At 39.3% G+C, this 72,089-nt stretch overlaps 1 long non-coding RNA gene across 1 annotated transcript; it reads left to right on the forward strand.

Moving 5' to 3' along the window:
• Nucleotides 1–35,522: 35,522 nt before the first annotated feature.
• LOC120534979 lies at nt 35,523–36,109 on the forward strand. The gene is made up of 3 exons (XR_005634832.1): nt 35,523–35,595; nt 35,677–35,706; nt 36,067–36,109. It is a non-coding gene; the product is annotated as an uncharacterized LOC120534979 (long non-coding RNA).
• The last annotated feature ends 35,980 nt before the right edge of the window (nt 36,110–72,089 follow it).

Raw genomic sequence — 72,089 nt, forward strand, 5'->3', positions numbered from 1 at the left:
CAAAGCCTGAAGGGACTGATGCAAAAGCTGTGGTTGATACACTGTTCTCCAGACAAAGGAAAGATAATTAACTGCTTTTTTTGGGTGTGAGAATCTGCCAAAATACCCTTGTGATTCATCATTTAAATAAGCAGAGATTTTCAATAATTAGCAGGTATGCCTAGTTTGCTAGATACATCACCAACCTGGGATTTTTGGGCACTTGTACTGCACATTTAACCCAGTTAAAGAAATTAAGATAAATACACTTCCAAAGTATTTGTGCAATACCACTGTCCTGCACAATGCTCAACCTACTACAGTACCTATGCTATCTTTCAACTGTATACTGTATATTTATATCATATCACTAAAAGGAAGTCTTTTACAAAAAAGGAAACATAATATAGCAATAAGAAAGGTTTAACTGGGTGCTTAAGCCATATCTAGGAGAATACTTGCTTATCTTATGTTCTCTCTGTTCCCTTTCACTACCTTCTATCCTAGCACTTTTCCATATGTTCTAAGGTCAATAAATAGTGTCAAGAAGTATTTTTAAGTGGACTTGCAGGTATTACCTCTGGATCCGTGAAGGAATACAATATACTTTGATGGCTCCCATGTATCACTTTATCATTACTAACTGATACTTATTTAAATAAATAAGCATAATGCAATTTTGTTAAACCTTCCATACTCCAACTCAGGGTCACACTGGGCTGGAGCCTTTCGCAACTGCACTTGGCACAGAGAAGGAAAGAACCCTGAATAAGGCACCAGTCCATCACAGGGCCTATTTGTGCAAAAAGATACACAAGGCTGGACTGGAACTGCTAGTTATCCTCACCAACACATCTTTGTGGATTAGAGATGCAAACCAGAGTACCAGAAGAAGTACCTAGATAGACACAGGAAGAAAATACAAACCACACAGATGATAAGAAGGTGCATGAATTAAACCCAGGACGCTAGAGCCAAGAGGCAGAGGCACTGCATACTGCACTATATTGTTATACCTTGAAGTATAATAAGCCGATAGTTAAAATAAACAAAATACAGTAACATCACATTAAAACACTCATTTGCCTATCAAAATTCTTGCCTATCCAAATGAGTCTGAAATAAAATGGCCTGAGCTTTGAACTCAGAAAAATGCATTTTCTATTTACCAATGCTTTTTAGTGTTTATCTTGCTTGTTGAAAAAATGAATAGTGATGTTTTCTATTTTTTAAAAAAACAAAATATCTGCTTTGGAAAACTTACCATTAATAAGTTTGCTGAACAAAAGAACTGAATAATTTAAATTAATTTCTGGTGCTGATGTTTTTGAAAAATATCCTATTTGTTCAAACGTTAGATAGTGAGTGATAGCCATCATTATCTAATGAAACAACAATTGAAAAAATTGGAAAAATGATCATCTCCAGAGATTTACAGTATGTGATGGTTTTTACACCAAAGACATTTAGCTGACTCGGTTTTAAGTTGTACAGTTGTTTTATTCAGTTGTTTTTCATTTGTAATCTTTGTCCCAGACAGCATAGTCGCACTGAGGATATTTCAGCTGCCAGACACTGGGCCCTAAGGGTGGTTTAAGGTGGGAGTTACTTATCCATGGAATTTTCACTTTGTCTCACTTAACAAGGCTTATTTTGTACCTAACTGGAAGATGTTATTTCCCTTTAAATTAATTGAATACCATTTTCATGAGCTTGCATGTTACCCTGGTTGCCTTCCCTCATATAAATACACTGGTGTTAGTTCATTGAGTGATTTTAAAAGTGGTGTGGTGCGAATGACTATGCACTGCAAATGGACTGTTCAGTGTGCAGTATTATAGTGGAAACTAAAGCCACTGTTAATTACTTAAAGAATGTAACACTTCAGTCATCCAGAATAAAAACAAAACAAAAACAAAAAGTAAGTAACAAGAGCAGAAGCTCTATTAACCCATCACTAAGGATGAAATCAAGCCACATGAACACACCCATCAGGGAATTTCCACCTCTGATTTAGGGACATCTAGATGGAGAAAGCCCTAATTTTACATATTTAGTCATATAGACTGACAGTCTCAAAAATCTCCCCAAATATTCAAAATAATGTGAAGAAGAACATCCTGTGGGGGAAAGTATAATGTTTAGTTCATGACGCAGAGTGCAAAAGGGTCAGAATGATACATGAGCCATTACAAAGATGATGTTAGACTTGGGATGGCTTGGTACAGTTGATTTTCATTAACTTAGTCCACTATCTTAGGAACATGTTCCCTGCATGTAAAAATTGTACTTTACTTTTATTAGACTTGGGGTTCATAACAAGCGAAAAGATAAGTCACCCCTGAGCTACACAACTACTGGTGTTTATGTGTTAATGTGAACAACATGCTCTGTCTATGCTTATTTAATGTAAATTGAAGATGTACAAAAACACAAAGATGTCAGGAAAATATATAAACTCCTCAGCAACAATATCCAACCTGGGATATTTCACCACTGTGTTACTCATCCCCAGTTACTGTTATATTTTTGTTGCGGATGTATTTTAAAGAATCACTAAATGGTCTGTGTGTCGATTTTCAAACCCAGTTATTCCATTTTAGGGCCATGGGGATCACTAAATTAGCTTACTGTTAATATCTATTGTATTAAGAACAACAGAAATTATTAAAAGTACCAACATAAAGTACTATATGGACCTGGTTGGTGAGTGCTCAAAAGGAAACCAAAGACAAGAGAGAAAGAAAAAGAAGTAGAGGGGAAATGATGCACATGATGAGGTGCAGACAGCTGCCTTTGCTGTGTGGTTTAATCGCATGATCCACAGCTTCAGAGATGACGCACAGTTTTCACTGGAAGTGGCTGACAGAGCATATATTTCACATGACTGTGGTCAATCAATGTCCTTCTGCGATAAGAAGCCTCCAAGAGAATGACAGTGGACACTGTTAGGTTGTAAAAAGCTCCAAAGTCAGTGTGTGTTGGAAGGTTCTTTCTGAAATAAATTTAACCCAGAAATAAGTATCTCTTGATAACTGACTATAAAAATTCAATATTTCAGGAACAGAATTATCAACTGAATCATCTTATTTGCACAGGCATTTAAAAGGTCAGTGTTGTATTGCATAATTAACCTTCAAAATGAAACAAAATGTGCATACTGTATACTGCATGTACTGTTTGTGATAGATGTAGGCTAACATTCTTATATCATGGGCATACTGTATTTAAGTTACATATTTTATCATATATATCAAACTTTAAAACAGATGGGTTTATTTCATTTGTGTATTTGAATACATAGAATAATACTCAATAATTCAGGATTACAGCAACCTTGTTTCAAAGAGCTTTTTGCAGTTACAAAAATAATGTGCTCCTGTCCTCATATACTACATTATGTAAATCTTCTAAAACCCAGTGGAAATGAATAATGAATAGAAAGAAAGAAATATTGATCATGACAGTATTTCTATGTACCTTTTATAAAATAAAGAGTTAACATGTTAAATATATTCAACTGCACACTTTAATAATTAATTGCATTCAAAATCTTTATTCCATTTACAACAATATATTATATATATTGTGGAGAATCATCCTCAACACAGGCAGACACGTAGACTCACAATTTCCAAAAGCACACACAATTTATTTTCTTTTCACACACATCCCACCAGCACTATTGCATACAGTCCTTTTCTTTCTTTATTTTTCTTTTCTTTTCCTCTGCTCCTCTCCCACAGGCTATGTTCTCTGCCTCCCGATTCTGGCTCCTCAAATGGAGCGAGGTGGCCCCTTTTATATTGTACCTGAATGTACTCCTGGTGCTCATTGATGTCTTCCTTCAGCACTTCCTGGTGTGACAGAAGTGCTGCATGGGCACCCTGAAGCACTCTGTGTGAGCCTGGATTCTCTTCCGGCAACACTTCCTGGTGTGGTGGAAGTCCTGCATTCCAGGGCTTAACAAATGTCCAGGGGCCTATACTATACTAGGATCTGCTAGTAAAGTAAAAACACTCATCATAGAAGCTGGCAAGTATGGTCTGGTACTCTTTAGAGTTTATGGTAAATACCACAGTTCACTGGTGTATAGGTAAGTGATTGTGCCAAATTTGCCAGAGAATTTAATTATTGGACTGGGTAAATATGGAATATGACTAGCTGTCATAATCTGTGCGAGCAACAAACTGACTGCAAGCTAATAAGTAGCTACAAGTAGTTAGCTGATCAATTTCATTATGTTTAACTACACAGTAGTGTAGTAATGCTTTTTATTCGCAGATCCAAAACCTGTGTTTAAATACTTCACCAATATCCATTTTTGTAAAGTGTAACTGTGAACACAACATAAAACTATTAAGCAGCATGTCTGTTAACACAAAATAGTGTATATGCACATGCAATAGCATTTGGTGCTCATTTGAATGGTTTGTGGTGTGCACGCAATATTACCTGGTGCAACCTTTAAGAATCTGGTGCAGACAAGAAAGCATGGGTGTGCACCAGGGGCTTCATATATGAAACCTTGCTTAGATTAGTTACTAAAATTTTGCTTATGCAAGAAAGGCAAAAATAGTATATGTGAGATACCACATCAAGTTCCATTATAAATCTAAAAAAAAACTTGAAACTGTAAGTATGTGCACATGTTTTTTCTTTATTGTCCCTGCCTTTGTCCTTCACTTTATAAAAACTCCTTGCCCTAGATAAGCAGGTTTAGGGGATGCATCAACAAATACTATAATATGTTATGCCCAAACCAACTTTCACATGCCCATCACCAGTCCATACAGAAACACTCTTCAATTAGTTCACTGCTTCAGAATCAGTTTGAGAGAAGTCATTTCAATTTGAAAATGTTCTATAAAGTCTTTTCACATTTTACACATTTTTGGTAAAAAGATCATCAGTAGTCAGCAAGGAGTAATTGATGTGGCATTGCCCATGGTTGCGTTTTATGCCTGCCAGTACAAACAGTCGCAAGGTGGTTTCAGACGATCTACATCACACATCACACATAGCTCTTATGGGAAATATTTAAGAAACAAAATGTGATATCTTTCTTGTTTATGAAGCAAATAAATAACAGAAAATACTCCAACTTTCAAATCAGGTAACTAAGTCGAACCCAAATGTTACACTATGTGTACATTTTCTAACTTTTTTTTAAAAAAGCACAATTTAAAAAGCAAAGGAAAGAAAAAACAAGAAAGGAAAATAAAAAAAAAATGTTTTTAGTCATTTACATACCATTAATAGTATTTGTTTTATTTTTTGTGGTGATGACTGGCTTATTAAACATCCTTTTGGAGTTTTGAATTGAATTGGAGTCTACATTACAAAGATCATCATGCGGAAATCATATGATACCTGTTCCATTACAGGTTTAGAACAATTGGGTTTAAAAAATTAGTGGACGGAAGAATTTGTGCTTAATAAACCCCGACTTTTTTGCAAGATATGGCTTAAACAAATTTCTGAGCATAAGCAAGGTTTATAAATGAGGCTCCTGATTGTGTATTTTTTTTTTGTGAAACTATGTTCTCTTCGAGCCTCCATATATTTCAACACAAACAAAAAAATAATTAATTAAATTAAAATAGTATCTTTTAAAATTTTATAACTTTTAAACAAATTAATAAATTTTTTAAAAATTACATATGATCACTATATTCAGGAATGTGTGCTCATTCCTCAATTTTTATCATGCCTGCTGCGCACATCACTAAAATGACTAGCTGACTGACTGTGAACTCTAGTGGTCCACCAGGCAGACCGCTGTGGTAGGTGTAGGTGAGTGATGTCAAAGCCTCCTCTCACATAGGCCCCTTCTTCATCCTCGCCTACCCATTCCTTCATCCTTCTTCTCAAGTTTCTTTCAGTTGGACAATCATGTTGCGTGATAAATTCTTCAAGGAAGCCTCTATAGAGAGTCAAAAATCTGGATGACCTACAAAATTCAGGACAGTTGGTCTCCATATACAAAAAAACCCTTGTTTTCAAATCTGTACATTTTAAAGAGAAGTTTGAAAAACATTTTTAGTGGTTTAAAAAGATGTTTCAGTGTGGTTATGTAGTTAGCCATAATAATCTTTGCAATTGCCATCATGGTTTTGAATGCTATAGCTGCACTTGGCAAAGACCAATATAAAATCTGGAATAAATACACAATGTCTGTGTGAAACCAGCCATTAGCTCAACCGGAATCTAGTGTGGCTACTTAAGAATAGGAGTTATGTGGTTGTACTTTCTTGCAGCAGCATTTTGAATCAGCTGAGAGCTACAGTACTATGGTGTTGTACAGTGTTGGCCATTATGTACGGTGTCCATTTTAGGACATCCTCCTCCATCCAACAAAACTTCATTCTTCCTACTATCTTCGACAAAATATTCCTCCTCCCCGCGAGGAAACCCCATCACCCCTCCTCCCTCCTCTCTCCTTTGCAGCGTGACTCAAATGCAGGAACAAAGGTAAATGTTAATTGTTGAGTGTCTTTTAATACTGTATAAGCATACATATTAACATGTGTGCATTAAAATGTGTGCATTTACGGGGCTATCTCTCAGGTTTAAAAACTTACCTTTTATTAAAAAGGTAAACCCAAACTTTTTTCATTCTGAAGGGCACAAACCACTTTGGATTGCAGCCGTTAAACAGACGAAAATTTCAGTACACCAGATAAATAACGACAAAATGTTATTAGTTCTATTTTATACTTACAATACATATAGAAATGTGTTAATCATTAACTAATATTATGGGATGGTGTTTTTCGACTCAGCTACAGATGCAGATGGACAAGAACTGCCTTGGAAAAATGCGAACGCTGATCTGGAAGAAAGTATCGCAATATTAGTTTTTTTCTTTCTTCAGTAATATTTCATTTCTCTAAAGATAAACAAAATTGATATTTTATATGTAATTTTAGAAACATAACGTTGATACTTGACTATCAGTAGTATAACCACTTGCCAGTTGTTGAAAATATTTTAAAAGTTGCATACTTATGAAAGTCCTGTTAACAAAATGCATGGCCTTCTACAGAGACATTACTTTTTCAGTAAAATGTAGTGTTCAGAAAGTATTTTATGTGTTGGTTTATTGTGTATTGTTGTGCAATGTATTGTTTTGTATCACAGATTCACATATCATTGAAGTAAAGAACCATGATCGTAAGTAACTAATCATGAATAATACAACAGTAATGTAATTTAAATTTTATAAACACACCTCACAATGAATTATCCCATAAGGAAGTTAATATGTTTTGCACATTGTTTGATTAAAAAAAATTGTTAAAAATCTGTATTTAATCTGTAAAATGCTGGAATCAAAATGTTTCATGTCATAGGTTTGCGTATTACCAGAAACCCATACGAGCAAGGGTATACTCAGAAGTAAAATGTTAAAGTAATTGAGGTGCTTGGAAGAGGAAAAATATTTTCATTAATTTTTATAAGCTTTTGGATTATATCTTTATACCATGGGAAAGGTCATTCATAATAATTTTTAATTCCAAATTTCATTGTACCATATGCTATTGTAATTGATTCACTCAGTGTGTATTGTGTAAAAACTTCAGTATTAAGGATTAATGTTTTTCTCAGTCTATAAATTAATTTTTGGTTGAGCAAACATTATGCAAATTAAATTTTATAAAATTTCATCTCAGATAATATATTTCTTTGTGAGTTAATGCAACAGATGACTACAGCATAAAAGTTTATTCAACCAGTTACAAATGTTATACATTGTTCTAAGATTCAAAGAACAAAAGGACATGGTAAATTTCTGTAGCATTTTCAGGGATCGCCAACTGAGAAGACTTTTGCTCAAAATTAAATTGTTCTGAAGTAGTAATAACCGGCCCAAAAATGAAATGTTTGCTGCAGTTGAGTTACCAGTATTACTGACTCCTTGATTATGAAGGTGGTCAATAAGTGAATTAATTAAATCCAAATTATTTTTGTATCTTAGAGTGAATTAAAAAAAGTGTCCCCCAATGAAAGGTGTTCGCGCTATGTATAGTCATGTAAGGGGCTTCAAAGGAATTCGACCATGCTATTGGAATCCTGTGTCTAATTTTACAGCATGTTTCATGTTTTATTTATTCTTATGTTATTTGTGTTGTTTATTTGAGTACTTGGTTAACAGTAAATGCTCATTTCCTTTCTTAAATGTGTGACTTCTAATTTTTTTTTTCTGTAGAAATAATGTACATGAAGTAATGCATCAATTGGATGCAAGGGGGCTGCAGAGATGACAGCCAGAAAATCACAAAATTCTGAGATGCCAGTACTCAACAAAGGGCCCCAATTGATGGCATGTCTTATATTGGTTTTGTTGTCTGTTTATTTTTCTAATGTACATGATCCATATAATAAGAATAGAAAGTGCAAAACTGTGAAGTCTGAGATTCTTACAAGATACTTTAGACCCACTGTTTTCAATGTGGATGCAAAGTGATTACTATATTTGCAGAGTTCATTTATTGAATTTTTGTTACAGGAAATGATACATTTTATGGAATCTGGATTTATCTGTGTATTGATGGCTATGTAGAGACAAGCTGAATCGGTATCATTGTGATTAATACTGTTCTGTTAATATTTATATTCTCGTCGGATGCGAGAGATGGACGTCTGAAGTGGAGCTCCGCTAGCAGCGGTGTTATTTTTCATATTATTTGCTTATTATCCTGAGATATCCTGCATTTATTCAACCCAAGGACACTGCTACATTATATATGTAAGCATATATAAATATTGCCAGCAAGAAAGGGGGTCCGAAAGAAAAGAAAACTAAAGCTGCACCCAAGCCAAGATCAGGAAGCCCTAGCTCAAGATACGGCCTTTCAGAGAGAGAGCTGGAACAGCTGGGCGAAAGTACAGACTCTTCGGGACCAAGGTCCGCTACATCGACGCCGGCTGAGAGTGAAAAGGGGAGTGAATGTAAGATCGGGAGTGCAGATCTCGATAGCTCGCTGATCGGAGAACACCTGAAACTGGAAGGGGCCTTACAGTCCGCGATCTCAATTACTCCATGCGAGCCAGGAATAGCGGGAGCACTGGCTACAGTAGAGTCTGACGCTTCACCCACGGTACAAGAAAGCACAATTAAAATGTCTAAACTGGAGATGATGCTCGCTGAGATCGTACAAGATATAAAGAAAACCGAGAAGGCAAATGAGAAAGCAAGGGCAAAGGCACATGAGAGGCTGAAACAAGAGTTGCTGGAATTGAAACAGGAATGGCAGCAAACAAACGAAACGCAGCGGCAGGAGTTGCAACAAGCAAACGAAACGCAACGGCTTATGCTGCAACAGGCAAATGAAAGGCTGCGACAAGAAATGCAAGTGGAAATCCGACAGGTGCTGGGTAAAATTGAAACGCTTACTGATCAATTGGAGGATCTCAAGGAGATATTCACGACTAGGATTGAATTAGCCGAAAATTTAGCCACCAGTGCTGAAGAAAAAGCAGAAAATGTCAGCTCCGAATGTAAAAAACTCGGAGAAAGACTGGCTGCTTTGGAAGATGGAAGTAGAAGGTACAACGTCAGAATTGAAGGTCTGCCTGAGAATCGAGAAAGTTCAAACCCGGTGAAATTCGCTGCTGAACTTTTTTCTAAAATAATCGGGGACGACTTTAAAGCAGAATCTGAGATAGCTGCAGCTTACCGCGTACGCGGATCAAACACCGTTAGACCCAGACCAAGGTCTTTTATAGTTCGTTTTGAACGATTATTATTTAATCTAGAGGTAATGGCACTCCTCAGAAACAAGGAAGATATTACATTTGAAAATAAATACATTCGTATCTTTCCTGACTTCTCTCCAGCAACAGCTACTAAACGCGCTGCCTTCTACAACATCAAACAGCGGTTACGGCAAGCCAGCGTCAAATACAGCCTCTTGTATCCGGCAAAACTGAAAGTGGAATGGCAAGGTCATTTCTATGTCTTCGCTAGCAAGGAAGAAGCAGAAAAGGGATTAAGAAAGCTGATCCCGGGACAATTCTGATACATAATAGTGAGTCATGGCGGTTAATAATCTACTGTCTGATCTATTCATTTTAAAATAAGGGTTTTTATCAGCACATATTCTCATTTGTTCTCATTATTACTTAGTATTACTAGGGCACTATCTGTTTATGTTTTATTGTGCTTAATTACTTTTTCTTTCCTTTTTTTTTTTTCTTTTTTCTTTTTCTAATTACTTCATCTCTACCCTAAACAAGACTGTTCAATATCATACCCTTGTTTTATTGTTATTGCTATTACTGCATTAAGACTTGTTATGCTTATTTTGGACACATCTTCAACACCATCACCTGGGTTTATTATCTGGGTGTATCATCTTAATGCACTAAAATTGCTAAAGACTATATATATATTTTAAGTGCAAAATTCTTTTTTTTCCCTTTTTTTTTCTTTTTTTTAAAAAGACTATATTGGTAACAGATATCTCTATCTTTTAATCCTAAAGCGCCGCTGCATTGGGGCTTGTTTTGCTTTGGACGTGCTCTGTCTCTGGGTATGTCAGAGGACTGGGACTATGTGAAGTGGGTTTTAGCCTCACTTGGGGAGGCAAAAGGGAGGGTGGGGGGTTAAGGGGGGGAGAGAAAGAGAGCAGGCTTGATCTATACCTAATCTATCCTATTAATCTTAATAATTATAACTACCAACGTAATAATAAGCTGCATTGCAACAACTCTAGGGGAAATAGGAAATTAAGGCCGAAGCTGTCTCACTTCCAGTTAAGACTATAAAATGACATCAAAAACTCAGAATCAATGTCTCCATCACGGGACAGTTAACTTCGTAAGTTGGAATGTTAAAGGCCTGAATCATGAATTAAAGAGAAAGAAAGTACTCTTTCACCTAACAGGTCTAAACGCTAAAATAGTATTTTTACAGGAGACCCACTTACTAAGCAAGGATCAGTTCCGGCTGGAAAAAGACTGGACTGGCCAAATGTTCCATTCTGGTTTTACAAAGAAAACTAGAGGTGTGGGAATTCTTATACATAGAACAGTACCATTTGTAGCATCAGATGTAATTTTGGATCCTGAAGGGAGATATGCAATAGTCATGGGAGACTTATCTAACTGTAAAATGATTTTGATAAATGTTTATGCACCTAATGTTGATGATAAGGAATTTATACAAAATTTATTTGCATCCATTCCCAATCTGAACTCTCATAAAGTTATAATGGCGGGGGACTTCAATTGTGTTCACCTGAGATCTCTGCAGGAATACTCTAGGAAACTCTTAAGGCCTTCTTAAGAGGTCAGATTATCTCATATCTTTCCCACAGAAATAAATCTGAAGCCAACAAAGTAGCAGAGAAAAAAAGCGAAATTACTAAAATAGATGAAGAACACGCCAGACTACCAAGTGAGACTCTACATAGGAGGAGGCAGGCTCTACATTCAGAATTAAACCTCTTGACAACTAAAGAAACGGAACAACTAATCTACAAATCCAGACATCATTATTATGAACATGGAGAGAAAGCTAATAAGCTTTTAGCTCAACAAATTCACAAGCAAGAAGTGCGCAATGCAATCTCGGTAATCACCAACACGAACGGAGATAAAATCGTCGAACACAAAAATATAATGCACACTTTCAGAGACTACTATAAATCCCTATATACTACTGAGTTTAAAGAAGACAATACACAATCTAATGCATTTCTGGATACATTACAGATACCACAAATAGACGCTTTTAGTGTGGAGGAACTTGATAAACCTCTGGCATTATCAGAATTACTAGATGCTATAAAGTCACTCCAAGGCGGAAAAGCAGCAGGCCCTGATGGCTACCCTGCAGAATTTTACAAGAAATTCTCCGCTCAGCTAGCTCCCCTCCTATTAGCAACATTTACAGAAGCCAGAGATAACCAATCTCTTCCACAAACCTTTCGCCAAGCACTAATCACTGTTTTCCAAAACAAAATAAGGACTTATTACAATGTGCATCATACAGACCAATTTCACTTCTGAATAACGACGTTAAAATACTCTCTAAAATCATAGCTAGAAGGATGGAGAAAGTGCTCCCTCGGTAATATCACAAGACCAAACTGGATTTATTAGGGGCCAGCACTTATCTTCAAATCTTCGACGCCTGTTTAATGTAATATACTCACCAACTAAATCAAACACCCCAGAAATATTATTATCATTGGATGCAGAAAAAGCATTCGACATGATTGAATGGAAATACCTTTTACTACATTGGAGAAGTTTGGGTTTGGCCCAACATTTGTGCATGGATTAAATTACTGTATACTAACCCAGAAGCTTCAGTTTGCATCAATAACATTTGCTCAGACTACTTTAAACTAGAACGTGGCACTAGACAAGGATGCCCTTGTCACCGCTGCTGTTTGCGATTGCCATTGAACCACTGGCAATACATTGTCGAAATACTGATCAGATAAAGGGGATTAGCAGAGAAGGACTGGAACAGAAAATCTCATTATATGCAGATGACATGGTACTGTATATATCAGACCCAGAAAATTCTGTGCCTGCAGTCTTAGCAGCACTCACAGAATTTCAAAAGATCTCTGGTCTCAGAATTAATCTGAATAAAAGTGTACTCTTTCCAGTGAATTCTCAAGCATATAATATTAGATTAGACACCCTACCTTTTATCATTGCAGAACAGTTTAAATACCTAGGGTAAACATCACAAGTAAACATAAAGCTCTTTATCAACAAAATTTCGCGTCTGCATGGAAAAAATTAAACAAGACTTGCATAGATGGTCAACCCTTCATCTCACACTAGCTGGAAGAATTAACACTGTTAAGATGAATATTCTTCCTAAGCTCCTTTTTATTTCAAAACATCCCAATATACATTAATAAATCATTCTTTAGCAATTAGATTCAACAATAACCTCATTTATTTGGAATTCAAAACATCCACGCATCAAAAGAGCGACCCTACAAAGACAAAAGGCAGAAGGTGGCATGGCTCTACCTAACTTCCAGTTTTATTACTGGGCAGCAAATATACAGGCGATAAGAACCTGGACACAAATAGAAGAACATACACAGGCTTGGACCACAATAGAAGTAAAATCCTGCAGTACTTCTTTGTATTCCTTGCTCTGTGCTCCAATAAACACACGCTATCGGCAATATACAAATAACCCAATTGTGCTCCACTCACTTAGAATCTGGAACCAATGTAGAAAGCATTTTAAGACGGAGAAGCTTCTATCTGTGGCACCTCTGCAAGAGAACCACCTCTTTCAACCTTCACAAACATATGCAGTTTTAATATCTGGAAAAATTTGGAATTAACTTGCTTAGAGATCTTTATATAGACAACGTCTTTGCATCCTATGAACAATTACATTCCAAATTTAACATTCCAGCTACACATTTCTTTCACTATCTTCAAATCAGGAACTTTGTTAAACAGAACCTTCCAGATTTTCCTCATCTTGCACCCTCATCCATGCTGGGAAAAATATTGCTCAATCTCAAGGACTTAGACTCCATCTCTACAATATATAAAATCATTTTACAATCCCTCCCTTTCAAAGATCCAAGAGGACACTGGGAAAAAGATCTCTCAATTAATATATCAGAAAAGGAGTGGAAAGTAGCAATGCAGAGAATTCACTCGAGCTCCATATGCAAAGCATACAATTATACAACTCAAAATTATATATCGAGCACATCTGTCTCGACTAAAACTCTCCAAAATGTTTCCAGGGCATGATCCAACCTGTGAACGCTGCAAAAGTCCAGCCTCACTAGGTCACATGTTCTGGGCCTGCACCAAATTAACATTATTCTGGACAAAAATTTTAATTACCTTCAGACAGCCTTGGACTCACAATCCCTCCTAACCCATTAACAGCTGTGTTTGGGGTTCTTCCAGAGGGCTTAAAGTGGAGAAAGACAAACAAATTGTGATTGCATTCACTACACTTTGGCACGCAGACTTATTCTGATAAACTGGAAGAACCCAAACTCTCCTCTTTAAGTCAGTGGGAAACTGATGTGTTATATTATTTGAAATTGGAAAAATCAAATACTCAGTTAGAGGATCCGTACAGACTTTTTCAAAACATGGCAGGATCTAATCAGTAATATTTTAAAATAAGTTCATGAAGCACAGAGAATTTATTAATTTAGGTATGTTTAAAAGCTTAAATTTTTATGCGTTTGGCTTGCTCTCTCTCTCAAGGGTGGGGATCGATCTGTTCTTAACTCTATTTTCTTTTTGTAAAAACCTGATTGCTTTGTATGGAGTGTAATAAAATTAATAAAAAATATATATATATATTTATATTCTGTATGTATGTTTTTCTGCATATTTATATTCTTGATGTAGATATTCAAGGCGTGTTATATAGCTACATGCAAGAACCTCCAATCGGAATCCAAGTTTCATTGCTAGATATTTTCGATTCTGTGGAAACAGAACATGGTGAAACATTTTCTTTACTTTCGTTTCCAGCTAATTCCTATGATAAATGAGTTTCTTTAGCTGTATATTGTTAGAACATTTTCTTAATATTTTAAAGAGGAGTGTTCTAGTTGTGTGCTTTAAATTACTGTTTTATTTATTAATTGTTGAATTGCTATGTCTGTAGGTTGTCCACGCCTTGTGAGAGCAGATAGGGGTTGTGAAAATTCTTTAGTTGCCATTATACAGATGTCTTTTACATACTGTTACCATGACAGCTTAGCAGGAGTTACCAGTTTAAGATATGGGACATCTATACATAATCAAGTAAGTATTAAAAAATACCAGAGATTGTTTTATATTTCATTATGAAATTTCAGTAGGAAAATGCACATGCTTTCAACAATTACTGCATCATAAAGCCTATCGCAAGTAATATGATGTGTGACTACATCCCTTGTGAGTGTTTGCTAACAGGATTTAAAATAACTGAATTTTATATGTTGGGAAAAAAATAGCCAATATTATTCTGTTCTTATTTCTAAAAGGGAGCAGAGTACTTTAATGGATACTTAAAAAAATCATGGATATCTTTCTGATAACTTTTTGAGGTGTGCAATGTAGATGTAATATTTCTCTGTTTGATTAACTAATGATTACTTATAGTATTGTTAGCATTTTTTCCCTTAGTACACCTTCTAAGAAATTTTGCCTTTTTGACAGGCAATGGTGGAAGCTGAAATTTTGGAACTATCAAATTCTATACATATGTATGTATTGTACATTTATTTAAAAATATATATACTGTATATATATATATATACTATATATATATACAGTATATATATATATATACAGTATATATATATATATACTAGAAAAATACCCACGCTTCGCAGCGGAGAAGTAGTGTGTTAAAGAAGCAATGAAAAGAAAAGGAAACATTTTGAAAATAACGTAACATGATTGTCAATGTAATTGTTTTGTCACTGTTGTGAGTGATGAGTGTTGCTGTCATATATATATATATATATATATATATATATATATATATATATATATATACTAGCAGAATACTCAAGGCTTGCAGCGGAGAAGTAGTGTTAAAGAAGGTACGAAAAAGAAAAGGAAAAATTTTAAAAATAACGTAACAGGATTGTTAATGTAATTGTTTTGTCATTGATATGAGTGTTGTTCTCATATCTATCTATCTATATATATAAATATATATATGTTGTTCTCATATCTATCTATATATATATATCTCTGTCAATCTATATATATATATATATATATACCCGCGCTTGGCAGCAGAGAAGTAGTGTGTTAAAGAAGGAAAGAGAAAGAAAAGGAAACATTTTGAAAATAACGTAACATGATTGTCAATGTAATTGTTTTGTCACTGTTATGAGTGTCGCTGTGATATATATATATAGCAAAATACCCGCGCTTCGCCGTGATGTCATGTGTTAAAGCAGTTATGAAAAAGAAAAGGAAACAATTTAAAAATAATGTAACATGATTGTCAAAGTAATTGTTTTGTGTATTTGGCGGCAGCATCACAAAGTTGTTTTCGGTAGCTGCATCAGAAAATGTACCACGATGTTTGACACGCCTCCTTTTTACTGTTTTCTCACAGCTTGCATTGCTGCTGTCATATACACACACACACACACACACACACACATACATACATATATATATACACATACATATCTTCATATCTACATATATATATATACATACCTATCTACATCATATATACACACACATACATACATACACACACACAAATTATATATATGTGTGCATGTATGTGTGTGTGTGTGTGTATATATATACATATATATATATAATGTAGATAGGGGTGTGTGTGTGTATATATATATATACACATGCATACATACAGTGGTGTGAAAAACTATTTGCCCCCTTCCTGATTTCTTATTCTTTTGCATGTTTGTCACACAAAATGTTTCTGATCATCAAACACATTTAACCATTAGTCAAATATAACACAAGTAAACACAAAATGCAGTTTTTAAATGATGATTTTTATTATTTAGGGAGAAAAAAAATCCAAACCTACATGGCCCTGTGTGAAAAAGTAATTGCCCCTTGTTAAAAAATCACCTAACTGTGGTGTATCACACCTGAGTTCAATTTCCGTAGCCACCCCCAGGCCTGATTACTGCCACACCTGTTTCAATCAAGAAATCACTTCAATAGGAGCTGCCTGACACAGAGCAGTAGACCAAAAGCACCTCAAAAGCTAGACATCATGCCAAGATCCAAAGAAATTCAGGAACAAATGAGAACAGAAGTCATTGAGATCTATCAGTCTGGTAAAGGTTATAAAGCCATTTCTGAAGCTTTGGGACTCCAGCGAACCACAGTGAGAGCCATTATCCACAAATGGCAAAAACATGGAGCAGTGGTGAACCTTCCCAGGAGTGGCCGGCCGACCAAAATTACCCCAAGAGCGCAGAGACGACTCCTCCGAGAGGTCACAAAAGACCGCAGGACAACGTCTAAAGAACTGCAGGCCTCACTTGCCTCAATTAAGGTCAGTGTTCACGACTCCACCATAAGAAAGAGACTGGGCAAAAACGGCCTGCATGGCAGATTTCCAAGACGCAAACCACTGTTAAGCAAAAAGAACATTAGGGCTCGTCTCAATTTTGCTAAGAAACATCTCAATGATTGCCAAGACTTTTGGGAAAATACCTTGTGGACTGATGAGACAAAAGTTGAACTTTTTGGAAGGCAAATATCCCGTTACATCTGGCGTAAAAGGAACACAGCATTTCAGAAAAAGAACATCATACCAACAGTAAAATATGGTGGTGGTAGTGTGATGGTCTGGGGTTGTTTTGCTGCTTCAGGACCTGGAAGGCTTGCTGTGATAGATGGAACCATGAATTCTACTGTCTACCAAAAAATCGTGAAGGAGAATGTCCGGCCATCTGTTCGTCAACTCAAGCTGAAGCGATCTTGGGTGCTGCAACAGGACAATGACCCAAAACACACCAGCAAATCCACCTCTGAATGGCTGAAGAAAACAAAATGAAGACTTTGGAGTGGCCTAGTCAAAGTCCTGACCTGAATCCAATTGAGATGCTATGGCATGACCTTCAAAAGGCGGTTCATGCTAGAAAACCCTCAAATAAAGCTGAATTACAACAATTCTGCAAAGATGAGTGGACCAAAATTCCTCCAGAGCTGTAAAGACTCATTGCAAGTTCTCGCAAACGCTTGATTGCAGTTATTGCTGCTAAGGGTGGCCCAACCAGTTATTAGGTTCAGGGGGCAATTACTTTTTCACACAGGGCCATGTAGGTTTGGATTTTTTTTCTCCCTACATAATAAAAACCATCATTTAAAAACTGCATTTTGTGTTTACTTGTGTTATATTTGACTAATGGTTAAATGTGTTTGATGATCAGAAACATTTTGTGTGACAAACATGCAAAAGAATAAGAAATCAGGAAGGGGCCAAATAGTTTTTCACACCACTGTATATATATACACATATATATACTTGTGTGTATGTTTGTATGTGTCTATATGTGTGTGTATAGCTTTGGTTACTGAGTGCAAGGGAAAAATAATAAAATATAGTCTAAGTTATTAAACAGTAAAACATTAACGTTTTAAGAAGTGCAGGTACATTGAGCACTACTGGAGTGGTTGCGGGTAAACTATATTTTAAAGACTGTGTAACACAACAGGTAAGTAACTAACAGCAGCTAAAATATATATGGATCATCTGTCGGTAGTAGATCCCTTTTGAAAGGAGCTACACGACGGCTGTGGTATAGAAATTACATTTTCTATGTGAACGTTGAAATGTGTGCCTCTGGTAATGTGCCTTACCGGCATTTAAAGAAAATTAGTTTTGTGTCCTCTGCAGTGTTAAGAGAGAAAGGCTTTGGTTTGGGATAAAAGGAAAAAAGGTGTAAAGAAAGTAAAGTTACCTTTTTCTTTTATATAGTATAGAGAGATGTGTTCGCTGACGTTATGATCGCCTTTTGGGGACAGTCACGGTGGGTCTTGTGTAGACTGGTAAGACGTTAATCGGCTGTGATGGCACTGTCAGTCCTCCACTCGTGTGCGTGTCTTCATAATCCGAGGTGAGGACCTGATAATCGTATACGTGCAAAAGAAAGTGTGAATCGCCTTAATATTATTTTGCCGTGGTGTAGAAAAGGGGTCCCGTGTTTGCACTTGTCTGGGCTATAGCGCAGGGGGAGGATGAAAAAAATTAAAAGTGCTTACTTTGAATTAAGGCAGAAGCGCAGTCAGCGTCTCAAATCCTGGCACAGCTATGCTCGCGCGCCGGCTGCTCGACTTTTGCTGGCCAGGAGACCCCAGTTTTTGCAGACACGTTCACGATATCAAAAGTCTCAGCGCTCTTTGGAGGTCATTCATATATATTCATATATATTCATAAATACCCGCGCCTCGCAGCGGAGAAGTAGTGTGTTAAAGAAGTAATGAAAAAGAAAAGGAAACATTTTAATAATAACGTAACATGATTGACATTGTCATGAGTGTTGCTGTCATATATATGCCTGCCTAAATAAGTCACCCTCGCTTTGCTCTTACTTTTTTACCGTTCATTTAATCATGGCTAATGGCGGAAAAATTATAAAATGGAAGGAGGATGGCTTTACCAAAACAATTATTGTTGGCTTAATCGATTATTCATAAAGCTTGAATTGGTGATCTGTTTTTCTGTGTTAACCTCATATTTTTTCATACTTCTCAAACTAAGGTGGTGCGAGGGTAAAATGAATCGGGATGCACTGATCAATGTAATCGGTGTACCAGGAAATCATGCATTGACAAAAGCTCCCTTTGCTTGTAATGCAAAGTGTGATTAAATGCATTATTTTTAACGCGTTATGGAGCACATGCACCGAAGCTTCTCAGCTGTGCTTGTGCTAAGAAAAGGAAAGATTTTAAAAATAATGTAACACGATAGTCAATGTGAACCTTTGTAACTAGTGCCTGCAGGATTCAGTGTGTAGAAACTCTAGAGTCAGCGTGTGTATTAACTTGTGGATTTTTCTGTGAGTATTTGGTGGCAGTCTGACGAAGTTGCTTCGGAAGACGGCGTTAGCCGCGGAGCTCAGCTCAGAGCGAAATCAGATGAATGGGAGGGGAGATGATGACGTGACTCCCCCACCCGCCTTAACTGTCAATCCCCCACAAACACAGTCTCTCGGAATTTGCATAAGCACACCCCTTCACCTACAATTTTAACTTAGTTACAAAGTGATCAAAACTCTCGTTTATACCCTGCATCCTCTCATTAAACTTGTATCCCGCATTACCTGTGGGCATGTGAAACGCCAGCGGTAGCCTGTCTATGAACTTAATTTAAAGTTTAGGTTTACACCTTGCTTTATTTCCGAGATAGCAGCACTCATGAATATGGTAGTATATGTCACTCGCTCGCTTCTTATTGTTTCGCTGCCTTCTCAATTATATAATGCATGTTTTCTTAAGCGCTTTTTGGAGGTCTTCCTGGTTTTCTACGCACTGCGTTGACGGTCAGTTCACGTGATTACGTGGGAGGCGTGATGATGTCACACGAAACTCCGCCCCCCACGTCTTTCCAGCTCAACTCTATTACAGTTAATGGAGAAAAATACCTTCCAGTTATGACCATAAGGCGTAGAATTTCGAAATGAAACCTGCCCAACTTTTGTAAGTAAGCTGTAAGGAATGAGCTTGCCAAATTTCAGCCTTCTACCTACACGGGAAGTTGGAGAATTAGTGATGAGTCAGTGAGTGAGTGAGTGAGTGAGTGAGTGAGTGAGTGAGTGAGTGAGTGAGGGCTTTGCCTTTTATTAGCATAGATAATATAATGTTATAATTATAATAATAAAATATAATGTTAAAATCATGTGATTGCAACTCAGCGCATCTAAATTGCTGGTGTTTGTTAACGTGTTCTTGAGAACAAAGCGCCATCCAGTGGTGGAACAAGGTAAATGAATAAATAGGGCAAGAATGGGCGTGTTTACTGTGAGATCTTGACCCGCCTTCTGTCAGTAGAGGGAGGGTGGGATCACAGCGTGCATAGGGCAGCCGTACGCCATTCGCACGCCATTCACACGGCCGCAGCTATTTGACGTGGCTCCATCTGTACATGTTCCTTCCATGTGCTTGAATAGATGATGACGTCATCCAGATAGACAGCACTATATGCATTATGGGGTTGGAGCACTTTTTCCACCAGACGCTGGAAAGTCGCAGGAGCCCCGTGTAACCCGAATGGAAGAACATGATACTGCCAGTGTTCGCTAGTAGTACTGAACGCGGCCTTGACCTTTGCGGAGTCCGTTAAAGGAATCTGCCAGTACCCTTTTGTCATGTCAAGTGTGGTCAAAAATTCAGCTGGTCCAAGTCTCTCAAGGAGGTCATCCACGCGAGGCATGGGATTAGCATCAAAAAGGGAGACCTGGTTAAGCCGACGGAAGTCATTGAAAAACCTCCAACTGCCGTTAGGCTTACTAACCAAGACAACTGGGCTGGACCAGGGACTATAACTTTCCTCAATCACTCCTAGTTCCAGCATCCGCTTGATTTCCAGCTCCACTTCTGCTTTCTTTGCCTCAGGAAGTCTATAGCAGGGCTCTCGGACTATAGCCCCTGGTTCAGTCACTATGTCGTGCGCAATCAGAGAGGTCCTTCCGGGATTTTCACTCACCACCTCTGAGATGGACAGGATAGCTGATTCCAGCTCCCATCTTTGTCTATAAGTTAATTCTCCGTCAAAATTAAGGGTGTCTATGTGAGCAAAGAATGAGCAGAGCTGAGCGGAGGGGGGATCTGGTTCCCTCTCCTTCCACGGCTTCAGTAAGTTCACATGATAAACCCGCTCAGTTGATCTACGATTGGGTTGTTTCACCAAATAGTCGACCAATCCTTTTCTCTCCTCAATTTCATCCGTCCGTATAACAATTCAAAAGGAGAGAACCCCGTAGAGGCTTGTGGGACTTCCTGATAGGCAAAGAGAATGAGGGGGAGGAGTTGATCCCAATTCCTCCCATCCCCACTGACCCCTTGCGAAGCATCTGCTTGAGAGTCTGATTAAACCTCTCCACTAGACCGTCGGTTTGAGGATGATACACCGCAGTATTTATTTTTGTTGTCCATCCAGTAATCGGTTATCTTTAAACAACGCTTATACAAATCTATTTTCATGCTTAACCAATGTAGTTTTATGCTTAAACTATTTTTGACAAAACTATGGTAACATATTTAAGCCAACTATTAATTCTTTTGTCACATTTGGTTTTATGAAACTTAAGCCTGAAGAATATAAGCTGTATAAACAACATTGTCAAAAGTAGGCTTCAGATTAAGGTTCTAAATGATTTAAGATCAATAGTTTTGAGAATTCTTTGATTCCCAGATTTAAAAGCATTTTGAATTCCAGCAGTTGAAAGAGTTATTATTAGGTACTATTAAAATTATTTTCTTTATAGAAATCTTGGTGTGTGCCTTTGAGTGTGTATTGAATTCCTGTGATGTGATTTGTCTTGGCTTGTTTTTCTGTATTTGTGTAACAATATTCTATGTTTTGTACTTTACCACTGCAAATAAATTTCCCTCTGAGGTAATAAAATCTGCCAAACCTAACCTATTGTCTAATCTGTTTTTTAGTTTATTATATGTTGATGTACTCTTGTATTTTGTATATATGTTATTATGGAGAGTGCTTATTTACTTATTTACTGTTTACTCATTCCATTAATTTATCTTTTGTCATTAATAGGAACTCCAAATATGCTGTGCACAACTGATAATGATCTTGAGCAGCATGCAGAAACTATGGTTTGTGAAAAGGGAGCAACCCTGACTGTGGCCAATGCTGCTTTCAGGCTCTACTGTGTTTACTCTGCCTAGATCAATGGATGCTTATTCGGTTGATGATGTTGTGGCTTCATTTCTAACGACTGCAAATCACATAAAAACCCTTATGGCCAGAATGAATTGAACCATATAACTGTACAGGCTTTTGAAATATTTATAAATATAATCAATTCTTCTCATACTAAATACATTTTGTTGTTGTGAAAATAAATTGGTTTAATCATACCTTTTTTTGAGCTTTTACATATAGAAAGGTCCATTATAACAATTTAAAACAATCCAGAGGATATATATATAGAACCTTTAGTATCATTCCATAACTTAGATTTAACCATTATCAGTCCATTCATTTTCTGAACTTTTACTGATATTAGAGTTACTTGTGGCAGACGAATCATGCACCATTTATGAATTTATTGAGTACAACTTAGATGGCTGTTTTTGCTTTTCTGGGAGAGAAATTATTTATTTGCATCAGAATTTTATAGTCATAACATCAAGAAGAACAACATATTCAAAATAATTGTATGCACTTTTTCCTGTATATAGTATATAATTTAACATAACATTTTAATGTCAGGAAAAACTAAACATTTTAATTTCCTCTTGGGAATGAATAAAACAAAGGACATCATCTAACATCTTTTATTTTGTAGTTACCAATTGTACCTGTAATGTTTTTTTAAATCAGTGTTGTCCAATGACTAACAGAAGAACATTAACTTGCACAGCTCTTTACAGGTCTTTACAAACCTTGGTACAGTGTTTGTGTACAGCTCTAAAAATGTTATGCCAATGGACCATATGTCTGAATGTACTGAGCAAGGTTGCTAAGTTATCAGACATTCAAGAGCTGTGTAAATAGCAGTACCACCAAGAGATCCACTCAAAAGGCCAGATACAGTGGAACCTTAGTTCACGAATGTCTCTGAAAATGTACAACTCGGATTACGACCAAAAAGTTCACCAAACTTTTGCATCTGTGACGAACAAGCCAGTTTCCCTTCTGATTCTTATGCACCGATGATTTCTACATGTGTTTAGTCTCTCCCTGTGCATTCCCTGTGCAGTGAGCGGGAGAGAGAGCATGAGAGAGAGAGGGCTGGCCGCTTAAGGCAGAGAAGGCAGTTAAAGAATGCACCAGGCTTGTTTTGATTGATTTGAGCATTCTCTGTTCAAGGTTTTTCTCAGTGTTATTCAATGTTTTTACGTTTAGTTTACTATTACACTGTACATTCTATGGTATAATTAACTATTTTTGTGCTTAAAAATCTTAAAAAAATATATATTTACATATAGCTTGTTCGGTCTGGAACGGATTAATTGTATTTACATACAATTCTGTGGGGGGAAATTACTTCGGGTCACGACCAAATCGGGTTGCGACCAGAGTTTTGGAACAAATTACGTTTGTGACCCAAGGTTCCACTGTATTTTACTCCCCTGCCTTAGTGAAACTGAGTTACGAATATCAGCTAAGCCCCAGTCCGTAAGATAGGCCTTTTTGCTGCTGCCTTCAATCTAGAAGACAAAAATTACAGAAATGAAAATTAATTTACTTAAAGAAACAAAACTGATCAACAAAGCATATGTTTGTTACCTAAACAGAGCACATGTTTACCCTGTGTTTTGCACAAAAGTAAACATAAGCTTAGAATTCAATTTTAAAATTGCCCCTTGTGATTGATGTTGAATTATCCCAAAATAACTATTTATTTCTATATGGCCCAGTATCGCATAAGGAATGTCTAAACAGGCTTTAATATGCCATGTTTAATTTACAAAAGAGATATGAGAGTGAAACCTAACCTACTAACACAGTAACTCTTTTGTTTCCCTTGTATTTTCAATTTCTGTTTAAAAAATATAACCTACCAGGATGTTTGCAGGCCTCAAGTCCTGATGTATTACATTCTTAGAATGGATGTATTCCACATCAAGTGCAACATATTTTTTTTTTCTCTGCTTCTAACTACAAAATGAGAAACAATTTGTAAAATCAACATGAAATATCAAAGTAATATTCAATGCATCAAGGTCAGGAAGTTATCCTAAAAAAGTTGATGTGAACTTCTAATTTCTAATTTTATTTATAACTCTAATATCTATATTACTATAAACTTCAAAATCACAGATGGTCCATACTTTCCAAATGTACAATTTAAAACCTTAACACTATTAGAATTGATTTAACAGAGTTTGTTTAGCTGTTTACCCTTTTACCATGCCTTTAGTAGAATTTAACAAAAACTACAGGTAGACCTTTCCAGCTTTAGCATTAAACAACAATTCTTTAATTTTTTTAGGCAATCATAGAGCTACATTACAAGCACATAATGTGATAACTACATAAATAGGAAAATGAAACAATTTAAAGTTGCATTAGAAAGTGGAATGTTAAATACCAAGCTTTTTACCAAGGATGCAAAATGGAACTGCTTATAAAGGTATCTTGAATAGTCTATAGGAAGAATGTCAGAAATAATAAACATATCTATCCTTTAATAATCAATGTTTTCTTTTTCCTTTTTAAATGAGTACTATTGCATTAATATTAACTTGCATGAATAGAAAGTAATTTTTTCACATGATTTAGAATGGATCAGAAAAACAACTAACAATATCCTTTTTTTACAATTCATATTTTCAAGTAGAAACATTGCTAATTTTTTAAAACTTAATTTAAAATGTTCAAATGACAAAAACTGTTATATCAAGTTAAAGACAACAGAACAGGTATTGAATATACCTTCACTGGACTGTCTTCACTGTGAAGTAAAATGTGCAAACTTGCTCCATCAATATACTAGTTTGCTATTTATTGATCTTTTTTGGTAGCAGCCAAGAATCTAACAATGTTTGGATGAGAACGTCTTCTACAGATAAAAAAAACACTAACATTAAACATAATCTGACAGATTAGGGCTGTATCGCTCCCTTGAACCCCTGTCCAATACGCCAGACACCAGATAAAAGTCCAAAATATGACTTTATTTAATTGCCACAGTGCACCAAGCACCTTCTCCTCCACTATACTCATATAAATTCTCAAATACACAATAATAAACAATCCACCACTCCCAGACGCATTGCCACCCTTCCACCCAGCTCAGCTCGCCGTCTGGGAGTTTCCACAGTCCTTTTATTCTCCCTAAACCCGGAAGTGTTTCCAATCCCCAGTCCACGTGATTCTTTATTATTTCCAGGTCAGGTACAAGTCCCTCTTCTCAACCTGGAAGCACGTCGCTCTTCCTTTGACGCACTTCCAGGTTATAGGGCACAAATAAGTCTTGTGTCCTCCCTGCAGCTCCCTCTTGCGGCCCCTGTGGTATCAAGCAGGGTCGTGTATAAAAACTACATAGTCCATGACTCCCTGCTGGTCTTTCGGGGCACCTCCATACTGCAGGGAGGGCTCCATCTGGTGGCCTGGGGGTATTGGTCGGGAAAACAAGCCGGCCAAAGACCACAATAACTATACATAACATGTTCATTTACATTTCTTCTTAAAATAAATATTTTACAACACATTGTAATATAAGTATCCTTAAAACATTCTGTCATGTTTCTTTGTCTTTACTACAAGCTTTTTGAAAAGTTTTCTTTTACATTCAATTGTCTGATGTTCAGAGTTTTCAGAAGTCAATAATAAACTAAACAAATTAAAACAATCAAGTTTCAGTACAAAAAATATAAAGGGAAAACAGAACTTACAATTAAACAAGGATCTCATGCAAAAAGCCATTACTGTCGCCAACAGGAATCTTATTTACTGCTGCTGGTGTTCCCTGATATTAAACCAAAGTACACAGTTGCAAACGACCTTGACCCCACAGCCAAATCAGGATTGAATTTCATTTGTCTGTCATCAACATATGGAACTAGTGGCATGTACACTTGTGAAGGAAATGAAACAAAACAAAACAAAACAAAGATAATACAGTTGAGGTAAAAAATAACAAACATACAAACAACTGAAACAGTTAATAAAGTTAAATAATGCAGCAAAAGTCTTACAAAACACCAAACATTTTAATGTAGCACTTATGAATTTAGAAGAATTAATTTATCTTTTTTTTTCAAAATACAAAGTATTGCTTTTCACTATATCTGCATTACAACATACCTGGAGGAATTGCATGATGAGGAGGTGTTTGAACATCAGACTTTAATGAACCATCTTCTGTATTTTCAGAAATTGCCAGTGAATGTTTCTTTACTAGATGACACCATCAGCAGAAGAAAGCAATAAACAACAACTTTACTTTCAATTAACAATGATTTTTCTAAAGCAGTAAAACAATGGCATAAAAATGAAAAACACATTATTTTTATTTGATTAAAACTTTATTTCAGTCTTACCTCAAAGGAAAAGCTTCCTGAAAGTTGTGCTATTAAGCAAAATTGTAAAAAAATCACAAAAAAAACACCAAATTAATAATAATCTAGGTTTGAATGAAATTAATTATAAAAATATTTTAATACCTTGTAAGTTGTCCACCATGGGTTTTCTCTATAGGAAAGTAAAACACAATCATCAGTTAAATGTGTATAATGTTCTGCAGATTTTGATTTCTCAGTTTAGGTAAGGTTCAAGTGATGCTCTGTTATAGTTAAACTTTAAAGAAGTGAAAAAGAGTGTACAGTATGTGTACTTTACCAGTAATGTAACTGTAGTACATTTAAAAATTACTAACACTGTGCTTCCCTATAATATAATAATTAATCTTGGTAATCCAACTCATGTAGTAGAAGCAGAAATCATTAGTTAAAGAAAAATTCATACAAAAGCTTAGCTGTTATCTAAACAAACAAGCACAATGGACTAAAAGAACTCTTCGTGTTTGCCAATTTTTTTATGTTCTTAAAGAATATTCAATAATATTTTTTAAATACTAACCTAACAACTGGTGGAATTGTTCTTCAAACTTCTAGACGCCAAAGAAAACTGTCCAACGCATATTACATCATCTGAGAAGAAAACAAAAAAACATTAAAAAGGCCATATTCAACTTCCATCTGAATATTATTTGACAGTATGTTTCACTTGTCAAGAATCTTGATCATAAAAAATTAGAAACAACTTGTTAATTGCAAAATATGACATTTTCTTCTCTGTGGTTATTTTTTTCACAGCAATATACACCACTCATCATCAAACAATATTTATTTACACAGCAAAATTACCAGTGTTACAATAAGTCTAATACTGTCAAAGCAACACTTAAATGTGTTTATATATAGAAACCATGGACCAATATAGATGTTTAAAGTGTTAATTTCACTGCACATTTTGGTTTGTAGGTAACATTTCTGTGTTCATGTTTATATTACTTTTTCTGTTAAATGGCTATATGTTCAGTACATAACACATTTTAAACTATTAAAAGAAATACCTAAATCTCTACGACCAACATATGTTTTCTTCCAAATATCTGGAATTTCATTTATTGATAAATACTACTTCTCAGAATCTGATTTGGGCCATCTTGATCTATCCGCATTGCACAGTGTCTACTAAGCTTCATTTCTTTTGTCATCTTTCCAAAAAATTTCTTTTGCTTTCTTTATTATATCATCATAACCAACCATTTCATTAAAAATTTAGGAGGATCTTCTTCCAGTATTATCTTATGGTATTTTCCTGTTTTTATTTTTTTTTGTTCTATGTCTCTACTCCATTGCCATCACCTTCACCTTAAACAAAAATTGTATTTAGAAGTTTGATATAAAATTCACAAAAAGGTAATAAATGTTAATTAATGTGCATAAAACAGAAAACCATATAATTAACACTAGAATTACCAGAGCCAAGGAAAAAACTTGTAAATCCGGCTCACCTTAAATCCCTTTGCACCTCTCCGTCAGCGTCTTTTGTCTTCTAAATGTGTCAATAAGCCCAAGCAGCAAGCAGCCAGGTATACCATCCCCTCACCGCCTCAGAGAGGGCAAGAGTTCTCCCAGTTCCTGCCTTGATTATCTGGGAGTGAGCTACCCAGAATTGTAAGGGCAAATAATTTGATGCGTGTTTTGTGTCTACAATGATTTATGTAAACACATTGTTAAAAGAGAAACATTTTTCATGTTTTAGTAATAAATAACAAAATGTAGACATGAACTGTATAATGTGTTAAGGGTCATGGCCAAATATCAAATAAACACTTTAACAAAAGGTGCAAGTACAGTACAACAGCATCCGTGGTGCTGTGGTTAGAACTGCCAACTTATAATCCAGATGCTGTGAGTTTGAAACCAACTCCCCGGCAAATTTACCGTTTTGAGTAGTGAGCTGCTCTTATTGTTAATATTACACAATAAAAACATACATTCAATTTGTGTGTAACAGCCACTGTAAATTTATAGTACTTATAAAAGTTAGCATTTTTTTTTCACTGTTATTCTCTCAGTCACGATCAAGATACAACACCCACCCCACAGATCTGTAGATGTGAGTGGTGTTTTGAGACAATGGAACTGGAGATTCTCTGAATTGGAGGGATAAAAGCTGACACACACTGTCACTTGAATTTTTTTTATTCAGTTTTATTGAGTGTTCCTGCTAATGCTGAATTAGTATGCACCTTATGGTCCATTATGTTAAAGCCACACTGACAAAAACACAGAAACATAGGCATATATGATATTTGGAATAATTCATTTCATGACTTGTATAGTACATTTCGGAAAACATTGTGGCACTGATGCAACATTATTCATATTATTCATATTCATTTGCACGCCTTCTTGCGCTTGTAATCAGTGACTTTTTTTTTTGAACGGGGTTGTTTCTTTGGTACTCCAGGACATGCAGAGGAAAGAATAGTACACAGAGGTCATATACAGTATGCAATCATCAGATTCAAATGTTAACAGTTCCCACACACCCAAGGACCATCCTTTCTACATTTACGACATGTGTACCTGTTGCAATGGACACACGTCTCTCTGTGCTGGGGTTACTATTACACTGAAGGGGCTGGAGGGAGCAGCGGTCTTAGAACAAAAGCTTGTCGATGTTGCATCCTCTTTTGCTTTATCCATCACCTTTTCTTGTAAGAAGTGACGACGAAGCTCCTCTGCAAGGTGAGCCATGAACACTCTTCTTTTCTCAGTGGCCCCCATGCATGCCTTGTACAGTACATGCGTTGGACACCGTCAAGTCAAGCGTGTTATGGCACACAGCACCCAGCCACCTGTGTGTTCCTTCTCGCACTGAATAAGCTCACGCCTTCTGGTGCACGATGTCAATGCAGCACCGGGCAAAAAAGAAAGAGACAAATTATGTGACATTTTGAAGAAATCATTTTATGACCTGAATAGTACCAATCAGAAAACACTGTCGCACTAATGCAATATTATTTGAAAACGAACAGCGTCAGATAAGCTGTAAATGTATGGCATTTCTAAAAGTTAGCTTTTTTCAGTTTTATTCTTTCAGTCACATTCACACTCTCTCCCCCTTTCTGATCTGACTCTAACAGTGCCAGTATAAATTCACACCCGATCCGACGCTGTTTGTTTTCAAATAATATTGGCGTGACTGCAGAAAGGCTTCTTTCTCATCACCCTGCCTGTTCTTTGTGCAAATTGAGCTGAATTGTAGAACGATGTACAGGTACACCATCTGCAGCAAGATGTTCTTGCAGGTCTTTGGAGGTGATCTGTGGGTTGTCTGTAACCATTCTCACAATCCTGCGCATATGCCACTCCTGTATTTTTCTTGGCCTGCCAAACCTGGGTTTAACAGCAACTGTGCCTGTGGCCTTCTATTTCCTGATTACATTTCTTACAGTTGAAACTGACAGTACACCCCTGTACTCAGATATTCCTAGGAAATGAAAGACATACCACTGTTATCTTTTTTGTTGAAAGTAGAGTAAATTATTATGCAGGCTGAGAGGGGGTTCCCAAACTTTTTCATATGACTCGATATAAACAAAGGGAACTCCAGTTTCTGTGTTACATCTTGCCTGAAGAAGGGGCCTGAGCTGCCTCGAAAAGTTTTTAGTTAGCCAATAAAAAGTGCCATTTTGCTTGACTTCTCACTGAGCGCTACATACAGAATAATTTGAACTGTCGGTGAATAACACATAAGTAGGCAATCCTACTAGACAAAAATAATTAATTTCTCAGTATTCCCCATATTTAGAAACAATCTTAATTTTTCCAATATTTTTAAGCTATAAAAAATAAGGTTTTAATTTTGTCATGTGTATTTTAGGTGAAAATATATGCTGAGAAGAATGGATGTGCCAAGAAATAATTCATTTTTATGTTCACTCAAGCTGTTTTAGGCTATGTGTGATTTTTGGGAGTAGCACAGTAGGAATGCACTATTAGCATGCCAAGCTGATGGGTCATTAGTGAGAACAGTTTTCTCTTAAGGTTGATGACAATTTTTTGTGTGCTTTGTTTTCATATTGTACATTTGAGACATGCATCTTTGTAGTGATTAGGCACATATTAAGAAATAACTTTCACTAGTCAGAAGAAAAACATTTCTTGTAACCTGTTCAACTCAATGAATACCAGATCAGAACCAATATAAACTAAAGACTACATGCATTTTGATCACTGATAGTCTGAACAGACAAAACATACATTTGTCCTAGCCCAATTGCTTCTGGTGAAACATTAAGTTGTTAGAAGGCTCAAGTATATAAGTTGTGTCTAGAAAGGACTGACCAAAGGGCTCAAGACCTGAAAATGGAGGTTAGTGGGGTTGACCTCTTAATTACACCATCCCATTGATCAAAAAGATGTATATGAAATGCACAAAAGCAGCATACATTTGAAATTATAAAGAAGCTTAATGTCTCATACCCAACCAATTCCATCCAGACAATATGTGCAAGTTAAAGAGATCGATCAGCTTACTACAAAGAGCCACCTAGTAATCTTGGCATATTGGGAGCCCAAACTACTAACAGTAAGAGCTACTACCCATCCAGTGTAATGGCTAATCATCACAATCACTTTACTTTTGTTTTAGGCACTTTAGGAACCTTGAATTGGAGAATATTATTCTACAATACATGAATAAAAGTGTAAACCTCCCCTTCTTCTTGTTTTTGTGCTCTGTCCTATCACCTGAAATCATACATGTAAGAGAAGCAGTTTTGATTAGGGACCATAACATTGCAGTTTACAAAATCATTGATTAAACAGAATCATACTACTTCTGCCATCTAAAAAAATCTTGATATTAGAAAGGAAGAACACATTTTAAATGTATGTTTTATCTGTAATTTCACATCTTCATTGTGTTTTGATCTGGCTTGCAATTTATATTTTTTAATTGTTTCTTGGTTTCCTAATTTTCTTTTTACATTATTTCTGCGATTTGAAGACCAAGTGAACCACTGGTCATATTTATTTTGTATTTCCAATTTGTTGATGTATTTGTTGTTGGTTGCTATACTGGGAAAATGTGACAAATGATGTCATTACTGCAATAATTTAAAGGTCAGCATCGTACACCTCTTGGTTCAAAATCATGGATTTTACTCCAAAGTCTAGTTTCAGGGAGTGCTTTTGCCTTTTTGTATGACGTACAATTTCAGCAATGATTACACATTGCTTTCCTGGCTGTTGGTCCTCCCACAATTTTTCCTGACTAAGATTTTTGCATCATGTTCTAAACAAATTGTTTTGTTTCACAACTCGTGTACAGCCTTCTTATTTTTGTTTCATTAGAACAATTCTTTACTGAAAGACAAGCTACATTAATGAAATGTATTGTATTGCCCAGCGTAGTACATTTCTGCCCTGTAAACATGATTTAGTGCAATTAAGTACAACTCAAAACCCTAAACGGGATAACTTTCAAATACTATGTAACAGGCTCAGTCCCAAACCAAATAGGTAGTGGAATGTGAGGATGACAGACAGTTTTGATATAGGTAACTACTATCTTACATAATAGAGCTGTTTGCCATCTTCTTTCTTCACCATGTGTCGTCTTTCTTCACGTGGGAGCCACTTTTTGCATGCTCCCAGGCTTGCAGTCATTTGAATGTATCATGATGTGCATGGATGAGGAACAACAGTGGTAGCAGGCAGAACTATCCATGGCTGTTATATAGTGGATGTTTATTGTCTGTTATTTTTTTATAAGAGTAATTGCTGTAAGGAATGTGATTAATAGAGTTTAGTAGGAACTTTTTTGGTTCCCAGTAAACTTCAGTAAGCCCTTGCATGGTATAGTTCTCTCTATTTAATTAGCAGAGGAATTACTAAAATCATATATAAATAGTGCCTTAGGCTTTAATGGTTTGAGCAGAGCAGAATAGGGGCTTTTCAGAATTTACTTATGGTATTGAGTTTTCTTTTTTTTTTTTGAGTTGTCATAATTGGCTTTTCAAAAAAAGCTTTACCCTATGTGAACATATTTGACTCTAAGTTCAAAGAGGTCTTATGCTATTACAAATGGTCAATTCTTTGTGATTTTCCAATTAATTTGTTCTTTTTCTCTCTAGTTTACTCCCTTAATTGTACCATGATAATAAGCAGACACCGGGGCAAACAATGTTGAATGCTAAAAGGCTGTCTGCCAGCCACAGGTTTTCCAACAATAGTAAATAATGGAGTACGTAACCAGAAAAAGTGGAAATGAAAAATTATGACAATGATAAAATTCTTAAAAACCAAGATAAAAAGAAATTAAATTATTACTGTGTACCATACTATGTACCAATGCCTGATGCAATCTAATAAAATTTTTCCAAATTTAGTTTTATAATTTGTATATTGACACCAAATCTGGAAAATAACTGCTCAATTAGGCGAGGAGTTTGATTAAAAACAAAACATGGCTGTAATGAAAACTTGCAGTCACATGGCGTTCCCAGGATTGAGTTTGAGAACAATTTGTCTATGGGATTACTTACTCAATATATTGTAGCTCAGATTTTTAGATAAAGACAAGCCTGTTGTCAAGTCAGTTAGTATTATAAAACAGGGTAAAGTCACACCTTTTAATCATTTGCTCATTTGCTACCAAAGATTTCCTGACAGAATGAATAAGGTTCCTGGCTTTGTTAACAGCAGAACTGGCTCATGCTTGTTACATACCATCTTTCAATGCAAGCTGAAGTGTGTGTGCCATACAAGGCATACGTCGAAACCTGGATATGTCTCCGTCTTGAAAGAAGTCTGTTGATTCTGTTAAGTAATCAAATAAATCACAGTTCAGCTTAATGTGTTTTGGGAAATGTTTTTTCTTGGTTCAATTTTGTCTTTTCTCCAATGTAGATTTTATGTATATTATTTATTACATGTTAGTAGTATAATGTCAGGCGGCTTCTGTCAAAATTTAATCCGAGTTTGATTGATGAGATTAAACCACGCCCCCTTTTAATCGAAGACCGGAAGTCCCGCCCCCACCCACCATCTGTTGTTAGTTGACCTTGGATGACCTTTCAGGAAGTACCCTCCCCCACCACCGGTTGTTTTGTTGACCTTGGATGACCTTGATCCGGGCCCCTGTTGATTAATGACAGGAAGTCCCCACCCCCAACCACCGGTTGTTTGTTGACCTTTAGCCCAGCCATCTGTTTTCCCCAGGAAACTGTCAAGGGCAATTTGATGGATGCCCCCACCCTCCTTGAACCCCCACCACCCGCCCCTGCTTGGCCACCTGCATTGCCCCATCTCACTAGGGCAAGTTCAGACATGCCCAAGGGCTGCCTAGGCCCCCCTTGAACCCATCACCACCCCACCACTTCCCAGCCCCCCACCCCTCTTCCAAAGAGGTTCAGGCATGCTGCAGCCGGTCCCTGGACAAGTTCAGGCATGTTCCTATCCATACCCAGACTGAATGGCCTGCCTAAGCCTCACTGCAGCACATGATGTCTGGCCCCTCCGCTCCTGGGACATACACACACACAGGCTCCGTTCGGACCGATCTAACTTGTCGCCGTTCCTGCCAATATTGCTTTAGGTAAGAATCCCTGTATCTATGTAACAATTATTTTAAAAATATCTATCTATCTAATCGTTGCTATATCATTTGTAAACTCCCTTGTATTTTATCTAAGACAAAACAGCCTTTTCCTTCCCATCTCCGTGAAAATCCTTTCACAGACAGGCTCTGAGTTTAAAAGCATTCAGCAGCGCACAGAAAGACAAGCAGTCTAGCGTTTAGCAGCCCAGGCGTGTGCTTGTAGTTCAAAGCACGTTGAAATACAAGCTGCCCGGCACCCTCTGCGCAGCCTGGCTTTTAGCAGTCCCTGCGCGCATCCGCGAGCTGGTCATTCCCAAAGCACACAGAAAGGATCTCTCTCTCTGTTCACACTGAGTCCGGGCGCAGCTAGAGCCGTCAGTGCATGCCATATGGGTGGAGCTGTGTGTAAGTTCACCTCCTCCCCTGACAGCTCAGCTGATTCAGTCCAGGCGCGCGCAGGCTTGTCAACAGCTGAGCGTAAGCCCCCGTTCTTCCATCCCCATGGGCTTAGCGCAGATACTTTTTCTCCCAAAGACGGATGGATGTTGAAAAGTTAAAGGCTTTCATGATAGCGTGTAAAACACGTGATAACTAGTTCGCTAAGTCCTTTAAAAATAACACAGTTAAATAAGATGCAGCAGTTCCCTTGTAAAGCACCTTGGAGACGTCTAAATGCTAAATGAATTAATATATTTATAATTTGTATTTAAATCGATCTAAAAAACCCTTTTCTACCCCTGTTAATCCTCCCTCATGAAGAAATCTGGATAGTTTTTCTAAAAGTTTGAATGGGTTAATCAGGCGGATATCTCGGGCTGTGGTCTTTGGGGAATCGGTGGCACTTCCGCGGTTTGGCTGGCTCAGGGCGTTGATGACCTTTAACCTCGGAGCAAAACAGAATGCGTCTGTTTAATCAAACCTACGAGTTACAACGGAATCTATTAGGCGAATTCCGGATAACCATTAACATTGTGACCGGATCAAAATTTTTGCAAAGGTGAAAAGGTCTTGCGAGATACGTACAGATGTTTAAACAAATCTATTAGGCGAATTCGGACCACACTGGACAAAGGGCATTATCACGGATGTCCGATTTAAATGATTGGGGCACATTGTAAAACACCCGCTTCTTGGATCTATAAATAAGCGCGTCGGACCCCAAGCCCCATACCTCTACGCTTCGTTCAGAACTGCAAAGATGAATAAGCTCCCAATACGGTTTGTCAGCACGAATTTATTAGAATAATGTATTGTAATTTTAATGACTGCATCTAAATGAAATCTAATTATTCTTGATACAGACCAAACTGCAACAATCGTCACAACCGAGCACCCAGGTAAGACTATTTATGATTTTATTAGCGTTAAATGAAAATGTTTTAAAAACTGAGGTGTGAATTCTTATATTTTTTCCTTAGAGTTGTTCATACCCGTCGATTCGCAAAATGGTAAAAACCTTTTTTAATATATCTTGTTTAATACGCGCATGGCTTGCATATCAGTATTTAGGCTGCGCGTGCGTATATCGGCAAGGGACGGGGCGGTTGGGATAGGTGATCGGTAGCTCGCGTGCATGTATAAGCGCTTACGTGTTTGTCAATATAAAACTGTTTATAACATGTTTCTTCTGGGTTGATCCGCTCATGAAATGGGCTGAGGAGTCTATAAACGTATCTTAACTAACCGCATGAACGAAGTGCGTGAGTGAATATTTGAGTATAATTACTGGGTTGTAATGGAAAATGTCTTGGAATACAATAAAGTTATTTCAAAGCGTGCGGTTGATTCATTTATTTTCTTTTCTTTAGAATTATTTATACAGATAGAGTCGCCAATCGATTTTAATCAACCAGGTGAGATTTTTTATTAAAATACTAAAATGTTTACATCGTTTCTATGTGTACGCTACGTGCTGCGCCGCACTCTGGTGTGTGCACCGTCGTGCATGTGCGCAGGCGTGCATGTAATTACTAGCGTTCGGAAGCCCCCGAGCGTTGCTAAAATGAAATGTAAGACGTACTAAGGTGCTTTAGACGTATCAAAAGTATTGTTGAATCATCGGGTAAATGAATATTATAACGTGTTTCTGTATTTATGTATATATTTATTTATATTTTATTACCTTGAGACCGATTATTTTGAAAATGATTTACCCAATTTAGTTTAGGGATTGCTCATGCAGTTTGTTAAAGTGCTTCGGGTAGTTACAAGAAGCCTATCGGGTTGAATAGGGGTGATGCATATTAAAACGTTGTGTGATAATTAACCGTTTGAGGGCCGTGTGTGTGTGGGTGTGTGCGTGTGCGTGCATGCGTGCGTGCGTAAGCACGTGTAGAGCAGCTTGTGTATGTATGTGGGTGTCTGGATTGGTGCTTGGTCATTTGGTTCAGCTGCTGCAAGAGCCCGTGTAGAGCAGCTTGTGTATGTATGTGGGTGTCTGGATTGGTGCTTGGTCATTTGGTTCAGCTGCTGCAAGAGCAGGGATTGGGAAATGTTATTTTAAATAGGGGTGTATTTTGTTTTGTAGACGAAAATTCTGTACAAAACCAAACAGATTCTCAAAGGGATTACGCTGATTTGTACAGTCACGGTAAGTGGCCTTTTCAATTTATGGATGAAACTTTGGGGATCACACTTATCTGCAGATTTTGTGTAAAGAGTCCTTTAACTGAGAAGGTTATAATTTTATTTTCAGATTCAACTTTCCCGGGTGTTTTAACACAATTGCTGCAAGGTTCAGACAATCTAGAAGTCTACAAAAACTGGGAGGATCCACAACCAACCACAACTTCTCAGAGCATCAGGGGGTATTCTCCAGCAGCCTCTCAGAGCAGCCGAGGGCATTCTCCGACACCCAGCCAGAGCAGCCGTGGGTATTCTCCAGCGCAATCGTCGGCGTCTTCTAATTCTAGACGCCGTTCATCCCCCAGGTGGGGAACTTTACCGACATCGCCTCACTCTGAGCGAGGATCTCGGCGAAGAAGTCGTTATTCACCCCGATATTCCCATCAGCCTGACCACGACCGGAGACATCGCGAAAGACTGGTGCTGTTGGGTGACGTTCTTCGCTGGGCATTTGAACAATTTATAGAATTAGAGTCTCCTGGGTACAATTCCGTACCCGACATGAGTTTACATTTGCTGCATCTGTATACTTTTTCCAAGGTTCTACCCAGAAATTAAAGAATAGGTTTTATATTTACTTTTTTTTCTTTCAATAAGAATAACATTGAATGCAAATTTTTATTTTCTGTGCTTATAACTGTAACCTTTGCTTAAATTTAGGTCATGCCTGAAAACGGGTCTAGCGCTAGCAGCAAAGAACGCGATAGCAGTGACAGCAGCAACGACAGTGGAACAGACAGCTTCCGTGAACATCCTGTAGGGCGCAAAGGTAGGAAAAGGCCGTCCAGTGAAAACCTGAGACTATTAAAAGAGATGTCTGATAACCTTGAATATTCTATAAAACCCCCTAAAATACCTACCCCTCCGCGATCACCTGAAATTGTTCATTCACCAACCCCAGTGACACATCCTATTGACAATTTTGATCTCATTGATACATCGCTCCAGGTTCTAAATTCTGATGAAATAGCCGTAGTTAACGCTCTGTTGGAGCTTTTGAAGAATACCTCTTCTCAGGACAGAACGTCATCAGGCCCTTCACAACAACCAATTGCCCTAAACATGTATGTAGAATCCCCACAGCCTTCTACCTCAGGAATCTCGGGACCTAGTAAGGCCAGTCTTCAACACCCACCTGTTGACGACTTAAAAGAGCCGGATACTTCCTCCCCACATCCTCAGACAGGATCAGGAGTGACTAATTCGTCCGGGGTAAACTTGAGTCTCGAAACCAACTCTCCACAGCCATCTACCTCGCATACGGTGAATCCATCGTCTCCAGAGCCGCCAGTAAGTTCCCCACAACCCTCTACACACACGGTGAATCCGTCAGTAATTTCCCCACAACCCTCTACCTCTCGATTAAATAATTTGTCTATAACGGATCGTCCAAAATTTAACAATATCGAGATTAGACACCGCTTCAATTTTTCAGAGGCCTACACACTTGATTCATTCGCCGAAGTTTTTAATCATATACACGAGACCCTTCAGCAAATATTAGACAGTTTTACGAACACTTTGAATCCTATGGATCTAGTTCAGTTAGAATTACGTGCCGAATCTCTCAACCCCAGTGTTTTCTCCCTAACCCCAGCTGGCCTGCTTTCTGTTGAAGACTTTTTTAATCAAATTGAATTACTTCTCCAGAGTCACGCTACTATTTTAGCTGATTCCAGTCTGGCGTTAATTGTTCAGGTGGTGAGGGTTCCATCTGGTGGCGGCGGGCTAGGCGTAAAGCCTGTTCCCTATTCAACGATGTAATCCTTCAAAAGAAACGGAAGCACCTATGGAACTCCTTTAACCGGGATGATCAGTGCTGTTTTGCCAGGGGTTTGCTGGCTGTATTAAACGATAAGTTCAGAAACAATCAGAAATTGTGTGAACAAGAGGCCCGCCGTCTGCGTTGGGGTCGGTTTATCAACGGATCAGAAAGTAACGTTTTCAGATGTCGAAAAATTTGAGAGGCTACTAGGAATTAAAATCATCGTCTGGTACAGGGAACCGAACACCGTCACTCTATTAAAATTTGAAGCAACCCAGGTTAGAAAAACAAAGACGCGTTCCTGTTTTTGCACCAGGATCATTATTACGGTATTTTGAATCTAAAAGGTTTTCTGGGGTTTTCCTACGTCTGCGATTTCTGTTACACGGGATATTCTATACCGTCACGGCATCGCTGCGAACAACACTGTGATGTCTGTTTATCTACAAACTGTCTATTAGTTGACGAGGAGGCTTTACGATGTCCCGATTGCGTCGTTTCTGTCGATCAGGGTTTGCTTCGAAATCCACAAAACCCCGAAATGGAATGAAAAGACGCGTCGGTCTGAAAGTATATGCGACGTCCTTAAAGTCTGTGTTCTCTGTTACGAGAGATACAGCTTGAAAGCCGGTTCAAAACCTCACAAGTGTCGACCCAAACACTGTCGCGTTTGTAGAGCAGTCGTAAAAGAGTCGGATGAAAACCATCAGTGTTTTATTCAAAGCTTACCGCAAAGACCAAACCATGAAAATACGTGTTCTACGATTTTGAGTGCCGTCAAGATGCTGGTACACACATCCCCAATTACATCCACTGCATGCATTGGAACGGTCGATCATGGAGATGGGCCGGCGAGGACTGCGTAGCAAAATTCTTTCACAGATATCGATGTCCGAAATACAAAGATTACACGTTCATAGCTCACAATTCTAAGGGGTATGACGGATATTTCCTCATGAAATATCTCATCGAAAGCGGGCAAACTCCATTTGTTACATCTCAGGGTTGTAAATTAATGTGCTTTATAGAAGAAGATTACAACTTGAGATTTATCGACTCGTTGAACTTCTTACCTATGAAATTGAGCAGTATGCCCAAAGCCCTGGGATTCCAGGCTCAAAAAGGGTACTTTCCCCATTTCTTTAATACCGCTGAAAATCAAAATTACATCGGCCCATACCCGAGCCTAAATATTACGGCATTCAACACATGATGAGCCAGGAAAGAGAGGAGTTTTTGTCTTGGTACGACTCTATTAAAAGCGGAACCTTCAACTTTAGACAAGAAATGGCGTACTATTGTCGAAGCGACGTGGTTATTTTGAGAACTGCCTGTATGAAATTTAGAGATGAAGTGATCGGGATCGGTAATATTGATCCTTTTCAGTGTATGACCCTAGCTTCTCTCTGTATGTCCATGTACAGACAAAACTGCATGCCTGATAATGCAATTGGAATCATTCCTACTGACCATTACAAAAGCACTCACAAAGCTTATTCTAATGCTTCTATTCAGTGGCTAATGTTTCTTTCCGAGAAGGAAAAAATAAACATTCGACATGCTCGGAATCACGGTGAAGTCAAGATGGGGTCCTTTTATCTAGATGGTTACGCGAAGTTCAGGGTGTCCCGACGGCCTTTGAGTTTGCTGGCTGCTTTTATCACGGATGTCCAGAGTGCTACGATGCAAGCCAAACACCCTCTTACGGGGCGTCTTATGCAGAATTGTTTAAAGCGTTTAACGATAAACTCATTAAATTGCGGAAAACTTTAATCTGACGGTGAAAGTGCTTTGGGAACACGCTTGGGAGCGCATGAAAAAGAGGGCGCGAGCTTCAAGATTTCTTAAGACGCTTTGAGTTTCCTGAACCTATCAATCCCGTGATGCCCTTTATGGAGGCACCAACGCGATCAAATTATACCATAAAGTCCAAGGTGACGAGCAAATGCAATATTACGATTTTACAAGTCTGTACCCCTACGTCAACAAAACAAAACCTACCCGATCGGCCATCCGACCTTTATTTTTGAGGAGTTTGGCGATCTTAAGCAATACCGGGCTCATTAAAATCACCATGCTCGCCCCGCAATTTGTATTTTCCGGTCCTCCCTTTAAGAATTTGCAATAAATTGATGTTCGTTTTGTGCCGTACGTGTGCAGAAACCCAGACAACCACCGGCCTTTGCCATCACAATGATCGGGAAAGGTCTTTAACAGGAACCTGGTGCAGCGTCGAAATACTCAAGGCCTTAGATAAAGGGTACAAAGTTTTAAAAATTCATGAGATATGGCACTACGAGCAGAGTACCGCAGATTTATTTTCCGAGTACATCAAAATTCATCTGAAAGGCAAACAGGAGGCCTCTGGATGGCCATCTTGGGCGTGGGCGAAGCGTCGGCGCTATGTTGACGACTATTTCTTAAAAGAAGGCGTCTTATTGGAGCGTGAAAACATAGCCTCCAACCCGCCAAGAGACAAATTTCCAAGTTATTTCTGAATTCTCTTTGGGGAAAATTCGGTCAGAAGCCTAACCAACTGACCACGGCGTTTGTTAAACACACCCAAGAATTCTTTGATTACCTGTTCTCAGACGTGTATCGGATCTCCTATTTTGGCTTTGTCAGTGATGAAATCGCTCAGGTGCAGTGGAGGTATGCGGATGACCGATCGTGGTACCCGCCCTGTCAATGTGGTGATCGCCGCTTTCACCACGCCTATGCTCGGCTAGAATTGTATGCAATTGCTGGATCGTTTAGGACCGAGGATTCTGTATCATGATACAGATTCCATTATCTTCACAGCATCGCCGGACATTACACACCGCCGCTCGGCGACTATTTAGGCGAACTCACCAGCGAACTAGATCCTGATGACTACATTGAAGAATTTGTTTCTGGAGGTCCAAAAGCGTCGCGCGTACAAAGCGTTCAAAGGCAAGGTCTGCATGAAAGTAAAGGGTATTACTCTCAATCACCAAACGGCTCAAGAGGTAAACCTATATTCGTTAATGGATCTAGTGCATAGTTTTGTAGAAAACGATCTCACAAAAGAAATAACCGTTCATGGTACGCAGATTCATAGGAACAAAAGACCCTGGCGTTGCAAAATCGCCCACTCAGAAAGAGATTCAGAGTGGTGTACAACAAAAGGGTTCTCTTGCCTGATTACACATCTCTACCCTATGGATACTAAAGAGGGCTTTGATGTAAGACTTCAACACCCGTTCTCAAAAATAGTCTCGGGACCCTCCTGTTCGGGCAAATCGCATTATGTGAAAAAGCTTTTGGAACACACAGACCATGTGCTTTCTCGCCGCCCTGACAATATAGTCTGGTTTTATAGTTGTTGGCAGCCTCTGTACGACGAACTATTAGCCAGATTTCCCAAAATCAAATTTTTGGAGGGATTACCCGCTTCCTTAAACGACGATGAACTACTACCGCCTGATCGAGTTAACTTGGTGATCGTCGGCGATTTGATGGAACAGGCGAGCCATAGCCAATAGATCGAGAGGGCCTTCACAAAATATACTCATCACAGGAATTTGTCCATCATTTACTTGGTCCAAAATTTATTTTTCAAGGCAAGAAAAGTAGAACGATAAATCTGAATGCCAATTACATCACCCTTTTCAAAAACCCGAGAGATAAGCTGCAAATCACTAATTTAGCGCGTCAAATGTACCCCGGTAGGGTGAAATTTTTCTTGGAGGCCTTTGAGGGCTTCGCGACAACCTTACGGTTATCTGTTGGTGGATCTGAAAGCCCAGACGCCTGGCAATTTCGTTTACGTACGGTATGTTTCCCCGGCTGGCCTGTGGCGTGCGTCGTGAAAAGATAAAGGCGGGCGATTTTCGGGTATTTGAAAAACAGGCGGCATGTCGTGCAGAATAAAAGAAATCTCCCTTTGCTCAAGACCCTGCACAGGGTCTCCTGTCGCCAAGCGATGCTGAGCGAGGCTCCTGACGATTTCATTTATGCTCTGGCCGAAATAGCTCTCAATACTTTAAAAGGCCATGTCCCCCTGACTTCTAGGCAGTTCAAGTTGCTGAAGAAGCATCGTTGCGCCGTTAAAAAACTCAGCGATAAAAAACTGCCCGTTAAAAGAAAAAGCCCTTTTAAATCAGAAAGGAGGTTTTCTCGGAGCCCTGCTAAGCGTGGCCATTCCTTTTATTACTAGTTTAATAGCTTCGAGTATAAATATGGAATATACGCGTAAGATGTACCTGGTCCCTCAACAACAAATGGCTCAGTGGCATCAGAAACCCCAGACTTCCAACGACATTTTAAGCGCTACGGAAAGCGAACTGGATAAACAGATGAAACACATACTTGAACGCGATGATTTGAGCGTCGATGCAAAAGTAAATCTTTATACGGCCGTCTTGCAAAGATACCTTACCTTTGTGAAAAAAGCGGATAAAGAAACCGGTTCTCTGACATTATTGATGCCTGTCGAGAACCAGGAGGTGCCGCCAGAGGCACTCAAAGATGCACCTAGTACCCCAGAAGAACGGGTGTACGACGAGATTTTAAAAGTGCTCGGATAAATCAAAGAAATATACTGAAATAATTTTACAGAAAATGACGCATCACCCTAATACAACCTATTGGAATGGCTTGGGAGAGTTTGTGTTTCGTGGAGAGCCGTTACCCGGAACGAATATGGTTGATCTAATGCGGAACTTAACAGCCCGTCATAACATACCATCCTATCGGAGACCTAGGGGTTGGAAAGAATTTATTAAGGCCCTGGCGGCTTGAACATTCCGACCTCGGCCGTACCAAACATGGACACTAGAGAACTTCTAGAGAGTTTCAAACCAACCTCCCCAGGGAGCTTCTGCTGTCTCTGCTGCCTCTGCTGCCGGCGTCTGCTACCGATACACCTGTTGGCAGGAAAACCAGATCTCAAAAAGAATGAATGGATTCCTTATTGAAATGTAATTATATTTTTGTTTAATAAAATATTATTTTTTACACAGTTTGCCTATTCTTTATTAAGATAATTACAGGGTCCAGAACTTTGCATGCAGGGTTGATCCTGAAAGCTTCTTAAAGTGTTCTTAGACAAGGTGTTGACAAAATTTTGAACCATATCATCGTTCTTGGTGACTTCATTAAAATACAGGTTCATGACCTCTTGATAAGAGCGTCCTTTTCCTCTATGGTGCAGGAAAAAATACAGTGTTGTCCGAGACGGTGGAAAACCAGTTTTGAAGCTGCGGGTATGGTGAATAATTTCTTTACAGTTTCTGTTTAAAAAACTGTATATTTCCTCAGGAAAATAGATAAAGTCTGGTGGAGCTCCATAGGAATCAAAAAATTCTCCAATTCCGTCTTCTCTGAGATGTATCGCCAACCAGTGTTCTCCGGGTTGTTTTGACGGTGAGTATTGGCGATGATCATGGTCGGGAGCTCCGTAAGTATCTTTTTAGGCAGTTCGTCGCAAGCCAACACTCCGTAAAACAGATTTTCTGTGTACGGATTACTGGACATGAGTTTGTTGATCTGCAGGGTATTCATGCTTTTTAGTAATCATAAAGTATATTTCTTCTCTGGTTTATTTCAATAATGTTGTCAAAGACCGCGTACACTATTAGATTCACAGTATGGGGTAGGGGCTGCAGCGGATTTCAAATCTCATGTTCCCTGTTTTCATCAATGAGAAATGGTCCCCGCATTCTTGATCTGGCGTCAAATCAAAGGCAAACAGGGTGTAACCTTTAGAGAATTCAGAACGGCTGATGGCTAGAGGCTGGTCTTTCAAGTGTTTTCCGTGGCCAACACCAGGTTGTAATATTCTCGAGCGGTGGTGTCATTAGCAAAATTGGGCTGAAATGGTTTGGCGGGAATCTGTTCTCCGTCCAAATACAAGGCCAGGAATTCCACATGGTTATGTTTGAAATTGAAGGGGTTTCTGGCGTAATCCCCGGAAAAGGCGTCATTATCCACCATGCCTAGGACCACGTACTTGGGTAATTGTCCCAAGAACAAATTCTCCTGATTGCTCACCCGAATCCCGGCCGGTAAACTGAGAACTTTCATATTCACTCTTTCCAAGGGGTACTTGGCGTTGGCGTTTGTGAGTGCGTGTCGTGCCCCAATTTCACCGCCGCTGAAACTTTAACTTTCTTGACAAAAATAGAGGCGGCTAAAATGTTTACTTTGTAACGCTTCGGCATCTCCGGACATCAGACAGAATTCATTTTGCTCGCACCATTTTTATTCTGACGTCCACTCCGTTTAGAATTAATTTTTCTTGAAAAATAGGTCAGAATGAATAGATCCAAGGAGTTCTACTGTCTTACCCTGGGCGTATAACCGTTTCTTTTTTTGAACCCCTCATTCGGACCGTCCAAGGTTGTGTTTTCATGTTCGTCGGCCGAGTCTTTGTAAAAAAGACCCGTACCAAATTGGTACTTGAGAGTTTCACTGCTGTAATTTAACAATCCCTCAAAAAGGGCCCTATACGGGTAAAGGTTGGAACTCTGGGATATTAGCGATCTCCCAGGGTTACATCCACTTGTGAAATAAAGCGGCTATCGGATAATTAACAAAGGCTACCTTGGCCACGGGGGGTGGATTAGTTCCGTCGGCATTGGCGATTTTGCAGCGGACGTGTAGAAGCGTGTTATTCAGGTCCAAGTAGTCTTCCCCATTCCGGTAATCAGAAACTCCAGCGGGCGACTTCAGATAGAGCTGAGAGGGGGGACCTCGACATAGATGCTTTTTTCTACACTAGTCTGAGTATAGGGTACCGTAAACAAGTCCAGTTCGGCTTTCACACACTCTTGAGACATTCGATGAGCGAAAGACATCTTGAGTTAAAAATGTTTTTCGATTTCTTTTTCTGGGCGGGACTTATCCTTGTGGCGGAGAGAAGAAAATGAAGTAAAAGCTGAGCGGCGTCTTTTGATGATCGGGGCTGGTCGTGACCGGGAGGCCTCTTACGTTTAGTTTTCCTCATCACCATTAGGCCAGCCCCAGCTTGATTTTCTTCGTTTCCTCGAGTCATCGCTCCTGACACGGCTCCAGCCACCACGTCTTTGACAATATTCTTAGCGGCTGATTTAATGTGTGGCTTGACAATTTCGAATCCTCTTTTCAGGAGAGGCAAAGCTCTTCTAAATAGCCCTCGAAATATCCCTCCGATCCCAGAGCCGTACATCACTGGGGACCCAGAGAACCCGGGGAGTCCGTTACCGGCTTGGGCTTCATAATAATGCACGTAAGGGTTGGGGTCCAGGTAAGATCTCATCTCAGTATTAGTCGTGTATACACCTCTTGGAGGGTCTGAAATGTAACTTGACTAGGACCTTGCCAAACTGAAATGGAACCGCTTTGTTCTGATCCGTCTTTATTTCAATGGTCAAAGTATCAAACTGATTCTTGCTAACCGGAACGTAGTGCGGTTTGTCGTAGGTGATTGTGGTAATCTTATTCATCTCATCCTCAATATGTACGCATCTCAAGAGAGGGACGTAGCTGTCTCCGACTCTTTGGTGAGAAACAATGTCGCTGTAGGCGTACAAGGAATAAAACCCGCTCTGATATCCGGGGTAAGGAGCTTCATTCACCAGACCAATAGTTTTGTCGGATGAGCTCCTAGAATCCTACCTAATTGTCCCTTGACATGCAGAGTTTCATCCTTCACAGTGTTTGAGAAATAGAATCTACGCTTTAGAGCTATAGCGGAATTTCGCAGGGTCTGATGAACGGGACTCCAAGAATTTCGAATCTTTCAACACCACTTCATTCATCTTGTCTGACACTTTCTCGACACTAGAGTAATAGCCCGCGGGAATACTATAAAATTTAGCTATTAGCGGATTCACCAACATAAATTCATTATCCGGTTTGTCTAGGGTATTCCAGGTGTGCGGATACTGAATTTCGGCCAATCCAACTTCCCAGGGGCCCTGTAGTTCGATTGGGGCGGATAATTTGACGGTAAATTCGGATGGTATTATTAGGGAAAACATCTTGGGAAGAATTGCTGGGTAGTACAACGTAAAAGCTTTTTCTCTCCATTGTGATCAGACCGTGAATGAAATACTAATTTTGATTCTCAGTATTTAACGTCTTGCGCATAGCTTTCAGGGATCCAACTGTTAAACTTTTGGGCCACCGAACCATTTCACCAAAATATGCTTTTTCTACGGATATTTTTTTCGCCAAAATCTTTTCAATCCTAAAGACGTCCGTACCTCGAATCTTTTGTAACTCGGCGTCGTAAAACGAACCTATAATGTCTTCACCGTCATAATCCTTGAGCTTGTAGGGGCGGATCCCTGGGGACTAGTTCAGAAACGGTAAATACCTCGTCTGAAAAGGTTTGTTCGTAGCCCTTGGTAAAAGGATTCCGGGATTTTGATACTCTGACCGTATCGCCGACTTTGAATTTATATTTTAGATTTCTTTTGGTTTTAGTTAGGCCGTATAAGTTTTTAAAGACTTTCCAAGAATTGGAACTACTCACCTCAGCAGGGGCCATTTTTATACCTCGGTGATAGCTGAGATTATAAGATTTCACCAAGTCCTGTAGCCCCGGCAGATAGGACCGGGTATTCCGGGAGCTGAAATAACGCCACATTTTGGTCTTCAGAGTTCGATTGAACCTCTCCACCACCGAAGCCTTTAATTCACTAGCTGTGGTGAAATGTTTTATCCCGTGTTTGTTGATCAGGCTTTGAAATTCCCGATTGAGAAACTCTTTACCGCTATCCGTCTGAAGTTTGACGGGTACTCTACCTTCCTCCAAAATTTCTCGAAAAGCCCTGGTTACTTCTTTACCCGTTTTGTTTTTCAGAACCCTGACCCAAGCGTATTTAGAAAGAATATCTATACAAGTCAGTAGATACTTGTAACCTCTGTTATACTCGGACAGGTTTGTCATATCCGCCAGATCGACCTGCCATTGGCCGTCAATATTGGAAACATACACCTTATTCCTTTTAAAATGGATTCTGGCCGGTTTATGTATCGTGTAGGTGTATTGCCCAGATAACCAATCTGACACTTCTTGGGACCCAATATGGTGACCCGCTTGCGAGAGCTCTTTTCAAGGAATCCTTACCCCCAAGGATCCGGGATTCTCAGAGTTATAATATGTTTTTCCAAGACCTGCTCCATCGCGGTGATAAAACAGACACTGACACCAGTTAAAAATTAGAAAACCTTTATTTAAGAGTCTGAATTTTTTCAGGCGTTTGTGTTTTCAGGCTCAGAAAGACCCATCAGCTCTATCATATCATCAAGTTCCAGGTCATATTTGGTCCACAGATTCATATGACCCTCATGATTAATATTTAAACTTACAAAACTCATTTGCCACACGGGGTTACACAGTAGGAGTATTCATCCATTTCATAAAATGACTGCATTACAGTATCATGAATAGAGCTGGTACTTTCAAATTCATCTACAGTCTTTTCAACCACTACACATATTTTGGGAATCGGCAGTAGAATATTAAAATACCCGAGAACTTTAACAGCTAGTCGTTTCAGCCAATATTTACGGAAAATATTCAGAATCTTCTGAAAGCGACCTTGACGGTAGCCGATTTCAGGTTCAAAGAGGCATGTATGCCTTACCTGGGCAGGGTGATTTATACCACAGCCTTGACATTCTTTTTTCTGGTCGCAGTAGACAATAATGTCCAGCAGAGAAGTCATCAGACCTTTAACAAGCTGCAGGGCCTTTTCCAGGTTTCTGGCAGTACCCCATCGGGGCAATCCATATTTGTCTCAGAAAGTCCTATCAACATCGGCTCCTGCGGAACTTGTTTGTGCACCCAAGGCTGTCCTGGAGCTAGGTAAGAGGTTTCTGTCTGATCGCCATTAACGGAGACGCCAGTGTCCGGCTGATCACCATTGGCTGTGACGGGTGGCCTTACGACTAGACCAAGGAAACTGGAATCCGCTGTCTGTCTCAAGGTCTCTTGACCAGAGAGTGTAATCAGGCCGTATAGTAAAATAACGCGGGTCAGATTCTTGGTGGTCCTGAAGGCAATCCATCCGGCCAGAGTTATAGAAATGGTAAGATTCAGGTCTTGAAGCTGCAGTCTTTGGAGTCTTAGGCGGAAACCCCGAGGCTGTTACGCCGGCATCCGTCATTTCAGAGTCCGGAGTTGACTATATGCGAGAGCTTTTAAAAGCTTCAAAGAATTCTGAAACGGTCTGATCCTTTGTCTGGATCCGTTGACAGACTGAGTATTTATGGTAAGAGGGATGGGGCGTGGCGTAAATAAAGGGGTTTTACAATTGTCATTCCGATTCGAGCGATGTTTCAACCAGTTAGTCCTTTACGGCGTCGCTTCAGCTTGCAGAATTCAGTCCTTGAATACTACAGGCGGATGACATTTTCCTTATCGATCGCGCATGATTCTACCATTGTTTCGCACAACTTGACCCGTTCCTCGTCGGTCGCTCCAGCTTGAAGAAACTCAGGAACCAAACATCTTTTAACCTTTTTCAAACGATCCTTAGAATAGAGCCTACGGAACTGATGCTTCACCGGGGCGTCGGTCATAGATTCCATTTTTTCTTCACAGAGTGTTTAGAACTGAGGAAAATGCACGACTTTTATACAACAGTTTCAGAAGTGTCCCAGGAAGCGGAGGGCCAGACATCATGTGCTGCAGTGAGGCTTAGGCAGGCCATTCAGTCTGGGTATGGATAGGAACATGCCTGAACTTGTCCAGGGACCGGCTGCAGCATGCCTGAACCTCTTTGGAAGAGGGGTGGGGGGCTGGGAAGTGGTGGGGGTGGTGATGGGTTCAAGGGGGGCCTAGGCAGCCCTTGGGCATGTCTGAACTTGCCCTAGTGAGATGGGGCAATGCAGGTGGCCAAGCAGGGGGGCGGTGGTGGGGGTTCAAGGAGGGTGGGGGCATCCATCAAATTGCCCTTGACAGTTTCCTGGGGAAAACAGATGGCTGGGCTAAAGGTCAACAAACAACCGGTGGTTGGGGGTGGGGACTTCCTGTCATTAATCAACAGGGGCCCGGATCAAGGTCATCCAAGGTCAACAAAACAACCGGTGGTGGGGGAGGGTACTTCCTGAAAGGTCATCCAAGGTCAACTAACAACAGATGGTGGGTGGGGCGGGACTTCCGGTCTTCGATTAAAAGGGGGCGTGGTTTAATCTCATCAATCAAACTCGGATTAAATTTTGACAGAAGCCGCCTGACATTATACTACTCATGTTATTTAATTTTATATATTTGTTTTTTTTCAGTCTTGTAAAAAACTTAAAGCTGCATTGAATCATTTGAAATAAATAAAAGTTTTTATTATTTATTTTACACATAGCCTCCAGAATCATCTATTAAGTTTAATCTATAAATATAACACTACAAAATAAATAATTTTTAAATATGATAATTTATTACTATTTTACCAAGACTAATTAAAATGTAATGTGCTGTATAAATGTGCTAATGTGTTATATTATTACAAAATATAACAGACTAGAGAGACAATGTATACATATTGGATGGTTTGCTGACAATTTATCATACATGCCACAATCTTGCTACCTGAAACAAAAAGTATCAAGCAGAATATACTGAGCTACTTAGCCAATATTTTTCAACTTACCTTGATCAGAGACGCTTATCTCTTCTTCCTCTATATCCGAGTCCGACTCAGATTCAGTTGAATCCAGCTCGATGAACTGCTGTGCAGAATATTCTCCTTGCCTCCGTGCTTTCCATAGTATATCTATAGCTTTGACTATGTTTGCTCCATTGTCTGTCACTATAATCATAACCTTGTTTTATGTTACGTACCATTCATCCAGAGTACTGTTGATAGCATTTGCCAAAGCTTGTCCCGTATGCAGATGACATATGTGTCGTAAACTTAACAAAGCATGCTGTGCTTGGTTTGTTGGTCAGTGATAAAAGCATGCAGAAATTCCTAAAAACGAAAACCGTCAGACCCTTTTTACTCCATCTGTCTATACAAAGGGTTAGTTTCCGAGCTTGTTGGACCATTTCTTTGATACGCTGTGTTGCTGTATTCATTTTATGTACTATGAGCGCATTTATTTGTGCAGCACGTGGCATGCTAAATTTGGGATCAAGAGAGGAAACAAATTTTTTGAATGAAGGCATGTCACACAGCCTAGTAGTTTCAATAAACAAGTTTACTTGGGTGTCTTCACGTTTTTGGTGTTCAGCTGAGTTTGTTCCCCAATTTGCTCTCCTCTGCAAACACAATGTTAATGTCTGCTGTCTTGTATGATGTGTACTAGAACTTGCATGTATACTCAAATTGCACTTGCTTTTCAGCCTTTCTTTTTCTTTACCCAGAAATATGTCGTAGGATAATTTCTGATAGCTATTGAGGTGCACTTTAAGGTTTGTTGGGTTTTTACCTTTAATCTGTACAGCACACAACACACCATTCTCCAACACTATGCACTTACTGTTGTTGCTTTCAGCATTATATTTGAAAAACTCCCATACGGCGCTGTGTCATTTTCTTCCGGACATGTTGATCGCAGATACCCTCTGGTCAGATAAAGTTTATATGCTGAATTTCATCACCTACAGGGCAGGACCGGAAGTTTATGAAAATGCAAACATAGATTCAGCCACATTCTTTCAGACATGATCACAAAAACTGATTTTCTTTTAGAAATTATTATTGAATTTCAGTTAGTCTTTTAAGCTACTGTAATCGTTTCGTATCATTTTAGTTTTTCATCTCAGTTTTGTTATTTATTTTATTTCCGTTTACGAAAATGTTTTTTCATTAATAGTTTTAGTCTTCGTTTTCGTTTTAGTTTACGATTATTACCTTGGTCTGTTATTTATTTATGGCATTTCCCTTCTGCTTAACTTTCATGAAATACTTCACAATAATTCACATATTGAAGAAACTGAACAATGAAAGCCACTATACAATTGCTAAGGTGAAGTGGTGGCTGTGTCGCTAAAGGACCTGAGCTTGTAACTTGAAGGTTGCAGGTTCAAATCCCGACAGTGACATGGGAATGCTGTTCTGTTGGGCCCTTGAGCAAGCCCCTTAACTTGCAATTGCTCCAGGGGTGCTGCACATATAGCTGACCCTTGCACTCTGACACCAAAACTACCTGGAAAGTAAATTGGAACATATGAAAAATGGCAAATTCCTAATACAAGAAATTTTATATGGTGATTAAAGGATTTTTAAAAAATAGTACCAATTTGTACAAATAGCAAAAAATAAATTCTATAGTCCAACACATGGTGAGCTAATAGCTATTTACCTTTAAGTGTCTTTTTAAACTGCAGGGTGTGTCAGTCTTTTAAAACAAAAGAAGCACTGTAAATAGTTAAAAATGCCTGATATATTATTCAATCTACCTCAAGAAGGCAGGGAGTAAAAATAGACAGTAAATAGTAATTTAAGAATGACTCAGGCTGGATGGCCTCTTACCAGAACAATAAATGAATGAACCTCAAAAACAAAAGCAGACACTATTTTTTCTGCTTTAAGATGCCATGTTATAGGGAAACTATTACAGTGCAACTAGTGAAAATTTTTCATTACAGTTTTTGTTTGTATATATTTTAATTAACCATTTTACTAAAGTATTAATAATCAGATTTTAATTAACTTCTGTGAATTTTTGAGTCCTTGAGATAAATTCCAGTCTAGTCATTATCTGCATGCTGTCTGCACATTCCCTCAGTATTCAGGATTTGCTTACATGTTCAAAATATGAGCAAATTAGGCTTATTGGTAATTTTAAATAATTCCCATATGACAACGTGAATGTGATATATGTGTGCGTGCCCAGTGATGTATTGGTATTCTGTCAGGACTGTCCAAGGCAGCTTGCTTTATCCGAACTACTAAGTTACAATTAATAATACTCTGAATGGTTTGGTGTAAGTGATACATTGTTTGTTTCCTAGTCAGCTTTATCTGGTTCAAGTGAAAAAAGATTTTTAAGTGCTGTTTCCTTTCTTTGTTAAGGAGTTCTTCTTATTCTTTGCATGTGTCAAACCTTCTGGTTGCAGGTTGCACTCCAGTTTTGTCTTTGAGGTTTTAACGTACAATTCCCTTGGTTACTAGCAATGTTACACATGCTGGGTAGCTGGTAATCTCCCATTGTTAACAAGGCTAAATGCATATCTTTTACGTACAGTCTCTCTCTTGCTCATGCACTTCCTCATCCAACTCCAATACAGACAAGCCTTGCACTCTTCCAGTCCTGCACAAGATTGCTATTTTTAGTAAAAGGGATTGCTACAACTTTTGTTAACTTAATTCTAGAGCAAAAGTTATGAACTGGTTGAGAACAATGCGCTTGATAGGGAGCCCAGATTTGGAGTGTGTAATGATTTTTAAAGGAGCATAGGAAAGGCACTATATAAATAAAATGTATTATTATTAAGGAGTAGTCTTCTTGCTGTTTCTTGGGTGCAAATAAACCCATCGTTTTTGGTTGACTACTGGAGTGAAGTTTTGTCCAAAAAGTTTTCCAGTGAAAGTTATGGCTCTTTGTTTGAGTTTGTTTATTTATATAGAGCCTTGAAGAGATGTTTCTGGGATGTCACTTGACTTGTGGTTGATCATTTAAATTAGGTTGTATTAGACTGAATAAACTTTATTAATCCCATGGGGAAATTCAAATGCATACAGCAGAAGAACCATAAAATAACAAGAATACAGACTCACAGGACAGATAATACAGCCAATCAATCGATCAGTTGATAAATAAATAAATAAAAATAATGAGTTCAACAGGTGGAAGCAATGAATATCTGATAGCAGTGGGCAGAAAAGACCCCCAGAGGCACTTCTTAGCACACCGTGATTAAATAGGCCTGTGGCTAAAAGTGTTCCAAATAAATACATCCTGGAAGGGATTTTTCATGATGGCATCCAATTTTTCCATCTTCCTCTTTTCCACAACATCTTCCAGTATGTCCAAGGTGTGCCCTGTATAGTCTGCTCTGGCCCTTCTTGTACAACGCCAATGTGTTCTCAGACTAGTTTGTTGTTTATGTGAACCCCTAGGTACCTGTAGCTCTGCACCACTTCCACATCCTCCCCCGGAATGTTGAATGTTGACTAGTCACAGAGACTTCTTGTCACATTGGAAGTCCAGCATTTCTTTTGGTTTCCTGATGTTGAGTTGCAGGTTGTTGTCCCTGCACCACAAGATGAAGTCCTCCACAACGTTTCTGTAATCTGACTCATCTCCATTATTAATGTAGTCTCTGATGGATGAGTCATCTAAAAATTTCTGTTGATGGGTAGTGCTGATATTTTTCTGGAAATCTGTTGAGCAGAGGGTAAACAGGAAGGGAGATAGGAAAGTTCTATGAGGTGCTCCAATATTACATACCATAATTTGTGACACACAATCCTTCAGTCTCACAAACTGCATTCTATTGGTTACATAGTCCATTATCCAGGAGATTGTGAGAACATCTATATTCAAAGCCTTGAGCTTTGAATGATGAGTCAGAATGGTGTTAAAAGCACCATTATCCTGACTGTAGTACCGGCTTTGTCCAAGTAGAAGTAACCTCTGTGCAACATACAGATGAGAACATCATCCACACCAATATATGCCTGATAGGGCATATAGGGTCCAGATGTTTTAAAAGCAGGGTTTGCACTATTTTCCATTCACAAAAACTGCAAATTTGCCTCCTTTCTTCTTGCTGCTTTACTTCCTGTTTCTGTCTACCAGAACAATTTTAAATCTATCCAGTGCAACCGCGGAGTCTGGTGTTTCAGCTATAAGCCACATCTCAGTAAAGCACATGAGATGGCTGAGTTTGTATTCCATTTGGCTCCTGACCATCATTAAGAGCTCATCCATTTTATTCACCAGCTATGTTACATTTCCCATGATAATCAAAAGGTCTGTACCGTCTTCTCTTATGGCAAAGATGGGTACCTGCTTTTTTCCCCCAGTGTTTGCACTTTAGTTCTTCTGACAGCCCGGCAATTAGATCTGATGCTCTAGTTGACAAAGGGTGCAGATCCAGCAGCTGCTGTTACGTGTAAGTTAGTATGAATTATTTCTCACATTTTTGGGTGTCCCTATTTCCTTAAAAAGGTAGTAAGCAACTGTCACAGATGAGCGGGGACACTGCCCGGCCGGGACGGGCCGCTTTGCCGGATGGGCTTCAGCTGGTGAGGGGGCAGTGTCACAGATGAGCGGGGACACTGCCCGGCCGGGACGCCTGGATAGTCCCCGAGTTGGACAATATTTCTCCTCGGCCATGAGAGGGCAGCCGCCCGGGTCTAATTGGGGGCCACAGAGATGGAGCTGGGACGCTCAGTATGAGAGGACGTGGCCACCGCCAGGGGGCGCCCGGACAATTAGAGAAGCCTGGATGGCAGCACTTCCGCCACACCAGGAAGTGCTGCCGGAAGTAATTCCAAGGACACCCGGAGTGCTTCCAGGTGCTTTCCTGACACTTCCACCATACCAGGAAGTGACGTCAAGGGGAGCACCTGGGGCTCATCCGGGTCATGATAAAAGGGGACGCCTCCTTCTAGTAGACGAGCCAGAGTTGGGAGGAAGAAGATGAAGCTTGTGAGGAGGGACAAGAGGTCAAGGAAAGAGAAAGAAGAAGAAAGGAGAAGGAAGAGGCTTGGTGATTGAAAGCGTTGTGGTGCAGTAAAAATATTAATAAAAGAAGTGTGTTTTGGACATTCTGGTGTGGGTCTGTCTGTGTCTGGGGGTACACTTTAAACAATAACAAAGACCAACAAACACAGAGCTGCTGTTGCAGGCAGCTACTCGTGGCAGTGCCAGAGGTATGATAATTTTAGCAAATAAGGTGTAGTTATTGCATTCCAAAGAGTGGCTGATATTAGACATGTCTGGTGTTCCAGGCAAAACAAAATGGGTAATGCCAATTTGCCCTATGCAAGTGCAGCATTAGTAGGGAACTGACCTGTCTGAGCACAGATTAGTTCAGCATTAAGTTGTACCTGCTTGTTTTAATTTTTTTCTGAAGTACTTTTTTTCATTGCATAAAGAGATGATTAAACCTGCTTTTGACTGACTAACCAAAGTCCATCTTCAATAAGAAACACACATATAAATATATTGTCAGTCACACAAGCTTGAGGAGTGTTTTACAAGTCTTGGGGGGAAAAGATTACAGGGAAGACTAGAATGTAAAACCACCAACTCATGTTCCACTTGTTTCCATAGAATGGAGGAGAAAATAGCCACCTAAAATGCAACTAAATGCTAGGCAATTTTTTGAATCAGGAAAACCTTAAACTTGGCAGTTTTCTTGAGGCCAACAAATACTACTGAATGACAGCTAAAAATTCCTAAAAAATGTGAATCAGCAAAGTCCACCCATCCAACTACTAATGAATAAACCATTTTCCACCTGAATGTTTGTGAACACCCTAGACAGGAGGCAACTGTAAAAAAATAATATATGTATGTTTAACAGTCAGTTAAGGCAATATTAAAAATGAATCAATTACTCAGTTTTCTTCTGTAATTAAAATCTTGCAGTAGAGAAATAAGTGATGACCTGTCTTACACTTAAGCTGCTCAGAATGAAATGGAAGACATTGAAATATGCTGTAATGTAATATATCTATTGCATGTAAGTAATTTATATAATCATTGACCACACACATACACAGTTTAAGTACTATGTACCTTTAAAGGTTCTTAATAAAATAATAGGAAAATACTCTAAAATTTTGTTGACTGGAAAAATTAACATCTGAAAAACATAAAGCAAAAAAAAAAAATAGTAATCTTATGGTTTGATTAGCATAATTCCCGGGTAAAATGTAGGTAATATGATCCCCAGATCCTTCTTTCTTTATAGAAATGGTTGCCTAAAAAGGGTATAAAATGGCTCATGATCTTATTGGAGGTATGCATTAGTTATTTGGCAATTATCTGGTTGGACCACTAATATACATTCAACACTTTAAGAAAAAAATATTGCTGAAGCCACTTCATTTTTTCCTTTTATACATAATCCAGTAACCTTTACAGAAAAACAGCTATACTGTATAGTAACAGACAGTTTCCTCATGGGTACTCCCAATGTCCCTGGGCCTGACTAAACGCAGGCTTAACTTTATTTTCTCTACCTCCAGCTTTGTCTCCTGCTTTCTGGTCAGTGCCACTGTCTCCAGCCCATATACCATAGCTGGTCTCGCCACCTCTCCATAGTCTCCTCAACCTGCTCCCTACTATCACTACAGATCACAATGTCATCAGCAAACATCATAGTCCATGGGGACTCGTGTCTAATCTTATCTGTCAACCTGTCCATCACCATTGAAAATAAGAAAGGGCTCAGAGCCAATCCCTCATGTAATCCCACCTCCACCTTGAATACATCCGTCACTCCTACTGCAGACCTCACCATGGTCACACTTCCCTCGTACATATTCTGCACAACTCTTAAATACTTCTCTGCCACTCCCGACTTCCTCATATAATACCACAACTTCTCTCTTCTCACCCTGTCATATGCTTTCTCCAGGTCAACAAAGACGCAATGCAATTCCTTCTGGCCTTCTCTCTACTTCTCCATCAACACTCTCAGAGCAAACATCACATCTGTGGTGCTTTTTCTTGGCATGAAACCATACTGCTGCTCACTAATCATCACCTCACTTCTTAACCTAGCTTCCACTACTCTTTCCCATAACTTCATGCTGTGGCTTGTCGATTTTATCCCCATGTAGTTACTACAGTTCTGCACATCCCCCTTATTCTTAAATATCGACACCAGTACACTTCTTCTCCACTCCTCAGGCATCCTCTCACTTTCCAAGATTCCATTAAACAATCTGGTTACAAACTCCACTGCCATCTCTCCTAAACACTTCCATGCTTCCACAGGTATGTCATCTGGACCAATAGCTTTTCCATTCTTCATCCTTTTCATAGTTGTCCTTACTTCCTCCTTGCTAATCCATTACACTTCCTGATTCACTATCTCTACATCACCTAACCTCTACTCTCTCTAATTCTCTTCATTCATCATCCTCTCAAAGTACTCTTTCCATCTGCTCAGCACACTCTCCTCACTTGTGAGTACGTTTCGATCTTTATTCTTTATTACCCTAACCTTCTGCACATCTTTCCCAGCTCTCTCCTCTGTCTAGCCAATCGTTACAGGTCCTTTTCTCCCTCCTTAGTGTCCATCTGCTCATACAACTCATCATATGCCTTTTCTTTAGCCTTCGCCACCTCTCTCTTCACCTTGCGCCTTATCTTCTTGTTCTCTTGTCTACTTTCTGCATCTCTCTGACTATCCCACTTCTTCTTTGCCATCCTCTTCCTCTGTATACTCTCCTGTACTTCCCCATTCCACCACCAGGTTTCCTTTTCCTCCTTCCTCTGCCCAGATGTTACGCCAAGCACCCTTCTTGCTGTCACCCTTACTACATTTGCTGTAGTTTCCCAACTGTCTGGTAACTCTTTACTACCACCCAGTGCCTGTCTCACCTTCTTCCTAAACTCAACCTTGCAGTCTTTCTTTTTTAACTTCCACCATTTGATCCTTGGCTCTGCCCTCACTCTCTTCCTCTTCTTGATCTCCAACTTCATCCTACAGACCACCATCCTATGCTGCTTAACTACACTTTCCCCTACCACCACTTTGCAGTCTTCAATCTCCTTCAGATTGACTCTACTGCATAGGATGTAATCTATCTCTGTGCAACTTCCTCCACTCTTGTATGTCACCCTATGTTCCTCCCTCTTCTTAAAATATGTATTCACCACAGCCATGTCCATCCTTTTGGCAAAATCCACTATCCTCTGACCTTCTTCATTCCTCTCCTTACACCATACCTACCCATCACCTCCTCGTCTCCTCTTTTCTCTTCACCAACATGTCCAAATCCATTTCAATCATCACTTTCTGTACCTTGGGTACTCTGTTCATCACTTCATCCAACTCACACCCAACTTGCGGGGCATATGCACTAACAACATTTATCATCACACCTCCAATTTCCAGCTTCACAATCATTACTCTGTCTGAGACTCTTTTCACCTCCAAAACACACTTGACATACTGTTCCTTCAGAATAACCCCTACTCCGTTTCTCCTCCTATCCACATCATGATAGAACAATTTGAATCCACCTGGCCTTAGTCCCCTTTCTTTTAGTCTCTTGCACGCACAATATATCAACCTTCCTTCTCTCCATCATAACTGCTAACTCTCTCCCATTACCAGACATACTGCCAACATTCAAAGTTCCTACCCTCAGTTCCACTCTCTCTACCTTCCTCCTCTCCTCCAGCCTCTAGACACATCTCCCCCCTTCTCCTTCTTGTTCGGCCAACAGTAGCCCAATTTCTGGCAGCACTCTGTTGGCTAACAGTACTGGTGACACTCGTTGTTAACCTAGGGCTTGACTGATCCGGTATAGAAATTTGTATTGTTGTCCGTATATTGATTTGGCAAAATTTTGCACCGGATGCCCTTCCTGACATAACCCTCCCCATTTATCCCGGCTTGGGACCGGCATAAAGAAACACACTGATTTGTGCATCCCCTGTGGCTGGGTTTCCAACAGCAATACACATTCATAATGCCTCACTGTGACTGTGACTGTCAAGGCAGAAGTTTTTCTTTTTAATTTTCTTCCTTTTGAGTCAACCTGGTGTGTGTTCAGCCTATAGTATCTATCTATCTATCTATCTATTGTGGAGGACTGCCAGCTTCTCATGCCGGTCCTCACCCCCAGGCTGCCAGGAGGAGCTCTCCCGACAGCAGGATAGTGCCCCAAGGTCCAGCAGGGCCTTATGGACTTTATAGTATTTATACGCAGCCCTGTTGGATACCTTGGGGACCACCTGGAGTCGCTGTTGGATTGGGGCTTATGGGCTCTGTAATGCCTTATGACCAGGGAGTATGTCACGGTCACATGACGGGAAGGAATGTCGTGCTCCCGGGTTAAAGTAATGGATTGATGGCCCTGACCCGGAAGGAGTAAGGAGCTGTGGACTGCTGGGACAGGAACACCTCCGGGTCAGGGGCTATAAAAGGATGAAGACTCAGTACAGACGATGAGCTGTGCTGGGTGGGAGAGGAGCAAAGTGTCTCGGCAAGGAGGAGTGGTTAGTGTTTTGTTATTGGTTTATGAGTAGTGTGGAAGGTGCTTGGTGCACTCTGAAGAATAATAATAAAAAGTCTTGGACTTTTACCTGGTGTTTGGAGTCATCCCTGAGGGTTCAAGGGAGCACTAGGGCCCCCTACTGCCACACTATCTATCTATCTATTATGTTTTATTAAATAAGCTATAGGGCTGCTATCATCTAGTGCCCTGGGGGAATAAAGAGTCCCCAGTGACATCTTCATATGGTGGGTTGTCCATCCTTTCCATCCCTTCTGTCCATCTCTTCTGGGTCTGGCACCTTCCTCTGTCCTACTTGGAGCCTCTCGTCTGGATAAGGAGCCATCCCCTTTTCTGGTCGGGATGCCTGTACAACCCATGTGGCACTGACAATGTGTACATCTATTCTTTCATATACATAGCATAACAAATTTACTCTTTGCATTTGGCTGCTTTACCTTTTTAATAAACTATTGCAAAAAAATACATATACCGCATGTAGCATAGCTAGAGTTGGGTAATATCATCATTGTTCTGTAGAATGTCGAGATAGTCTCTGGACAAACATGACTCTGTGATTGACAGAAGTAATTTTTGATGACAGGTGGATAGATTGAATTAATGACCCTTATGCATCTCTCCAAGTAGGAATAAATAACAACATAACAAAAAATGTACAGAAAACAGTAGTTCAAAATTCACAAAATTGCATATATACATTTGCAATGCAAGGAATAAACAATAGGTAAACAACAAATACAGAAATAAAGCAAAAAAGAGAAGCAAAATGTATAAATGGTGTTTATGCACAAAAATGTCGCATATGGTCATTTCCACGTACACTTAGAGATGTAAAAAAAACTAAGCTTGCTATAAACCCACGCATATTTTCTTGGCAGCCTCTCCCATTGTGTACACAAGTTTCTGTTTGGTTTTGCAAACTGACAGTACCCAAGTTCAAAGCAATGGTACTGTTTCTGTGTGGCCTCCCTTTTTTCGGATTCACATCAATGATGCAGGATTTAACAAATATATTGAAATTGATTGCATATCGTTTACAAATTTAAGGCCCTTGATTGTAATCATTCTGTAAAAACATAATGGTACATGCAATGGCCAAACTATTCCAAATACCATGCTTTAGTGTCTTTACTCTCAGTGCACCACTCTGAGCATTTTACCCATTATATTTGTGTGTGGAATCACAGCTGTACAGCAGCTGTTCAGAAAGCCCTGGAGGACATTTATAGCATATGCTGTCTCAGGAAACTCACCAGAATCTGCATGAATTCCACTCAGCCATGCACACAGTCTGTTTGAACTTCTCCCATCTGGAAAACATTACAGAGCTTTTCCTGCACAGATCTCAAGGCTCAGAAATAGTTTCATCCCAAGAGCTATAAATGCACTCAATCAGTCCATCATGTGTACCTGGTAGAACTGTTTGTACTTATAATTACAATTACCTCACTCTACTTTTGCACTACAACTGTAATATTTCACAACCCGAGCCTCTTTATGAACCATTTGCAATATCTGCACTATATGTACATGTATATTGAACTTCTGCTTTTAAATTACATCTTTTTCATTGTTTTTATTGTATTATTATTGTTATTATATCATTTTATAGGAAAATAAGTTTATGAAGGATTTGCATATTGGATCTCATTGTACCATACAATGAAAATAAAGGAATTCTATTCAATTCAATAAAGAAAGTGTGTATTTACAGATGATGATGACTGGCTTCTAAGTTGATTTAGATTGCCAAGATCTATTGGAAAAACTATTGTTTTTCTTTTATTGAATTTATTTAAAGCATTTAACTTTCAATACCATTAAGTCAAACTTGACAAAAATAAAATCAATTCAACTCCCATCCATTAGAAAGAGAGGAAGTCCAACAGCCAAAGTAAAACTTTGAGAGTAGTAAAGAGGGAAAGAAGTCCTTCTCCCCAATATAAATGCTTATCCTAAAATGTTATTGATTAGATCCCGCCTGGTATTAAAAAGTTTTGAACAGATCCTCAAAGTGAGAATTTCATTTTTTACCAATTTCAAAGAACAGCAGCAACAACATTTATTTATATAGCAAGTTTTCATACAAATGAAAACTCAAAGTGCTTTACAAGATGAAGAAAGAAAAAAGAAATAATAAACATTAGGCAATACTAATTAACAAAGAGTAAAGTAAGTTCCGATGTCCAGGGAGGACAGAAAAAACAAACAAAAAAAAAAACTCTGGAGGGCTGGAGAAAAAAAAACTGCAGGGGTTCCAAGGCCATGAGACCACCCAGCACCAACTAGGCATTCTACCCAACATAAATAATCTAAATCAGTTCTCATGATTTTCAGGCTTCACATGGAAGAATTAGACGATGATGGTCATGCTGACCACTGACCTACAAACCATCAATGTAGGGACTGCACGTTGCTTTGATCAGGAACTGAAAAAAGAAGAGCAGAGAAAGTAGGGGTTAGTACGGATTTTGAAGCCATGAAAAAAAAGATAATTAAATGCATACACAGAATATCAGGGTTACACTAAAACGAACATATGAGTTAAAGTAATAGGTTTTTAGCAGTTGCTCCACCGTATTAGCCTGGCAAATTTCTATCAGTAAACTATTCCAGATTTTAGGTGCATAACAACAGAAGGCTGCCTCACCACTTCTTTTAAGTTTAGCTCTTGGAATTCTAAGCAGACCCTCATTTGAAGAGTTAAAGTTATGATTTGGAGTGTAAGGTGAAAGGCATTCTGAGATATAGGAAGGAGCGAGATTATTTAAGGCTTTGTAAACCATGTATTTTAAAGTCAGTTCTAAATGATATGGGTAACCAATGTAGTGACATCAAAACTGGAGAGATGTGCTTGGATTTTCTTTTCCTAGTTAAGATTCTGGCAGCCACATCCTGCACTAGTTGCAATTGATTGATGCCTTTTTTGGGTAGTCCTGAGAGGAGTGCGTTGAAGTAATCTAGTCAACTAAAAACAAAAGCATGAACTAATTTTTCAAAATCTTGCAAAGTTATAAGGGGTCTAATTTTGACTATATTTCTTAAGTGAAAAATGCTGTCCTAGTAATCTGATTAATATGTGATTTAAAATTTAGGTCAGAGTCAATAATTACCCCTAAATTCTTTACCTTTGTCTTAACTTTCATGCCTAATAGATCGTGTTTATTTCTAATACCCTCATTATATCCATTTTCGACAATCACTAAGATTTCCGATTTCTGTTTATTTAGTTTGAGAAAATTACTACTAATCCATTCAGAAACACAAGTAAGAAATTGTGTTAGTGAAACAAGAGAGTCGGGGTCACGAGGCATTATTAGTAAGCAGGTGCTAATAGTATATAACATCAGTTACCCACTGACTTAAAAGAGGTGGACTAGGATTCTTCTATTTGAGCAAGATAAGTCTATGTGCTAATAGTTAAGTAAAGGCAATTACAGTTTGTTTGCCCTTCTCCACTTTAAGCCCATCTGGGAGTACACCAAACAAAGCTATTAACGGATTTGGAGTGATTGTGATAGGCTTTAAAAATTTTTTGTCCAGAATGATGTTAATTTGGTACATGCCCAAAAATGTGGCCAAGTGAGACTGGAGCAGAAGTTTCTAATTTGCAGATAGTGGAAAAATTGTATTGATGGGAAGCTAAATTGGGGTGTAATTATTTGTAGGACGCAAAGACATTATTTATATACAGATCTTTAAATGATTTAATCCTATTTGTTTTCCAACAGATAAATTGGTAAATTCACTTAGGTAATGTATACTGTTAATAATTAAATATGCAGGGGCACAGTGGTGCAGTGGAAGCGATGAGCTGGGGCCCTGTCCATGGATTGTTCCTGCCTCATACTGTATGCTTGCTGGGATTGGCATGGGCCTGGATAGATAAATGGATGTTCTTAAGTTTACAGCAGGCTTTACATTTACTACAGAGCTTATTTTTATTTTTATTGATTTACATATTTAAATATGCAGAATTCTGTGAGAAGTCGGGGTGGAGTGGCAGGTGCATGCACATGCATTACATTTCTCCACTCCAGGATTTATGGAGTGGAAGTGCGTGGAAGTTGACTTACACACATTTTTGTGCATCTGAATTTTGTGCATACTCACATTTCCACTTTTATCCATAAGCTATATTTTAGTGTGACCTCTACACACTGCATTGTACATGAGGCCCCAGTTCTTTTTATTGCAGATGGATGGCTTTTCTGTGTAGAATGACTTTCTCTCTCATTTACCTTTAGTACTACAAAGATTTTTTTTCGACAATTACTCCGTCATTACCTGTCCACTCTTTCTGCCCGCTAGAAAGCCTTCACCCAACTCATCTTACAACTAATCAATTTTGATCCAGCAATTTTAACTTTATGCAATCCCCAAAATCATAATGTTCCAGTTTCATTTCAATAGAGATAGCACTGGTAAACCTAGATTTCTGTCCCAGTAATAAAATTCTGATTCTCCATTGCAATTTAGGACTTTCATTTGAGGCTTTGAGGCTGATTATGCACCACAATATGTAGAAAGGTGTACCCTCTTCCAAGGTGGGATACTTTTCTTACCTTCAATTGATTTTGGGAAATTCCACTGCCTGTCTCCAAAGACCTTCTCCCTCAGAGTAAGTGCATCAATATACTATCAAAAACAATATAGTTTATTATACCTTAAAAATACTTTCAGCAGACATCTTTGTTTCTCTTTTAATGTATGTCCTTTTCTATGACATATGATGTCCCTTCAAAAACTAATGCACCTATCACCCCAACTACAAAGTAAAAATATTAATGAATTTAACCAAATCATTGTAAGGTGTGGTGATAGGATGTGTGTAACATAGAAACCCCTTTCCTCATTACTACACATATGACTGGGTTATTATAGGTTGTTCCTACCATGTCTCTTATTTCAGACTTTAAAAAAGATGAGTCACTGGGAGACAAACCTAGTATGAGTCAGTAAAGACAGATGATTTTTAAGATCAGCCAGGGATGGAAAATACTGCTTATGAGCTGGATCTTGTGTATGCATGTATGTGGGTGTGTATGTTGTTTATGGATTAGTATTTCTTCCTGATTTGTCATCTAAAGTAGCACCAAAAAGCAAAAATATCATTCTATCATGCCAAGTTTTATATATATATATATATTGTGAATGCTGGCCCGGACACACACAGACGTACAACATAGTTCCACCCAACACACGTTTATTTTCACAATATTTACAATTAGTGCACTCACGAGCCCCAGTGCCTCCAGCACCGATTCCCCCAATGTCCAGGCCACACAGTCCTGTGCCTCTCTTTCTCCTGGCCGCCTCCAGTCCTCACTCCAGCTCCGTCCTCTTCCACCCGACTTCCGCTAATGACTGGAGGGAGGTGGCCCCTTTTATAGGAACCCGGATGGGCTCCAGCTGCTTCCTGGCAATCTCCCGCGGACACACCCCCGTGTGGCGGAAGTGCTGGCTGCGCACCCGGAAGCCATCCGGGTCTCCCCTGTCGTCTTCCCCTGGCACTTCCTGGTGTGGCTCCCGGGATAATCAGGCACTGGGGCGCCGCCTGGCGGTGGGCACGGGTCCCTACAGGGCTGGGCTTCCAAGCACTTTACCCGAGGCCCCCAACATAACCAGGACGGACGCCCTCGCGGTCTGGAGGAGGCACAAGTCCTCCTCTTGTCCCTCCTGGGCGTCCCGGCCGGTCTCCACTATATATATATATATATATATATATATATATATATATATATATACTGCTCAAAAGAATTAAAGGAACACTTTTTAATCAGAGTATAGCATAAAGTCAATGAAACTTATGGGCTATTAATCTGGTCAGTAAAGTAGCAGAGGGGGTTGTTAATCAGTTTCAGCTGTTGTGGTGTTAATGAAATTAACAACAGATGCACTAGAGGGGCAACACTGAGATGACCCCCAAAACAGGAATGGTTTAACACTAGAATTACCAGAGCCTACGAAAAAACTCGTAATTCCGTCCCACCTTAAACTGCTTCTTAAATCCCTTCACACCTCTCCGCCAGCGCCCTTTGTCTTCTAAATGTGCTGATAAAGAGAAGCTAGGAGCAGCCGGCTATTCCATCCCCCCACCAATTTAGAACGTGCACAAACTTCTCTCAGCTCATGCCTTGATTGAGTATCTGGGAGTGAAGTGGAGTTTTAGAGTGGAAATAATAGATTGTTGTTTGGAACACACGCATTTCATGTCTGTTCCGTTTCTACAGTAATCTGTGTCAACACATTGTTAAAACAGAAACGTTTTTTATATTCTAGTAGTAGATGACAAAATGTAGCATAAACTATATAATGTATGAAGACTGAAGTCCAAATAGCAAAGAAACATTTTCACAAGAATAACACAATTGCGCTTTTATTCAAAAATATAACTGCAGAAACAAAAAGCCGCCTTAACATGCGACATTGACATCAGTTTATTGTAACTGCCTCTGTGGTTCAATAGACTCAACACCCGCTTAGGAATCAGGAGGTTACGAGTTCAATCCTGCGCCCCTCCGTTTTGAGAAGTAAACTGCTCTTAGTCTTACTGTTTTAGAATAAAAGTATACATTTGATTTCAGTCTGTAACAGACGGTGCAATTTATGATCCTCGTAAAGGTTAGCTTTTTTTTTTAATTCACTTTTCATTCTCTCAGTCGCGTTCAGAATCAATCCATACAACCCCATCTGACGCTGTTTTTCACTAAAGACGCTATAGCTGCAGTGTACCACAATGCATACTAACGCCAAACCCACCCCCAGGACATGCAGAGGAAAGAATGGTAAAGACCAGTAACTTCGGCGCTATATGCAATCATCAGACACTCCCCATCTGCCCGTGTCGTTCAAACACAGGAACATATATTGGTGTAAAAGTATAACAAAAGTGCACTTTTATTCAAGTGCACTTTTTCCATCGCCTTTTCCTGTAAGAAGCAATGTCTCTCTATGCTGTGGTTTCTATTACACACCTGAAAGAAAGAGACAATACATGTGAAAATATCCAGCATACAGCAACATGCGGGGACTGGCAGGAACACTCAATAAAACTTAATAAAAAGAAAATCAAGCGACGGTGAGATACGAAGAAGGCAGCTTCGCCAGCGTCTGTGTGTCAGAACCGGGTGGGGGGGGGCGTTAGTATGCATCGTGGGACAACGCAGAGCTATAGCGCGCTGTATTCTGTTTCTTTGTACTCCGGGGTATGCAGAGGAGAGAATAGTAAAGAGCAGTAAGTTCGGTGCTATATGCAATCATCAGACACTCCCCATCTGCCCGTTGTTTTGTTATACTTTTCAGTACTTTTTATACTGCTCAAATGGGCATGCTCAAAAAATACACGTGTAATGCCACGAAACGTGCACGCAGACACTTCATTTCGCAAACAAAACAAGTGCACTTTTATTCAAAACTACCTGTATAACCGAAGAAAAAAGAAAGCAAGTTTCAGTCGGCGATTGATACGACAGCTTGCATGGTGCAATGCTAAAAAGTGCAGATTTTCATTCCGTGCCATATAAAATCATCACATTGAAATATTAACAGTTCTCACACACCCAAGGACCGTCCTTCTTACATTTACGACACGTTACTTGTTGCCGTGTACACACCTTTCTGTGCTATGGTTTCTATTACACTGAATGAGCACCTGACACTGTACTTTCTTCCCTTGCTGAAGGTCCCGCATCAGAGAATTTCCAGTTCCTGCATTCATACCCGATCTGACGCTGTTCGTTTTCAAATAATATTGCATTAGTGCGATTATATTTTGTCATCTACTACTAGAATATAAAAAACGTTTCTGTTTTAACAATGTGTTGACACAGATTACTGTAGAAACGGAACAGACATGAAATGCGTGTGTTCCAAACAACAATCTATTATTTCCACTCTAAAACTCCACTTCACTCCCAGATACTCAATCAAGGCATGAGCTGAGAGAAGTTCGTGCACGTTCTAAATTGGTGGGGGGATGGAATAGCCGGCTGCTCCAAGCTTCTCTAAATCAGCACATTTAGAAGACAAAGGGCGCTGTCGGAGAGGTGTGAAGGGATTTAAGAAGTGATTTAAGGTGGGACGGAATTACGAGTTTTTTCGTAGGCTCTGGTAATTCTAGTGTTAACAGGTGGAGGCCACTGACATTTTTCCCTCCTCATCTTTTCTGACTGTTTCTTCACTAGTTTTGCATTTGGCTACAGTCAGTGTCACTACTGGTAGCACAAGGTGATACCTGGACCCTACAGAGGTTGCACAGGTAGTCCAACTTCTCCAGGATGGCACATCAATACGTGTCATTGCCAGAAGGTTTGCTGTGTCTCCCTGCACAGTCTCAAGGGCATGGAGGAGATTCTAGGAGGCAAGCAGTTACTGTAGGAGAGCTGGAGAGGGCCATAGAAGGTCCATAACCCATCAGCAGGACCAGTATCTGCTCCTTTGGGCAAGGAGGAACAGGATGAGCACTGCCAGAGCCCTACAAAATGACCTCCAGCAGGCCACTGGTGTGAATGTCTCTGACCAAACAATCAGAAACAGACTTCATGAGGGTTGCCTGAGGGCCCAAATGTCTACTGCGCCCTGTGCTCACTGCACAGCACCGGGGAGCTCAATTGGCATTTGCCATAGAATACCAGAATTGGCAGGTCCACCACTGGTGTCCTGTGCTTTTCACAGATGAGAGCAGGTTCACCCTGAGTATATGTGAAAGACGTGAAAGGGTCAGGAGAAGCCGTGGAGAATATTATGCTGCCTGTAACATCGTTTAGCATGACTGGTTTGGTGGTGGGTCAGTGATGATCTTGGAGGCATATCCATGGAGCGACTCACAGACCTCTACAGGCTAGACAACGGCATCTTGACTGCCATTAGGTATCAGGATGAAATCCTTGGACCCATTATCAGACCCTACGCTGGTGCAGTAGGTCCTGGTTTCCTCCTAATGCACGACAATGCCCGGCCTCATGTGGCAAGAGTATGCAGGCAGTACCTGGAGGATGAAGGAATTGAAACAATTGAATGGCCTTCACGATCCCCTGACTTAAACCCAATAGAACATCTGTGGGACATTATGTTTCGGTCCATTAGGCGCCGCCAGGTTGCTCCTCAGACTGTACAACAGCTCAGGGATGCCCTCATACAGATCTGGGAGGAAATGCCACAAGACACCATCCGTCGTCTCATTAGGAGCATGCCCCGACGTTGTCAAGCATGCATACAAGCTCGTGGGGCCACACAAGATACTGAAAAGCATTTTGAGTAGCAGAAATTAAGTTTTTGAAAAAATGGACTAGCCTGCCACATCTTCATTTCACTCTGATTTTAGGGTGTCTACACAACTGAGCCCTCTATAGGCAGAAAACTTTTATTTCCATTAAAAGACTTGGCATACTTTTTTTCCTAATACATTGCCCTGTCGTTATTTGTATAGATATCCAACTTCATATTGAGATCTGATGTATCTAATGTGTTTCTTTAAAGTGTTCCTTTAATTTTTGTGAGCAGTGTGTATATATATATCTATATATATATATATATACAGTGGAACACACACACACACCCTCCCCCCCATCCCTTCCCTGTCAGCTGCCTGTGCTCTCTGCGCTTGTCGCCATCTCTCTAATCTCTCTGTAGCACGTGATCGCGCAGCATTTTTTTAAAAATGAGTTTTAAGCACAGCAGAAAAAAAAAGGAACAACAAATCCGAAGCGCTTGAAAAACCAACTCACAAGCAAACAAAAAAGTAACATTGCAACAAATCACACGATGAAGTCCTCCATGTAAACAATTTTTAATGAGTTTTAAGCACAAGGAAAAAGCTTAACATTTGAAAAAAGAGAAATGTAACATCGCACCTAATCGCGCTATGAAAAACTCCATCTGTAAACACTTTCATGAGTTTTAAGCACAAGGAAAAAAGGGAACATTTGAAAAAAAGAGAAAAATAACATTGCAACAAATCGCATTATGAACTAAAAAGTTTAACTTTTGAAAAATCCGTAATACAGTACAAAAACCACCAAGAAAACTAACCTTGCATGAAATGAGTTCTGGCATGAAGTGTTTTCCTTCAGGTGTTTTCTCTCTTGTGATTTCTTGGGGTTCTGGTGCTTTTAGCTGTTTAGCTGGTGGGAGTGAAAGCCTCATGCAGCCATTCCAAAAACAAACTCCTTGTGACCCAATCCTTCGTGTTTGCGCCCCACATTACTGGCAGTCTGGCTTTGTTTACATTGTGCTGCTTGAAAGCACGAGGGTTCTCAAATTGGTAAATGAGTAAACTGGTAAACAGTTTTTCCACCTCTTGTAATTTACATCTTTTCTTTACTTCGATTTCAATTTTCTTCAAAACTTACTTCTGACCACTCTCCACTTGCTTAGAAGCCATAGATAACTGCAAAAGCACACGAAATACTGTACAGCACAAAGAGAGTGCACGTCTTATTGAAAACAATGAACAAGGAGCGGCTTTGCTTAAATAAAAAGCATGGCAGCTCTCTTTCTCTCTTAGGCTGCCTGTGGTGGGGGTTGTGGTTCGCTTGCACTACAGCCTACAGATAGGCAGGCAAACACGTGCAGCAATCTCCCCCTCCCCCTCCCCAGCAGGCACGTGCTCGCTCTCTCTCTCTCTCTCTCTCTCAGCTCAGGAGGCAAGGGAAACTGGCTTGTTCAGCAAACACGCAAAGCAATCTCCTCCACCCCAGCAGGCACGTGCTCGCTCGCTCTTGCTCTCTCTCTCTCTCTCTCAGCTCAGCTCAGACAGGCAAGGGAAACTGGCTTGTTCGTATACCGAGTGTGTGGTTGTGAACCGAGGTATAAGTTTGGTGAGCTTTTTGGTCATGAACCGAGTTGTATGTGAACCGGGACGTTCGTGAACCAAGGTTCCACTGTATATATATAAGACAACAAGAGAGGTTGTAGAGTTGGGGGCACTACATATGATCCTGTATAACTGAAGGACAAAAACAAAAAAAAACAATTGGCACAAAGTTAAGCAGAGCATCTTTTTAGAGACGAGTCTTCAACAAGCTACCTCTGTATGGCAGTGGAATGGGTTATGAAGCTCAGCAAATGGAAGGAGTAGGTCTAGGTCTAGACCAGAGATCTTTCTGCCATTAACTTTCTGATCTTCAGGGGAAGGAAAATGAGAGGCAGTTAGACACAGTGCCACCCCTTGGATCAGAATAGAATTACCATCAGATGTTGCCTCCTATGCATACATGTCTGACAGGAGTGCCCAGACCCATCAGATCAGAAAGCCCAGATTGAGAGGTCACGTATCCAAGAACAAGCATCGACATTGGTGTGGAGAGAACCCCAGCAATGTAGAACTGTAAACTTGAATTTCTGGAGGTCCAAAAACCACCTAGTGACACATGGATACAACTCTTTGTGCACTGACATCCACTGTAAAGGACACAGCCAGCAACAAGAGTGAACTCACAAGCAAAAAGCTAGAACTCAACTGTTGTATCACCCACTTAATTGCCGAGGTTCAATAGCCACAAACCATGACTCTTTGTTCAATGACTTCTGCCTCAGGTACATGATAGGGTTTCAACACCATCAATACTTTGATTTAACATGGCAGCTAGACCTTTGTCTGAAGCATCCATCTGAAGAATAAAAGGTAAAGAGACATTAATAGCCAACAGTACTATTGCTGACTTAATGGATTGCTTAAGGTCACAAAATAAAGCCTTTGCTTTTTCATCCCATACCACCATATTTGGGAAGTTGGTCACGGCATTAACCAGCAGTGGTATTCTAGTAGTGCTTGGACCACTGTCTGCACCGGCTGCACATACTCTTCCCCAGGTGCTGGAATAGATGACACATCATCCAGGTAGGCAGGAATGTAGGAATTGTGGGGTTGTAACATTTGATCTACCAGACGCTGGAAATTGGCTGGTGCACTGTGCAATCCAAATGTGAGGACCCAATACAACCAATGACCACTAGGGGTGATAAACACATTCTACTTTTTAGTTGACTCCATTAACTGAATTTGCTGGTACCCTTATGTCATGTCAAGATATTGTGTCTTACCGAGCCGCTTGAGGAGCTCATTCATTTGAAGCATTAGATATTCAGCAGATCAGGAGACTTTACTGAGTCAATAGAGGTCATTGTAAAAGTGGCAACCTCTATCAGGTTTTGGTACTAATATGAAGGGACTAGACCAGGGACTAAAACTTACCTTTATTACGCCAAGGTCCAACATTCATTGTACTGTTTGTTTGGCCTTTAGGCGTCAGTACAATTATTTTCTGACAATGATCCCTGACTCAGTAATTATCAATCAGAGAGATCCATCCTGACTTCTCACTCACTA

This window comes from Polypterus senegalus, chromosome 9 (assembly GCF_016835505.1).
Source record: "Polypterus senegalus isolate Bchr_013 chromosome 9, ASM1683550v1, whole genome shotgun sequence".
Taxonomy (NCBI): Eukaryota; Metazoa; Chordata; class Cladistia; order Polypteriformes; family Polypteridae; genus Polypterus; species Polypterus senegalus.